Source organism: Myotis yumanensis, unplaced genomic scaffold (genome assembly GCF_028538775.1).
Source record: "Myotis yumanensis isolate MYYU_CA2020_CCGP unplaced genomic scaffold, mMyoYum1.0.hap1 SCAF_1, whole genome shotgun sequence".
In the NCBI taxonomy this organism is placed as follows: Eukaryota; Metazoa; Chordata; class Mammalia; order Chiroptera; family Vespertilionidae; genus Myotis; species Myotis yumanensis.
This window is the reverse complement of record NW_027223752.1, coordinates 38,086,074-38,158,162: the sequence shown is the minus strand read 5'-3', so window position 1 is coordinate 38,158,162 and position 72,089 is coordinate 38,086,074. Positions and strand designations below refer to the sequence as shown.

Here is a 72,089-nt window from a genome sequence, read left to right as displayed (position 1 = left end):
ATAGCTCTATCCAAAGTTTTTTAAGGAAAAACTAAACCTAGTTAGTGAAGTACACTTTCTCAACATCCTAAGGTTATGTCAAAGTTCCTCATACCTGAAACCCTACAGACAGATCTCCCCTTATATCCAGCCACATCCAAGTAAATTTCAGAACTAAGTTTTAGAACGTCATCTTGTTTTTGATTAAAATATCCTTAAGTTTCTTAAAGTGAAAGGAATATTATTTCTAGATGACTGGTTACTGTTAAAAACACCAGTTCATTGTATTAGTAGTAGATGGAGATCAAATGAAGATGGAAGCATAGGACAGGGCAGAACAGAAAGCCCAAAGATGTCCTTCATTTTTTAAAAAATGTATTTCATTGATTTTTTACAGAGAAGAAGGGAGAGGGATAGAGAGTTAGAAACATTGATGAAAGAGAAATATCGATCAGCCGCCTCCTGCACACCCCCTACTGGGGATGTGCCCACAACCAAGGTACATGCCCTTGACCGGAATCAAACCTGGGACCCTTCAGCCTGGAGGCCGACGCTCCATCCACTGAGCCAAACTGGTTAGGGCTTTTTTTTTTTTTTTTTTTTTTAATGTCCTTCATTTTTAAAAGTCCCTTGTATCAATCTGCTTTCAAGTCATTTTGACTTTTGCTTACAAATTAGGTAAAAACACCAGTCCTTTTGATGCATCACTATCTTTTTGGAAAATTAACTTGATGAGACAAAGATTGAAGTAGCTTCCTGACCCTCAAAAGAAACTCATTTTTGCTACAAATGTCCCTGGATTCCAAAATATTCATTCAAAAAGAAAGTGTTATATGCCTATAACGTGCAAGTCACACGATATCTGTCACTTCCAAACTGATAATTTTTGATAGCTCCTTAGAAGCCTGAACCCACTCAGAAGTCTCACTGTATGTCCTTATAAAATGTGACAGAGTTGTACCTCCTTCTATTTCCAGATATCCTCTTCTAAGGATGCTTTGGTAAAAAAGGGTAATTCGAAAGCCTGTATCTTCCTTATTAGAAGACAGTACTTTTCCTGAAATGATGCCAAGTCCCAATTTTCTCCATGTTCTTTTTAATGTTTTACCATCTTACTTTGAACAGTGTTCCAGGCACAAACAACCACGAATTAATTAAATTAAAATATATCATCACCATAAAATGAAAGTCTTTCATGGTACCCACATGAATGGATGAACTTCGGCCAGATCTCTCCCCTTACAACACTTTGTGTTCTGAAACAAGATCCAGGTTCATCCAAGAAAGATGGATGACAAACAGAATGGTAACAGAAGGAATATTTATTAAGCAACCCAACACACATTAGGCAGTTTACCCACCTGATCTCACCCTTCACTACCACCTCGGAAAGTATCAGTCCCATTTTATAAGAATGGAAATTGAAGCTCCAACACTCAGTTCACCAAGCTCAGTTCACAAAGCTAAGATAATCGCCTGGACTTGAATCTATACCCTTTCCTATAACAAGCTAATTCCCCTAAATGGAAAGATGAATGGTAAAGGACACCACTGTCCGAATGCCACCAGTTTACCAAGCCCTAACCTCCCTGTGGCTGATAGGCCTTGACTGTGACAGCATTTGAGTCCTGCAGGAGTCCAGAGCAGCATCTTCCCCCTCCCCACCATTGTGAGGTGCTGGCTACCCTTCCTGCCTGCCTCTTGGCTACACTGAGGCCCACTACTCTACCCTGAGTCTTCCCCATCACCACCTACCTATATCTTCCCACAGTGCTACTGCCTGCCTGGCTGCTCTTCCCTTCTCTCTGCTTCTCTTTCTTATCACTTCAGTATCCTCGCAATTTTCAGGTTCCTTCCAAAGGTAGTAAGATGATTCAGTTAGTACATAATTCCAGCCCAACATGAGCAAGATGGCAATTAGCTCCCATGCTCACCTGTGTTCATCTACTGCTAGCGCACATAATAGACACTGGCTCTGGAACCTGACGGGCCTGGGGTCCCAACCCTGACTCTCTCTGCAGGACTGGGCAAGTTACTTGGCTCAGTTAACTGCAGACATCCTGTTCTTGGTGTTGTTGGGAAGCTCATATATTTCATCGCCTGGCACACAGCAGAACCGACAGCCACTGCTTCTCTTCTCCTTCTAAACTATTTATTCACCAGCAAAGATAACTTGAGTTTCTCCTCCCAACTTCTTCCAGGTCCCCAGCTATTCCAGGAAAATGCTTTTTCATAGGCAAACTCAATTTTACCACTGGTAGTCCTAGTTACCTAGCTTAATTTTTCAAACAACCCCCCTATAATCATGCAGTAACTTCTACCTTCAAACACCTTTTAAAATTCTTTCTGACATAAAAAAAGAATTAAAAATCAGGAGAGACATGCAGAAGAAACCTCTTGTCATGAGGTCTCCTTTCTACAGAAAGGGATTATATGACAAGTTATCTCTTTCTGCTCTGAGGGAGGAAAATGAAGCCTACCGGTAACCCAAAGCAGCGGTTCCCTAGCCTTTGGAGAAACTCCTCCGAAAATCTGCTGAAAGCTCTAAAGCCTTTGCCCTGAAAAATGTCAATCTGCACAAAGACATAAAATACCATCTAGAACTTCAAGAGGGTCAAGGGCCCTCTGAAACCCACCCACCAACAGCAAGGTAAGAGCCCTGGACAAAGAACCACCTATGACACTCCTGAAACTGGCAAAATCCTCAATTCAGATTTTGTTTCTTTGAAGTGCAATAAATTCAAAAACCTGGACAAAAACCTCAAGAAGGTAAAGAAAGAAGTTTTCTCATTCACCTCTTCACCTCTTTCTGTGGCTCAAAAACAAAATGCTACAAAACTAACAAGGCTCAAACCCTGAAGAGGCGGTTCACTCTTAGAAGCAAGATCTCAAAAAAAGGATGTGCTCAGAGCCAGTGCATGTATTGGGGATGAGCAAGGGAAAAGGAGGTACAAAATTAAGAATTAAATTCTTTACATTTTATTTTTCAATATCATCCTTTAGAACTTCCTTTGTTCATGTATTTTCTTAAGAAGCATTACATATTTGTGTAATAGCACAAGTATGCAATGTATAAATAGATATATAGGGTGTCCCCAAAAAATGTATACACACTTTAACAGCTGATAGCTCAATTTTGAAAATGAAATGCATTTTAATAAACATTGCCTTTATAATTATTCAAAGTGTGTGTACATCTTTGGGGACACTTTGTATATGTTATTTTTACGGATAGGAGAAACCAATTACAAAAAATGTTTGGAGACTCTGTCCTAGTAGACAACTGCCAATTAAGTTATTTAACAAAAATGTTATCTAGTAATTCTCCACAAACGGAATTTACCTTGAAAATAAATTACATTTGCCATCTTAAGTTCTTATTCCTGAAATCAGAAGTCAGTGTGAAACTGATGTTGACTAAACAGTAATGCTAAGATTGCTCCAAAAGAACTAGTTCTCCTTTTTGCTTTAAAAGTCTAATTCTCACAGCTATACATACATGCTCCATATTTTTCTTCCTTAAATGGAAATAATCCATGTAATGTATTAAAAAAAATAGAAATCAACTGAAAAACACTGATAAGCATTTTCTATTACACAGTTCTTCCTATACTTATAATAATTAATATTCAACTCCTACGATGATGTACCCAGTACTGAGCTAAATGTTTTACCTACTTGAAGGCACTGACTCTCTGAGGTAAATTCTAATACTCTCCTAGGGGTTGGGAGGGAGAAGGGGGGTTCTAATATAAAGTGACAGGAGAAGATTGGACTTTGGGTGGTAGGCACACGGTGCAATATACAGATCTTGTAACATAGAAACCCATATCTGAAACCTGTATGTTCATGTTGACCAATGTTACCCCAATAAATTTAATAAATAAATATATTTTTTAAATAATACTACTGCTCTCCTAATTTTGGAGATTTTCAAAAAAAACATTGCTTAGAGGTCACATAGCTATGAGTGGACCCAAAATTGAAACCTACCTATGTGTGACCCCAGGGCCTCTATTCTTACCTCAGGAAGGCCACCTGCTTCCCTTAGGTAATATATATGTTACATATATTAAGTATACATTATTATATATTAGGTAACAATATAATTGTTGTTCAATCAATATGTTCCTATGCTTAATTCTACTGTAACCTAATAATAAGATCCCTACTTATTTTCATAAAATCTTCAAATACAAAGGGTAGAAAAATATTTTTAAATAGTAAAAGAGGATGTCATCACTGGTAAAGAAACCAGAGCTATGTTAGTCAGCCTTTTTGAAATAATCTAGAAACTTTACTGTTCTTTTTCAAGCACTACAAAATCTAATTAATATTAAAAGCTAACATTATAAAATAAAAGATTTGACAAAAGAAAATTTGATCATAAAACCCTGCTCTAAAAGTCCATTATAAACTTCAGGTATGCTATTCTCTCAAACTGTATTTTTTAAAAGTCTGGTGATCTGATCAACTCATGATTCAGTGCCCAAACAGCAGCACAAAAATGGGGTTTCACTGCACTTAACATCTTAACTTCTGTAAAATGGAAATGATGAATCCCCTTAAGTAAAAGGAATCGCTCTTAATATGTCATATATGAAATCCACTCCACCCTCTTACTACAAGATACCACTGAATTTTCAACTTGAAACATGCAGAATTTCCAGAGCAAAAAACCATTCTCAAGAGTTTAAGTGAATACTCAGCAAATTGATCCCTCTATAAATAAAAAGTCTTCATTAAACAAGGTTATAATTTTGTATAAATTTTAAGTTAAAATTTTCATGGCCTGGATTTGGGGGAAAAGTTTTTTTAATATTTAGGGAAGAAAAATAAATGTCTATCCTACTATTACTAATAACCTAGATGTCAACTAACAATGTTCATTCATTTACTAACAAACACTTATTGAATGCCAACTATGTACTAGGCACTAGTGTAGGAACTAGAGATAAGAGAAACAAGGTTCCTAAACCAAAGAAGATTATATTCTAACTGGAGGCCTAATGCATGAAATTCATGCATGGGTAGGGTCCCTACGCCAGCGATCAGGGACAACTGGGGGCGGGGGAGGAAGGGAGAGGGGAGGAAGGGCCCCCCCCCCTTGGCATCCACCTTGGCCGGCCTGGCACCATCCCGCTCGCCACTGGTGCCACCACAGCCGCAGGACGCCTCTCTCTGCCAGGTGTCCCACCCAGCAGGGTGATGGGGCTCCCCTCCACCCCCACCCCCGCTGGCACCTGCCTTGGCTGGCCTGAGGCCTGCAGGCTGGGGTCAGCTCCTGCATTGAGTGTCTGCCCCCTGGTGGTCAGTGCGCGTCATAGCAACCAGCCGATGGGTTAACTGTCTGCCCCCTGGTGGTAAATGCATGTCATAGCGACTGGTCAACCGGTCGACTGTCTGCCCCCTGGTGGTCAGTGCATGTTATAGAGAGCAGTTGAGCAGCCTAAGCATATCATTAGCATATTACACTTTGATTGGTTGAACAGCCAACTGGTCGACCGGACACTTAGCATATAACATTTATTATATAGGATATCAGAGTAAATAAGTAACTAAAGAATCCAATGTATGCCTCCCAACTTTGTATTTCAAGCATGGTTAATTTTACCCCTAGAGTTTTTCCTTCATTTTTCTTCCTAAGTTTCATAAAGACTATTTTTTTTCTTTAAGCAAAATCTTTAGCCAGAATATTCCCCTCCCCTCCCAACTCATAAAACCTCATCTTTACTAACTGGTAAACATACCATCTTTACAATAACCAGTATTCATTTAGTGTCCACTGATTTCAAGTATAAATATTAGAATCTCATTTATGAATCTTCCTCCCTTTAAAAAAAAAATGTTCACTTGGAAAAAAATACAAGCTTAAAATATCCTAAGCTAAATTTTAAGTATCATCTAGTCGATCTAGTTTTTCCTATAATAACTTCTGGTTTCACAAACTGTTACAGAAATAAATGTTCATGAATGAACTAGCAAACCAGGTTTTGATTTCCTCTAAGCCACTATAGTGCCTTATGTTGTGCATGTCCCCTTTCTCTTCCCTCTTAAGTGTGAGGAAGACAAAACTCTACCTTCAAAGGTAGATTCTGATAGATTGCAGGACATAGACGTTACGTTTCAACACATTTCAAACAATGCCTGTTCATAAACATAAAGCAAACAGATAAAATTTTAAAAAGGAACCAAAAGTATCCACCTACCTAAACAAAAGTTGAAAGGTCTAATTTAAAAAAACAAGTTCATATTAAAAAACTAGTCCTTAATTTATGCCAATGTAAAGAGAAAAATTATTATTAAACAAGTATGATCATCACATATACTTTATATTTGCACTATCTGAAAACAAGAATGCATGTAATCAATTACTACATTGTCCATCTTTTTCTTGATTTTTAAAAATGAAATCTTTCAAACATCATTTTTTATATGTAAGTTAATGGTACCATCTCCTCTATTAGGTCTACTTCCTGTAATTAAGACAGTACAATTTGAAATTATCATTGCACACAATGTGTACATCAAAATGTCAAATGAAAAATACAGACCCAGACATCTTAAACTTTCTCTGGCAGTCAATTTTCCTACTTATCAATGTGAGAGATCCTCCTGATAATAAGTTGTTTGTTTTTTTAATTTATCCACAACTATTTATATTAAATTGAGCTCTTTAAAAGGGAGGAAGGGTGTATCTGGTCACACACCAATAACTTCAACAAGTCTGAAATCTCCCATCCCTCAATTTGTGACACAAAAATTTAACAAATATGAAACTCTACAAAAAGGAAATTATATATAGCTTTAAAAAGATCAACTGAAAAGGAATCCATCACCTGGTCATGAGCCTTACCTTTCAGCAGTGGCAGAGGTGTTAACTCAATAGGCTTGCCTTGAGACCTAAACTGTGAGGAACTTTGCGACCTCTTCTGTCTGGCTTTTCTGACGGACTTCCGAGAAAATCCGTCTACTTTATCCACTGATGGAGGAGTAGTTGGTGCTGAGGACATATCCCTACTGAAGAGAAAGAGGTAACATAAATATATTCCCAAGGCTAAAGCATAAATGTAAGTTGCATAAATTCTAAAATTCTCATATACAATATTCATGAAAATGGGACTATGTAATAAAGAAAGCAAATAAAATCAACTAAGTCATGTTCAATAAGAAAACATAAAAATGTGGTGAAAAAAAAAGTAATATAACTACCATATATGCAATACTGTAATTCTAATGTATTATGCTGTTCCTGCTATGATAAGCATTAAAGATGCTCATTTAGACTTGAAGAACTCCATGCTATCTACTCATTTTCTAACTACAAAGCTCTTCTCATCTTGAGATTCCTGAAGTAATGTTGGAACTATTCTGCAGCTGGAAAACTTCCATTAATACATTTTCCCAAGATATTTAATATTATGAATGGGCTCTGCAGTTGAAACCCGTATGCTACTTCAAGCATCCACACCAATGTATCGCAGCAAGTGACATTTACAATTACTGAAACTATCTAGGCATGACTTTTAATGCAATGTGCTGGCTGTGTTTGCTATGATAAACTACAACACACTGCAAATAAGAACAGGCTAGATTACTTTAAACAGAACACATAAAAGGCATAATTAAAATCATTTCAAAGACTTTTTTTTTAATGAAGGCATCTTAAGTTATTAAAGCTTAATAAACTATGATGAAATCATGCACCAAAGTTGAAATGAGAACTTAAATTCACAGCCCACTTAGACAACCAAGCTGAGCTCCCTTGAAGTTCATTATCAAATATTAATTTTCATTCCATCAAACTGATGAAACTGAACAGTTCTTTTGGATTTTTTTAATCCTGTCAAATTATTAAAATGAAGGCTATTTCCTAAAAGTAACGTGTTAAGCTCAATGTCATCCAACAACTTAAACAGATGCCATTATTTCCATGCAAGATTAATGGCAGAATGGAATAGAAATAATGTATATGGGGGAAATGCCGTCATTCCAAACATTAAGACAAATGTTTTTTAATCTCTAAATGAAAGGGTAAGGTAGTTTCTTCCTGAACCTATAAGAATAAAAAGTTACCTCAATAACCTGGCTTCTGACAAAGTAAAAATAACAAAAACATTAAAAAACACACGTACAAAAAAGCACACAACACCCTATGATATTGAGGGTTGAAATTCTGGTTCTCTTTTTTTTTAAAAAAAAAGTTTTTTGGAAATTTATCTGTTAGTCTTAGATAATATGTGACAGATTCAAAATGGAATTGTAACCTATGTATGACTACAGAAGAAGGAACATCACTTAAAATTTTTCATAATGACTGCATCAGCGACAAGCTCCACATCATATTTGTACACTGTAAATTTAGGGGCCGCTTTCCCCATCTGGCATGTGAATTGTTTAGATTTCACTTAACCGTAACAACCCAATTATTTCAGTAAATCCTGCTCCTCCACTACTCTTTTTATCTCTTCTTTATTCCTCATCTCCCACTTGTAAAAGTGGTTTATTGATAGCAAATTTTTTTTAATCCCTTGGCCCTTATGTCCGCGGCCAAGAATCGACGTCAAGGATCTCAAGCCTGAAGCGCTGCAGAACTGAACGTGCAGCGGCAGCGGGGCGAAGCCCGGGGAAACAGGTTTCGCCCTGGACCGCGGCGCCCGCAGCCTCATCCTCTCAGCATCGGGCATGTCCCCGGCTCAGGGTGAGCCAAAGGCGGCGGCGGGTGGAGAACCGCGGGGAAGAGGTTCGTCGGGAGAGAGAGCTCACATACCCACTTTGCTCCCAGCCACCCCCGCCCCAAGCCCTGAAGATTAGCGGCCACAGAATCCTCACCACCCCGATCTCCCTTTTCCTCCCCGCCCCGTCGGGGGATCGGGGGTCCGAGAACACGCCTCCAATGCCGGAAGGTGGAGAAAAGCGGTCAGGGGGGAAGAGTGCAGGAGAGGCATCGTCCGAAGCATTTGCAGGTAAATCAGACAAGTGGGACGGGCCCTCCTCTCTCTCCCGCACCCCGGTCCACCGCACTCCAGGCCTTCCCGAGGCTGGTGCCCCGCAGGCTGCCCAGGAAGACGGGGAGGAAGCGGGGAAGCGGGCGAACCCCGGTGCTGGAGGGACGAAGTTACCTTGAAGCTTCTGGGGAAGAATCCGAAGATGATCTGTGGCTTTGAGGGGCGGGAGACGCGCGAGAGGGCCGCAGCGGGGGCGGGTGGCGGGACCCCGACTTGCGGGAGGAGGTCCGGACAGCGGCAGGGAGCCGGGGCGAAGGCTGTCCGGCGCGGCGTCCCTCCGGTTCCGCGGCGGCGGCGGCGCCTCTAGGCCTCACGGCCGGTCCTGAACCTCAGCGCTCCGGCGGCGGCGGCGGCGGCCTCACGATCCTCCCCCACGGGCCCGTCCCATCAAATCGGCACCGACCCCGTTGCGGCTCCGCCGGTGGCTCCTCGCTCACATTCCCGGCGGGCGGCGCCTCAGCTCGTTGCCCCGGACCTGGCGGCGGCGGCGGCGGCGACGTGGGAAGGGGGAAGGGAGGGAGGAAGACTGGATCCGCAGCGGCAGCAGGCGAAGGAGGAGGAGCCGCTGGAGCTGGAGCCGCCGCTGCCAGAGTCGCCGTTCGGTACCCGCAGTGGGTGCCCGTCAATGCCCCTTTCTCTCTCCTATTGTCAATATCACCGGGCGGCTGAGTCCATGGCACACGCGCAACCGAACCTTCTGGCCAGCAGCGCCCGCCCCCGGCGCCCACTCACTGGATGCTTCAAACGGGAAGCGAGGCCTCATTGGCCGGCGCCCGCCTTCACTCCCATGCCAGCATGTGCGGCTGAGAGCCGGTCAGGGATTGGCGGCGGGGGGGCGGAGACACGGGAGGGTGGGAAGAGAGGAGAGCGAGGATTGGGCTGAGGGCGAGGGACCCGGATGCAGCCGCGAGCTCCGGCCGCGCTGCCGCCGCTTCCGCCAGGAGGCTGGGTGGCTTGAAGAGAGTGGTCAGTGCCGCCGCCGGGCCTGAGAGCTGCTCCCTAAACCCGGGAGGTGTGCGATGGGCAGATCAATGAAATGGGTTTCCACGCATTGCGGAACCTCTGGGCGGCGATCGTCTTGAACCAGAGGATTCCAAGGCCACGATCGGCTAAGGGTGGGGGCACCCCCGGCAGGGATTCCGCCCCCTTCAGAGGCTAGGATGACCCTTCTGGGCTCGAGGAGCCCCGCTCAGGATAGGAAGCAGCGCCGCGTAGTCAGAAATAAGATACCCACCCGCGCCTGTGTCCATGGGCCCCTTGCAGCCTGCTGCTGTGGAACCCCCGGCAGTCGCTCCCCGCCGAACCTTGTGGGAGACCTGGCACCGAAATCTGAGCCCCTGGGGCCTGGCCAAGGGTTGGGTATCGCTTCCAATTCTCTCTCACCTCGTCTCCTTTTCCCTAAACCTCCTTTTTGAATATCAGCTCCCTGACGCTCCGGCAAGCCTTGTCGGAGGGCGGCTCGGTGTAGCTTCTGCAGGTGGGGACGCTGACCACGCTCCGCACTCATTCATCAGGATCCTCCGCACCGTCCCTCCACCTGCACGGAGCTCGGAGAAACCCCCGCGCCCAACTGTAGGAACCTGGGAGCTTTGAATTGCCCGGCGGATCAGAAGGAGTTTGTGGAGAAGCCTTGAGTTAACTCTAGGACAAGTGATAAAATATTTAGAAATGTGTTTGCGTCCTTGGCGAACCCTAGGCCAAATGGTGCGTTTCCAGAGAATATTCTTGGACACTCACTCTATTTGGATGCACTCTACATACCTCTTTTGCGGGGGGAAGGGGGGCGGGGAGGGAGGGCAAAAAAGAAAAGGAAAAAAAAAAAGGAAGAAAATTCTTAATGCTAACTCCAAAGTCAGGGTACTGACCGTTCAAAACTTAGTAAATGGCCCTAGCCGGTTTGGCTTGGTGGATAGAGCCTCGGCCTGCAGATTAAAGGGTCCAAGGTTCGATTCCGGTCAAGGGCACATGCCTTGGTTGCGGGCTCAATGTCCAGTGGAGGGCTTGCAGAAGACAGCCAATCAATGGTTCTTTCTCATCATTGATGTTTCTATCTCTGCCTCTTCCTTCCTCTCTAAAATGAATAAAAATAAAATAAAAAAGAAATAAATGCCCCAAAAAGAGGGGTCTATTTCCCCAAAAAAAAACTTACTAAATGGGGGGAGGGGAATAAACATTCATAATCCCTCAACCACTGTTAGCATTTTAGTGTACTTCCCTCCAGTATTTTTTTTCTTTTAATATGCCTTGTCCTGTAGCCTAGTTTTTCCCCTCAGTATTATATCATGTTTTCCATACATCCATATCTATTTCCATAGGAAATAGAACCATACATAAATCAAACTATATATACTGTATGTGCAAGTGGTGACAAAAAAAAATGCATTGCATTTCTCTTGTTTATGTTAACCATCAAGTTTTACACATTTCTATGCTCATTCCCAGAAATGGCTCCTGAGTGGGAAAGAAAATTTTTGTGCCATGAAAGATAAAAAATATTCCTGTTTTGAACTGAACTGGGGACAGGAAAAGATGGCTCTCAGGTGAAAGCAAGCTCCCCCTACTGACTCCAAATGATTGGCCACTTTCAACCTCCCATTTTTGCTCTGATAAAGTTCATCACCATGAGGCACTATAAAATTGGCTAGAATACCAGTCTCCTACCTTAAAGAAACTTAAATTTCCACATCTCAATTTCTTTTACCAGTCTTTATGAAAACACTGTCCCAGAACTTGTTTACTCAATCTCTGATTGAGGGTAAATGCAGAATTGAAGGAAGATTTTAAAGCCAACTCAATTTCCCTTGGCAACAGTTGAACCGTTAAAGAGTAGTGCACGTTTGAAAAGCTCACAGCTGTTGCTTAGAACATTTCACATTTTGTAGAGTGGGAATTTTGCTTGCAAATTATGGGTCTCTATAAAGACAATTCATTTCAAAACTGTTTCACTTTCTATAAAATGGCAGAGTAACTAAAATGAGCAGGCCTTGCCGAAACCGGTTTGGCTCAGTGGATAGAGCGTCGGCCTGCGGACTGAAAGGTCCCAGGTTCGATTCCGGTCAAGGGCATGTACCTGGGTTGCGGGCACTTCCCCAGTAGGAGATGTGCAGGAGGCAGCTGATCGATGTTTCTCTCTCATCGATGTTTCTAACTCTCTATCTCTCTCCCTTCCTCTCTGTAAAAAAATCAATAAAATATATTTTAAAAAAAAAATGAGCAGGCCTTTTTAAATCAAAACATCCTTGCCGATGTGAGAAACTGTTCTTGAAACTCTACCTTCTTAATAGTTTCTAAAGGAGGTCCATGCATCCAAGGAGTGTGTGTACTCCAGGAATAGTGCAAGGCAATCCATTTGGGATGTAGGAGAAGAAAATATGAGGACATCTATGTATGCTTAATTCAAATTGGGGGAAAGAAAGCATTAAGCTCAACTAATATTTTATATACAGAATGAGTATATAGCTCTGCACTCCGTCTGTGGAATGGTTTCTTGGCCTCGTGGGAGTTACCCATTTCCAGGGGTTGGGTGTGGTGGTCCGATCAGTCAGTCTCTGCCAACTTGTAGTGACATATTAAAGTTTACTAGGTCCAGTTAAGTGGATTTACTGATTATATTATCTAGGTTTCATTAAACAAACTCATAGAAAATAGACAAGTGACTTTACCAGAGTCCCCTGCAAAGAAACCACAGGAAAACAAACAAATATCAGCTCTTAGACAACCACACTTTGAAGTTAAAATAACAGCCTAGTAAATCCAACCAAATTTGGCTTTAAAAAGATAATTCATCAAAAAGATTATCTGAAATGTGGATGTATAAGCTTTATCATTAACAATGAACTTCACCCTAGGCATATATTGTATTTGAGGTATAAGCTAATGATGGTAGCATATGTATATACTTTATGAATAAATATACATACAGTATATTTGGTTAAGAACTCCTTAAGAATATACTGAGGGGAATGAATGATCAAAAACAGTGTAGATAATACAAAATGAAATACATTATAGCCATCTGGGATGCCATTATCAAATGACAAAACACTGTCCATTGCTATCTGATGAAAGCACTCGCTTTCCAGATATCAAGGCTGAGCTTATCATTAATCTGCTGGCAGGCTGCCATGTGATAAGACTAGAAGACATAGACGATCAAATGGTGGCTGACTGGTGAAGTAAAGAAGGGCTTAGCCTTAGCCGCTAAGATGATAAGCAGAAGCATCATCAAACCAATTATTAAGTAGAGAAGGAAAAGACCTATGCTGGTAAGACATCATCAGAGGTAGACTAGCCCAGTTTGTGTGGGGGAGGTGGAGCTTGATTTGGTCTGAGAGGGAGAAACAGTGAAAAAACCTGAGGCAAGAGCTGCTCTTTTAGGTAAAAACTAGCACAACAGCTAGTGTAGACCAGGGACTTCTTTAAGCCGTGTTTATCTGTATAGCAAACACCCTCAGCAGTGACATTTCCTTGGGTCATAATTTAAATAGTGCAGTTAGCCTGGCTAGGGGGGCTCAAGTAGTTGAGCATTGACCTATGAACCAGGAAGTCACATTCGATTCTGGTCAGGGCACATGCCAGAATTGCAGGCTCAATCCTGTGTGGGGCGTGCAGGAGGCAGCCAATCAATGATTCTCTCCCATCATTGATGCCTCTCTCTCTCCCTCTCCTGTCCTCTCCGAAATCTATTTAAAAAATAAAAATAAATCAATAGTGCGGTTACATTTTCAGATGTGCCTCAAGGGTTATAGGTTACTCATGGCTTTCCACGTGATTAATGTGTATAATTATTGCCTGACATTTAAAATGTTTGGGTACTCTAGTTCCCTACTGAGCAGTCAGAGGCCCTAGATCAGTGGTTCTCAACCTTGGCTGCACGTTAGAATCACCTGGGGATCTTTTTAAAATCCTGATTTCTGGGCCTCATCCTCCGGTAATTCTGTTTCTTTGCTATGGGGTGGGGCCACAACATTAGTAACAAAGAAACAATTTCTGGAGGATGAGGCCCAGAAATCAGGATTTTAAAAAGATTCCCAGGTGATTCTGAAGTATGGTACCTATTTGCTTTCTTTAACAATAGAAAAGTTATTTTGATTTTCTGAATTGTATACATCATCCCATTCAATTGAATGACTATTCCATTGATTGTGATCTTACTGGTTATCGAAGCACATTCTTCTGTACCTGGGAAACAGGACAGCACAATTATCCTAAATTGTTTTGGTGGCCACAGATAATGCGTTCCAGTTGACTCAGTGGTCCCAAGACCAGGACAGCACAATTACTCTAAATTACCTCGATGACTCTAGATAGTGAGTTCCTGGCAACCCAGTGGTCTCAAGACCCGAGGGCTCTAGATAAGGTGTTTCTGTCAATTCAGTGACCCCGAGACCCAAAACTATAATTAACATGCTTAATTCTGCTTCTGTAATCTGCTTTTTTGCAAACCAGGTTCCTCATTCCAAACCTTAAGATGTAATCAATACCTTTGTGATCTTTGCCTATATAAGTCTGGTTTTGCCACCATCTTAGCACTATGAGATTTGGGAATGACCCCTCATAGTCACGGATTGCAATAAATGTGACTCTTTAATTTGACTTCTTGAGGCGTCCTTCTGTGGTTCGCGGGGTACATTACAACAATTCTAATGTGCAACCAAGGTTGAGAACCACTGCCCTAGATGTTATTGATGAATCAAGACAGGAAGAGAGGCCCTATGTCACTAAAGGGGAAGAAAAATTGAAAAACAAACAAATGGCCCTAGCTGGTTTTGCTCAGTGGCTAGAGCGTCGGCCTGTGGAGTGAAGGGCCCTGGGTTCAAATCCGGTCAAGGGCACATGCCTAGGTTGTGGGCTCTATCCCCAGAAGTAGGTGTGCAGGAGGCAGCCAATCAGTGATTCTCTCTCATCATTGATGTTTTCTGTCTATCTCTCCTTCTCCCTTCCTCTCTGAAATCCATAAAAAAAATGTTTTAAATAAAAATAAAATAAACAAACAGGAAGGAGAAAACCAGCTTCAACTATACTTTATTTTATACAGGATAAAACACAAAATAATGCACCATGGATAATAACGTTGCTTATAAAATTAAATGAACTAAAGCTATAACTAGTTATAAGCATAATGATGAGAGCACAGGCTCTGGATTCAGATATATCCAACATGGGATCCCAGCTCTGCCAGCCAGGGACTGGGGCAAATTACTCACCCCTCACAGCTTTGGTTCCCTGGGCTGTAAATAAGCAGACTAACACTTCCTAATTCATAGGATAGACTTCAATTAAATGAGCTTATGCATTTACTACAGTGCCTGACACATATTAATTGCTCAATAAATGCTAATTATTACCCTAATCATCCACTTTATTCATATTCTAATACTTTTTATCTATCTAGAAGTTTTTCTTTAAGAAGTATCCCCCCCTTTTTTTAAATTCCGGCACACCCCTCTGTGACAGGAAGTAAACAAGGAGCAAGGAGGCATGCCTTTCAATCCACTTCCACACTAAACTATAGAATTGTGTGGGACCATTAATTGGCAATAACAGGGACTTGCATTTTACAATATCCATATACTATTTTTTTCAATGTTTCTCTTTTAATTTTTTTATTTATTTTTATTTTATTTTTTAAATCTTTATTGTTGAAAATATTACATATGTCCCCTTTTTCCCCCATTAACCCCCTCTAGTCCGCCCCTCCCCCCCCCACCCCAGGCCTTCACCACCCTATTGTCAGTGTCCATATATGCATATATGCATACAAGGCCTTTGGTTGATTACCTCCCACCTACCCACCTTCCCCGCTTTCCCTCCCAGATCCTGCACCCATATACTTATGAAAGTTAAAAATAGTTATTTGACTTAACATTGTTTTAGAGTTTTATCTTTTAAATATGTTTTTATTGATTTCAGAGAGAAGAAGGGATTGGGAGAGAGAAAGAAACATCAAAGATGGAGAGAATCGTTGATCAGCTGCCTCCTGCATGCCCCCTACTGGGGATTGAGCCCACAACCTGGGCATGTGCCCTGATTGGGAATCCAACCATGACCTCCTGGTTCATAGGTCAATGCTCAACCATTGAGCCACACCAGCCAGGCCAGAGTTTTATCTTACTTACTTTATATTCCTTTGAGAGAGGCTCAAACTATTTTTGCTCTAAGCTTACCTCCTTGTAACTCCCATAATTTCGGTAGGACTAAGGTCCTGGATTCTGGTCCTGCCCTGCCTTTAGTATTGACCTGACCTTGGTGTGGTGGATACCTGCTTCGCACCCATTCACCCTTTTTCTTTGAGGACCACACCCCTCACTTCATGTGATCTTGGTGGGACTATTAACCATGCCGCTTCCCTCTTCCGTCACCCAGAAAGATGGGGACATGACCCAAGGGGGTCAAATGGATATTCCCCAAGATTCGCTCTGGGAATGCTGAAAGCAAGATGCCTCTCTTCCTTTGGATCATAAACCACAGAAACGTAAGCTACTTCTGATTTGCCTCCCTCTCCTCCATCCTGGAGAAAGCCAAGACTGTGGAAGAAACTTTGGCAAAAGCTGAGGCTTTTTAAATTTTTTTTTAAGTATGTTTTTATTGATTTCAGAAAAAGGAAGGGAGAGGGAGAGAGAAACATCAATGATGAGAATCATCTATCCATTGCCTCTTGCACACTCCCTACTGGGAATTGAGCCGGCAACCCGGGCATGTGACCTGATGGGGAATCGAGCCTGTGACCTCTTGGTTCATAGATCTACACTCAAGCACACCAACAGGGCAAAAGCTGAGTTTTAACAATGCAGTTGGAGCTGCTGGATTCAGTTTATGTCCAAAGCTAGCTTTAGTTATAGGAGCCAGTAAATTCCCACCCAAAAGAATCCTGACTAATAACACACAGGCAAGTCACTTAATCTCTCTAAGCCTCAGTTTACTCTTAGCCCCTGAATCTGGGATTTCTTAAGGGTTGAACTAAATGAGATCTTTAAATGAAATCTAATCTCAAGCATGAAAGAAATCATTTAAAGTGGCCCTGCTGGAAATTCTATCCTAATGTGATTCATCAAGTCTAATTTATTTGGTTTTTTTTTAAGACTCAAAGCAGCTATTCTTAAGAATTACACTTGAAGAGTTAAGTCCCCTTCGAACATACCTACATAATGAAAGACAGTGCAGTGACCTACCAACCATGAAAATAAATTTTATTCTTAGCAAACGGTAGCTTTTCAATAGCTTATTTTTACTGTGACTCTTAACAAGACCATATTTTAGAAAATGCAGCCTATGGTTGAAGGTTGCATCTAGGTTCTTATCTGTCATAGACAGAGAACATTGTTTTTAAGATATCAATAAAATTGGGTAAAAATCTATAAACATAGGGTAAATCACTACTAACATGTTCTAAAGAGGCAAGACAAGCAAAGGAGGGTGAAAAGTTAAGACTGAGCACACGGTTATTAAAATAAACCAATAAGGACAATGTATACAATCTTGTATGGTACTGGAAATAATAATTGCAAACATGTACATAGCAATTTAGTTGCACTACTTAATTCGAACCCTGACTCTGTAGATACATATTATCTGCATTTTTTAAATAAGAAAAGTAAGGATCAGGGAAGTAGTCCAGTGTCCCACAGCTAGTAACTAGTAGAACCATAATTTGAACCCAGATCTTCTAAGGGCCTTCGTACCAAATTACCTGTTTGTAAATCATTGTTTGTTAATGATAAGTAATTGAATATAAGGCTACTATTTTCACCATCTTACAGAAGGAAAAGACTAATAAGAAACAGACGTTAAGTGTCTTATACCATATCATAAAGAAAAGAAAGAACAGGCCAAGTTTTTATTATCATCATGAACTCTCCATTCATTGAACACTATGGGCCAGGGCCGGTGGCAGCCATTTTGCATGCACTATCTTGTTTAATCTTCAAAATAACCCCATTAATGTCGGTACTTTTATCCCATTTTACAGATGCAGAAACTAAGATACAGAAAGCTTTAGTTTCTTTTCCAAGGTCATACATCGAATAAATGGCAAAATTGGGCAGGAATTAAAACTAGAAGATAGGCACCAAAACTCTGTCATATAGCCTGTCCCCCCTGTAAATCCTCTGTGCTATCTGGTCTGTATATAGTGCTATGCAGAATATATGGAAAACACAAATCCTTTCCAGTTCATTTCCTTTGATATCTAAGTCTCTTTCCAAAGTAATGAAGAGCCCCCATTCTGTCTTTAGTGAGAAACACACTTTGCTGGAGAGGTAGGTTGCTGTGTGGATCCAAATCAACCTTCTTTTTTTCTTTTTCTTTTTCTTTTTTTTTTTTTTTTTTTTTAGTTTTTCTTTAAATCAATCTTTTTCTTTTTTTAAGTATATTTTTATTGATTTCAGAGAGAAAGGGAGAGGGAGAGAGAGATAGAAACATCAATGATGAGAGAGAATCATTGATTGGCTGCCTCCTTCACGCCCCCTACTGGGGATCGAGCCCGCAACCCAGGCATGTGCCCTTGACCGGAATCGAACCTGGGACCCTTGAGTCCACAGGCCGATGCTCTAGCCACTGAGCCAAACCGGCTAGGGCTCAACCTTCTTAATGAAGAGATGTTTGGAGACAGAATTTATGTTTTAAAGAGCTTTGAAAACAAGGAGAACAGCAGTAGTCACCTCCAGTATTTGAAACATTCTGATTGATCTTTTTTCTAAGTCAAGAAAATTTATATTCTCAGACTTGGAAAACCAGTTGTCAACTGGAACAAAGTATGAAAAAAATATTTTTGAAAAAGAAGCACTGAAGAGACTCATTCAAAGTATAAAATTTCAGCTGTCTTGATCCTTTAGAAGAAAAAAGTTATAATTAACTAAAAGTCACTAGCTTCATAGGCAAACTGTGGCAAGTACTCAACTTGAAGAGAAATCATCACCAGATGAATGCTAATTAGACTTATTGTGGCAATCATTTCACTATACTGTATATACAAACATTGGATCATTATGCTGTACACCTGAAACTAATTTGTTATATAACAATTTATACCTCAATTAAAAATAAAATTATTTTTTAATTTAAAAAGATAAATCATCACTAACATGATGGTCAGTGCATTTCAATAAACCTTCAAACACTTAATATAGGAGAACTTTCCTAACCAATTTTTCATTATTTTGTTTAATCATTCCCTCGTGTATTCATTCCAAACATTTAAGTACCTACTTTGTGCTCTGGGGAAATGCTAATTTGTGTGAGACATAATAAGTGCAATCACTCTAGTGTATTTGAAGGTGTTGTGATCAAGGACTAATTATTATGGGAGCAAAACCCAGTGACCAGGAAGGTAAAATGGAAAAGGAGAGAGAGAGAGAGAGAGCTGAACCTTGTTACACTCATCACTCTCATTCACTCCTGGCTTCCTGTTTGCTTATCTGTTTGTTTAAGACATTATTACTATGGGCCAGGAACTATCCAAATTAAGTCACATAGATTATTTTCATTGTACTTGTAAATGCTCAAACAGATTAAAGTCTTCCTTCCATCCCTTCTCGCCATCCTTAGCAGAACCTTCAGAGTTGGAAATTAGGATACTCTCCCTCTGTGCTGGGGTATTGAGGTAATAGGCAGAATCTAGGGTTCTCTCTCTTGAGTCAGAGCAGCAGGAGCCTTACCAGGACTTTCCTGGAGCGGGTGTAAGTAAAGTGGGGAACTGGTGTTGAATTCTGGGCAGGGATGCACTTAGACTCAGGGAGCAGGGACTAGCAGCAGGACAGGAAAGCCTCGGTATTTTTTGTCTCAGTCCCTCGCTATGATTGTGCTCCACTTTTTTCTCATGCTAACGAGGTGCTTTCTCTGAGGGTCCGGCTCCAGGGTCAGGTGGCAGATCAAGCTCTCATGTTCCCAATGTTTACATTGACAAGAGCAGCCAGAGGTGAGGCTTGAACCCCTGAAAAGGGGGCCCTGGTCCAGCTTGGATCAAGTACACATGCCTCCTGCAATCAACTAACTGGTCAGGGATCAGAATCATGTTGCACAAAATGAATGTTGGGGGCTTTCTGCTGTTTCCATGTATGTTGGGGAAGAAAAAGAAGAGAAAGAGCAGTTGCCCCAAAATACATGCAATGGTTCTCTACTTACATCTTTGATTATTCCCTCAAATTAAATTTATGATGATTGAATTAATAATCTAAGGATATGAACATTTTTGAAGCTCTTGATTAAATTCTGCCACATTGCTAACACTATGACTCCCTTTCTCATCTTGTCTATATTTACAGGCAAAAAATTTGAAATATATCTTTCATCTTTTTTATCACAAAGTGAGAATAGTTAAAATACTTCCATGTATTCAGTAGTCATTAGATTTCTTTTTTCTGCAAATTGTCTATTGGTGTGCTCTGCCTAGTTTTCTATCTTTTAGTGCTTTGTGATTGACTTATATCAAGTTCTTACATAAGTGACTTTACATAGAGTATACCATATTTTCTTTGGGGTTTCTGTCATCTCCAGGCATAAATTCTTAGAAAGTCTTTTTCTTAAAAATTCCTCCTCCTGGATGAACTTTTTATGGAATGGATAAATACTCTATACTCTTAAAAAAACACACACACACAACACTGTGGTACATCTACACAATGGAATACTACACTGCTATAAAAAAGAAGGAATTCTTACCATTTGCAACAGCAAATGGACCTGGAGAGCATTATGCTAAGCAAAATAAGACAGTCAGAGAAAGATAAATATCACATGATCTCTCTCATTTGTGGAATATAACAAACAACATAAATTGATGAATAAAAAGCCCTGACTGGTTTGGCTCAGTGGATAGAGCATCGGACTGCACACTGGAAGGTCCCAGGTTCGATTCCGGGCAAGGGCATGTACCTTGGTTGCGGGCACATCCCCAGTGGGAGGTGTGCAGGAGGCAGCTGATCAATGTTTCTCTCCCATCGATGTCTCTGATTCTCTGTCCCTCTCCCTTCCTCTCTGTGAAAAATCAATAAAACTTATTTTTTAAAAAAAAAATAGAAACAGAGTCATAGAAGCATCTAACAGACTGTCCAACCTAAGAGGAAAGGCAGGGGAGGGTGAGGGTTGGGTAAGAGATCAACCAAAGGACTTGTATGCATGCATATGAGCATAACCAATGGATATAGACAGTAGAGGGGTGAGGGCATGTGCTGGGGGGTGGGAGGGGTCGGGGAGAGGTCAATGGGGGAAAAGGAGACATATGTAATAGAGTGTTGACCTGCTTACTAGTAAAATATTTACTGAGTCTATTTATAATTGTTGCCACTCCTGACAAGACTAAATTATTCTACAAAGAGCATCTATTGTCATATGTAGTAATCTTTTTACATGTGCTAACACCTTTCATCCTCAGAGTATCACCATGAGATAGGCACTGTTATTATTATTCCCGTTTTACAGATGAAGAAATCGAAGCACAAAGAAATTAAGTCCAAGGGAAGAGTTAAACCTTGGCACACTGTCTTCAGAGTTCTAAAATAAAATAGTATGTTATTCTGCCCCCACCCCCAAAAAGAAATTACTCCTCCTGGAAATCTTACAGACAAAAATACTCTTGCCCTGGCCAGCGTGGCTCAGTTGAGTGGAGTGTCGTCCCATACATCAGAAGGTCCTTGTGGGTTCCATCCCCAGTCAGAGCACAGAGCACCTATGGGAGGCAACAGATCAATGTATCTCTCTCACATTGATGTTCCTCTCTATCTCTCTCTCTCTCTCTCTCTCTCTCAAATCAATTAAAAATAAAATTTAAAAATAAAATAAAAATACTCCTAAGGTTCACCAGGGATATTCATTGCAAAATTTTAATAAGAAAAAATAGAAACAACCTAAATATGTATCAGTAGAGGGATAGTTAAGTAATTATGGCACATTCACACTATGGAATAATATGCAGCCATTATACATAAGGTAGACCTATAGGTACTCATAGGAGACATATAGGTACTCATATAGCCAAGTATCTATGATACTAAGTGGGAAAAAAAGCAAGAATTATAGAATTAAAGGTAAAATAGCACTCTATTTATATTGGAAAACACCTGATTTCTGGAATATACAGCTATCTAGAAAAGGTAAATGTCTTGAAAAGGTCTGAGAGAATATACTTGGAACTGTTAACTGAATACATTTGGGCATGGGTCGGAGGTGAGTGGTAAAGGTTAAATTACTACACACTTAGATAATGTTTTAAATTAATACACACTTAGATAATGTTTTAACTTGCTATAAGGGATATATATTGCCTTTAAATTTTATTTTACAAAACATTTTAGATTTACAAAGTGCCACAATGAATAAGATAACAAATACCCATGTACCTACCACACAGCTCTAAAATACCAACACAGCCGAAGCCTCTTGTGTAACCTTCTCCATCACATCCCTTCTTTCTCAGAAGTTACCACACCCCCGGATCTGGTGCTTTTTATTCCCATGATGTCATACTTTTATTCAATATGTACATAATCCTAAGCAGCATGTAGTACTTTTTTGATATTTTAGGATTGCATATAATTGGCATTATACTATATGTAGTCTCTGTAACAATTTTCACTCAAGATGATGTGCTCTTAATTTAAACAGGATACAACACTTTAGGTTATTTCCTTTCACTGCTACATAACAGTCCATTTATAAACATTTTAAACAAAACAGAAACAGACTCATAGATACAGAGAACAGACTGATGGTTGACAGAGGGGAGGAGGGTTGGGGGGCTGGCTGAAAAGGTGAAGGGATTAAGAAGTATAGATCCACAGTTACAAAATGGCCATGGGGATGTAAAGTACAGTATAGAGAATACAGTCAATGATATTGTAATAACTGTGTATGCTGCCAGTTGGGTACTGGAAATATCAGGGGGAACAACACTTTATAAAGTATAAGATTGTCTAACCACTATGCTGTACACCTGAAACTAATATAAAATAATATTGAATGTAAACTGTAATTGGAAAAAATTTTAATTAAGAAAAAAAAATGTTCTGCAGCTCAGTCATCCCCTTGTTTTGTGATTTGGGGTTATTTCCAGCATTTAACCGTTTTGAACAGTGGTGCTGTGAACATTCCTAGGCACATCCTGTGTACTATGGTTTCTCCAGTTCCTGTGTGAATCCAGGAGTGGAATCAGGTTGCAGGTTAGCACTTCTTCAACTTCACGAGATGGGGCAAATTGCTTTCCTAAATGATTGTACTAATTAACAATCCCACCACAGTATATAGGAGATTGTGTGTCTCTCAAATTTCCTTACCCATCCAGAAAGTAATCATTTATCTTACCTTCTAATTTTTGTTTTCTTTTTCTCTTACACTGTACTTTTTAATCAAACTTGAATTAATTTTGGTATGTGGTGTGAAATGGGAACCCAAATTGATGTTTTTAATAAGTAACTTATTTTCCCACCACCGTTTATTGATAAGGCAAGTCCTCTTTAATTACACTTTTAAATCTTCATCTTATTTATTGTCGCCTGATGATTTGTCTGATTAAACTTCAGTATAATTTTGTAGAGCCCTCCTAAACAACCCATTGAGATTTTACTGGCATTGCATTAGGTCCATAAATTAGTTTGGTCTAAAGCCCACATTTGACAGCTCATCCCTCTACTCTCAAACCAAATGACTGAAGCCCTCGCTGCATAAGACACCCTCAGCCTGCGATTGAAATCCCTTGTGAGTACTCCCTCACTTTCCACACTCAACCATTTCAAGCAGGCAGTGTCCTCCTTGTCCTGTGAGCTTCCCTTATTCATTTTTTCCTACAAACTGCTCATGAGGTTCCCTCCCAGCAGGAATGCTAACTAACCTTTCCTTCCATTCCCCTTATTTTATTTATTCAAATCTTTTCCTTCCTTTAAGGGCCGGCTGGGTCCTGGCTACTCCAGGGGTCCTATCCCAGTCAGGATTCAGTCCAACAACTTGCATTGCTGTTCAATTTTCTCAATTGTCTGTATTTAATCTCTCCAATTCTGTGGTTGAGTTAACTAACATTTAAAAATTGAGACAAGTGGAACTTGGCTGGAGAGAAGTCAGTAAGAATAGTTGCCGGTAAGAGGATCAACACCAAGTTAGGCATTCCACTTTTAACATCTGTAACCTTGACGTGGGGAAAATAGCAGGAAAAACGGAAAAGAGAAGCTGAAGTTGGTGCCTCAACATGCCCCATGCCGGATGTGGACAGGCACAACAGGGGTGAAGCCAGATACTGGAGAAACCCATCATCACCACATCGAACTGCCTTGCATTTGCATCGTGCTTTGGCTCTGCCAACTTGCACTTGCATCACCTACCTCATTTAACCCTTGCAAAATTCTTTGAAGTAGGTGACATGATCTCCATTTTACCAGTGAGGACACTGAGGCTTAGAGGTTAACTGCAAGCCCAAGGTCACACAGCTAGAAATTGGCAGTGCCAAGTCTATAACCCCAATCTTCAAACTGACTCTAATGCACTACGCATTCTATCACACCAGTAGTTGCTTCCATGTAAATCATCTTAACTTTTAGAATGTTTTCATTTTTATTTCTTTTTTAAAAATATATTTATTGATTTCAGAGAGGAAGGGAGAGGGAGAGAGAGATAGAAACATCAATGACAAGAGAGAATTATCGATTGTCTACTACACACCTCAGACTGGGGACTGAGCTCACAACCCTGGCATGTGCTCTGATCAGGAATTGAACCTTGACCTCCTAGTTCAGTGGTCGGCAAACTGCGGCCCCTGGAGTGTGGCTCTTCCACAAAATACCACGTGCGGGCGTGCATGTACAGTGCGATTGAAACTTCGTGGCCACACTCAAGGGGCCAAAGAGCCGCATGTGGCTCGCGAGCCGCAGTTTGCCGACCACTGTCCTAGTTCATAGGTCAATACCCAGCCACTGAGCCACACCACCTGGGCTTTATTTTTCTTTCTAATTGCAACAACAACAACAAATTTTTATTAAATCCCACAATACTAAATTTTCCCTCTTAAATTTAAAACTCTAAATGTACAGTTTAATAGTTAACTATTGTTTTGTAACAGATCTCTAAAATGTTTTCACCTTGCAAAACTGAAACTCTCCAGCCCATTTCTCCCTCTCCCTGCCCCCAGCCCCTGGCTACCACCATTTTAGTTTCTGTTGCCATGATTTTGACTACTCTAGATAGTCCATATAAGTGGACTCATACAGTATTTGCTTTTTGGGACTGACATTTTATTCAGCATTATATCCTCAAGGTTTATCCATGTGGTGGCATATGTGATTTCCTTCTTTTTTAAGGCTGTATATATTGTACGTATACATCACATTTTCTTTATCCATTCATCTGTCCATGGACATTTGGGCTGCTTCTACATCTTCACAACTGTGTAATGCTGCACTGAACATGGGTGTGCGAATATCTCTGTGAGACCCTGCTTTCAATTCTTTGGTATATATACCCAGAAGTGGGATTGCTGGATCATATGGTAATTCTATTATTTAGGTTTTTTTTAGGAATCATGTTAACTTTTGAACAAATAGCCCCCTTCTCACGGACTCTATTGCAGTATGCTAAGAAGCAGCATATTGCCTTCCCTCTAATTAAATGAAGACAGCAATCATGCTCAAACACCACCATTAAAATGTTTAAACTTCTTACTTAACATGCATTAATTACAATGTTGGCAACTGTAGACGCTTCCATTTCCTCCAGGTCTCAGTTAACAAGCTGTTCTTCACTTTTAACACCCCTCCCCCCCTCCCCTCCTCCCCCCCAATATCAGGGTCACTAGATCAGAAGCTTCAAGATGGAAGAACCTATCTGTTTTGTTCCATACAGAGCCTCCAGTCACTAGCACAGTGGCTGGCATGCAATAAGCACTCAGAAATGGAAAAATGAATGAGTGAGTGCATGAATAAAAGATCATGTTCCTGGGTACAGTTTTTAAAAATTGAACTTTGGGTGTTGTCATTGATGAGAGGGAATAGTTTAGCACTTCTCCCAGCAAGCAGGAAGTAGAACACAGATGGCAAAGAGACATCCAATGACATAAATTTTGCCAGAACAATGATAGCATCCCTAGGATAAATTCAAACTAAAGCTCTGATTGTAACAGGATCATGAGGATTTGGGGAGCTTGGAGAACCCTCAGAGTTACAATAAGGTCCTACCAGATTAATGGGACAGTGCTTTCGGGAGGAAAAGCTAAGAGAGGGTGTGGGACTGCATTTGCCTTCTCTGCCAGACGCTATGGGCCCTGGGTAGAAGACACTGGAGGCAAAAGCAATGTCACACCAAGTGAAGACTCTCTGCTGGCCAGCTTGCTGACTGACGCCCTCTAAATGGGGACAGGAATGTGGAAGTAAAGAGAGCATTAAACACACTGAATGTAATCATTAATTCATAGAGAAAGCAAGCTCTCCTGCTAAAGGCTGCTGTCCATACATCTTTGGACTTGATATATAATCTTTTGAAAGGAACTAGAGGAAATGGGATTACACTGTATCAATAAAAATTAAATTTAGACTTAACAAAACTTGCATGAATTTTTAAAGAATATGGGGCCTAGAACAAATTGTTTGGTGGAAAGTATTCTCTGCACATATCTGAAGAAGGAATGAATTGTAAACTCTCTTCCACTCAAAGAGATGGAATTCAAGAGAAAAGGATCTTCTAATAGGCCAGTTCCTTAGTGATATTGTGAAATCTTTTCCCATTCCTTAGTCAAGAATTTAAATCCACACTAGCAGACTAATACAGTAAACAGGGGACCTTTAATAGTCTGCCCTATGGAGGAGTCAGTATGGTTTAATGGAAAATCTGCCACACTTTGGTCAAACGATTTGAGTTCTGATATAAAAATTGCTTTGACCACTTTAGCCTTTTAGAGAATTATCCGTTCCCATTGTCTACATTGACAACGGAATGATACATTTTGACCATGTTAACTCCCAACATAAAATTCTTCATGGGCACCCAATAACTATAGGGCAAATTTTGAACACCTCTGTCTAGCACGTGCCTTCATTTTCTGGCTTCTGCTTACTTGACCAGCCTTCACTTATATCATTTGCCCTTCATTTCATGTCAAGCAACCCAACCATCTGTAGCTTCCTCGATATTCATGCTTCCTCTCCTTAAACACCTTTCTTTCTACATTCACTTGGCCAACTTCTACTCAACATTCCTGTCTCAGCTTGAATGCCACTACTCTGACTTTCCTCCTGGTGCTCCTATATATTCACTGATTGACCCTGTCTTTACCTTCACTGGGACAGTTGTATTGTAATTAGTAATACAACTAGTAATTAGTAATTTGCATGCCTACCTTCCCACTAGATTCTTCCCCCGCCACACCTTTTTCTTTTCTGACCATAAGTTATATATTTTTATCATGTAAATTCAAAATGTAGACTATAAAATGGCCTTTCAAAATCCACTTCCAAACACAACTCTTGTTAGTATAAGAGCAGGAACCATAAGTTCTTACTTTGAATTGTTTGGATTTTCAGAACATAGCAGTGCCTGGCACATATGAGTGTTGAATAGGTGAATCTATAAAATAAAGATGGCATAATTGGCTGTACCAGACAATTGTGTGTTGTGGTGATGATAACATGAGGGATAAGGAATGCGAAAGTTCTCTGAACACTGGAAAGCATGATGTAAGTACAAATCTGTGTGACTAACGCCCCTGGACCTCAATTCATCTGACTCCTACCACCTGGTAAATTTGGTTCCGATGATGATGATGATGATGATGATGATGATGATGTTGATGATGGCGGCTAACACTTTTTGAGCACTTTTCACGTCCCAAGCACAATGCTAAGTGCTTCATTTGTATGAACTCATTTAATTCTTATAACAATCTAAAAGGTAAGGGCTATTAATTTCTCAATTTTTTTTCAGATGAGGAAGCCAAGGCACAGGCAGGTTATGTAACTTGTCCCCCCAAACCACAGAGGTAATAAGGACTTAACGCAGGGCACTCTGGGATCTGAGTACACACTCTTACCCACATCACATCACTGTCTCCTACCTATAGCCTGAGGATGCGCCCAGATCATCACAGGAACCAGGCACTGCCCACTCTCACATTGCTTCTTGATCCAGTCTTAGAGTCAGAAGTAACTTTACTTCTGTAATCCTCTGCTCCCTCACATGTAAAATGAGGATAGAAATGGTTCTCATCTCACGAAGTTGTTTGTGAGAATCACCCCTAACAGTGCGAGATAGGGGGTCAAACCTAGAGCACAGACGTGGCAGTACCAGAAGCAAAAGGACCACACTCTGTAAAGAACAAGTAATCCTTATCCAAGAGGAGTTAAGCATCTCTTAATGAGTACATTTGTATGGCCAGATGGATGCCTATCAAAGACTTCGTGACCAAGTAATTAGTTCAGGCCCCGTGAAGAGAATGAGTATTCGTAAAATCGACACTCACTCCTTACTCATTCTGTTTTTTGTTGGCCATTATGAATGGTGGCAATGATGGTTATATATACCCAATAGGACAGTCAGAAATGGAAACAAAACTCTACATGTAACAGCAGAGGTGTGCGAGTCAATTACAATGAGGCAAAAAGAAAACCACACTGGCAGATGCTCACAGATGGTGCTTGGATCTGGAACAGCTTTCAAACTTTGTAGAAAACCCAATCCAACTTCAAAAGGAGTTTCCAGGCAGCGTGTTGCAGCTCTGTCCAGCTAAGTGACCGTAAAATCACGCCAGGCTTGGGCCTCTGTGGGACTCCTAGCCACTAAGGGTCTCCAGGTAAAGAGTACTTGGTTAAGTCTATAAAGATTTCATTTAACGCCTGGGCCAAGCTACATTATTGGCAAAGCCCCTAAGAAAATATAGCACCTTTATTCTGTCCTAGAGAACAGAAATGAAAGCACAGACAGCAACTTTAAACATACAGACTAGTTTAATCAACAAGGCTACTGGAATCAAAATCAACCAACTAAAAAAAAACCAAACAAGACTCAAGCTAAATTAATGCAGTGTTGTCCCTAAGCTAGGGACTAAAGACAGAAGGTAGAAACTGGCAAACCCGTTGTTAACTAGAACCGAAAACTAACCAGCAAGATTTTTCCAGGCAATCTTACAAACACTCTGACTGCCAGAGAAGAGAATAAGCCTGAATGTACACAATAGCAGGATGAGTCACCAGCGGGGCCTTGAACTGGCACTGAGGAACATTTCCCCAGAATAGCGATATTAATAACTTCAGTTATTACCTAGTGGTATTGAGTCTAGAAAACAGGCTCAGGGAAACTGTTCTCAGAATTAAAACAAAGAAAAAGAAAAATCAAGGCCTAATAGATGAGATGAGCCATCTGCAGAGGTAACTCACCCTATGAAATATTTTGTGAAAGTGTATGCAGAGAAACTTAGGGAGACCTGACTCCAATGCTCATAACTAAAATTAACCGTGTATTTTATGCCTCTGTGCCTTTGCACATGTTCCTTCTGCCATTGCATCTTCTGTTGCTCTTTTCTCCCTTTTCTCCAGTCCATCAGGTAAAAATTTTACTTTCAAAATACAGGCATCATCTTTTCTCTACCTGTGCCTGAAAACGGAATGAATCATTTCCTCATTCCTCCTACTTTTGTACTCTGTGCATATTATCTCTGCATCATCTACTACAGTGCCCAGCCCAATAGATACTTACCTCAGCTCATAAACTGAGTGGCCCAGGAGAAGAGGCTTGGTCTCTTGTAGGAGTGGTGTATCAGAAACTGTGGGTGGGGGAGTGGTGGTTTGCATGATTGGCATATTGAATATTATGACAGAGAATTTACGTGAGCCATGAGATTTTTATGTTTATTAAAGGAGAACTCCAATTTTGTTTTTTAAATATATTTTTTTATTGATTGCAGAGAGGAAGGGAGAGGGAGGGAGAGAGAGAGACAAACATTAATGATGAGAGAGAATCATTGATTGGCTGCCTGGTGTACTTGAGCCCCCAACATGGGTATGTGCCTTGACTGGGAATTGAACTGTGACCCCCTGGTTCATAGGTTGATGCTCAACCACTGAGCCATGCCAGCTGGGCTGGTTTGTTGTTGTTTTAATGAGAAAGAATGGTTTAGTAGGGAGACAGATGTGTAAACAAAAATGTGCAAATTGTTACAAAAGTATACACAAGATTGATGAGTAGTATAAAGCAACAGTAGGATTAATTCTCCAGGTGGGGATCAGAAAAGCTTCACAGAGGAAATGATTGGTTGATCTGGGTCTTATGGACAAAGAAGTTCACCAAACAAACCGCCAAGGCAGAGGAACAACCTTACCAAAGCATGGAAATTATATAATATTATAAATATTACTCTGTGCTTACTCTACTCTCAGATACTGTTCTAAGAGTTTTTACATGCATTAGCCCATCTAATATTGTCAACAATATTTAAAAGTGTACGCAGAGAAACCAAGATGGCGGCATAGGTAAACACCGGAAATTGCTGCCTCGCACAACCACTTCAAAAATACAACTAAAAGACAAAACGGACATCGTCCAGAACCACAGGAAGGCTGGCTGAGTGGAAATTCTGCAACTAGAAGGAAAGAGAGAAGCACACTGAGACTCAGAGGCGGTACAGAAATAAATAATCTGATGAACAGAATAAACTGGTAAATATAATAGAATCAGGGGCATAGAAAGGGAGTGGACTGACTATTCTTGGGTGGGAAAAGGGTGTGGGGGGTGCGGGAAGAGACTGGACAAAAATCATACACCTTTGGATGAGGACAGTGGGCAGGGAGGTAAGGGCAGAAGGTGGGGTGGGAACCGGGTGAAGGGGAGTTATGGGGGGAAAAAAGAGGAACAACTGTAATAATCTGAACAATAAAGATTTAATTAAAAATAAAATAAAAGTGTATGCAATGTCACTAGTTAGGTACCACTGTTTGCAAGAGACCTAAAATAACAGTGGCTTAAACAGAGTAATTTTTTTCTTTCTCTACAAAACCTCAGGTTCCCAGACTCCTTTTAGCCAACTACTCTAGAAGCTAGTTGTGGCCTTCATCCTCATGGTTCAGGATGTTGGCTACATCTCATTACCCCAACATAACCTTATAACAATAAATAATTGTAAAATACTCTGGGAAATACAGTCTTTATTCTGGGCATCATTTCCCCACCTAAAATTTGGGGGTCCTATAACTATGAAAAAGGAGAACGGGATAATTTCTTTAGGCTGATGAACTAGGCGTAGAGTGAAAGAATTGAAGGGTAATGGGCTATAAAATGGTATGATTTTAATTCTGACTACATGATCAAAAAAGCTAATGGGAAGTAAAATGCATAAAACCCAGGTAGCACTAAAGTGCAGAAGACATAATGTATAAGTAATCTCAAAGCTAGATAAGTGAGAGTTGGTTGCAGATCTGAGAGATGGATTTACTAATGGGCCAGTAATTTAATAGTAAATTGATTCATTTTGACATTGCTGATTGCAGTGGCAGAAGATTACATAAAATTAGCCAAAAGGACAACAAAAATCACCGGACACATTTTTCAGTTTCTCCTTTTAATTCTTATCATTGTCTACCTTTCCTCTAAACAATATTCCAATAAAGATAGAATAGTTTGCATCTAATGCACACTGATTAAAGTAAAATAATGCAAGTTAATTATTACCTCACAAATATCTTATTTGATTCAATGTTAAAATGAAAAATATATCTTTTAATTTTTTCCATATTTACATTTTTTAAAATATATTTTTATTGATTTCAGAGAGGAAGGGGAGAGAGAGAAAAAGAAAGAAAGAAAGAAAGAAAGAAAGAAAGAAAGAAAGAAAGAAAGAACCAAAGAGAGAAAGAAAGAACCAAAGAGAGAAAGAAAGAAAGAAGAAAGAAGAAAGAAAGAAAGAAAGAAAGAAAGAAAGAAAGAAAGAAAGAAAGAAAGAAAGAAAGAAAGAAAGAAAGAAAGAAGGAGAGAGAAAATCATTGATCGGCTGCCTCCTGCATGCTCCCCACCGGGGATAGAGCCCACAACCTGGGACCCGGGCATGTGCCCTGATCGTGACCTTCTGGTTCATAGGTCAATGCTCAACCACTGAGTCACACCGGCCGGGCAAAATGAAATATATTTTGAAGTAACATATACACATAACTGAAATCAAGTATTACCTGTAGAACAACTATTCATCAACCCAACCTACTTTTTGTACCCTGCTCTGAACCCATGTGCTCCAGGGGAGCGTATGTTTTCAGCCCCACAGGCAGTGAATCATGATTGGGCCAGTTGGTAGTGATCGAATTTTTCTTGCTCATGACTATTTTAGGGAGAGGCACAAGCAAAGAAACAGTCCCTTTTCCATTGGACTTTGGTGAGTGTGAATATGATCACTGGCTGATTGCAGTTATCTTGTGAACTTGAAGCTGACAAGATAAAGATTGGCAGAGCAGAAAACTGGCAAGAATTTGCATTCTTGTTAACAATCAAACCCTAGAAACGCTTCTGAACTTCTGTGAGGTAATATGTTCCTCATTTGGTTAATTTGAATTGAGCTGTTATTTGCAGCCAAAGTATCCTGATATTCTACCACAAGGTTGTATTCTACCAAAAGGTCAAAGAACAATAAAAACAGCAGTCCCCCATCCTCCTCCTCTTCCGCCTTTCTATCTTCTGAGAGGGGGGTTCTGGGGGGGAGGAGGACCACTTTTCATTCTTAGCTGTTTTTCCAGGTGATTTACTTAGATGTTTTTAAATAACATGCTTATATTGCTATGTTCTTGATTTATCCATAGAAAGAATGCTGACTTTATACTATGGAAGACGAAACCTTTCCTTTCCCTGCTTGCAATATAGTTTTACAACTTTTGATAAAATACATACTGTGTTTACATTTCTTATACAATTCTTTACCCCTTGGAGTTAAAATTATTCCTCACCCCCTTTCCTTTGCATGTTTCTATTATTAGTTCTCAAATTCTCCAAGTTATACTATCCTATCAAAATGACTTTTTCTTATTGAAATTTTTGTCATGTCTTCTCTTTCTCTCCTCCCTCTCTCTCTCATCCTCTCTTCCTCTTTTATTTCTAAACCCACTTCCATTCCCTTCTTCCCCCATACCAGGCAACAACTCTATGGTGATTAATATGTATAATTGCACATTCTTGCAAAACAAATTTTTGTATATTTTAAATTTATATAAATGGCTTTCCCCACACATGCATTCTGTTTCTCACTGTTTTCATTGGGCACTGTTTTTTCATGATCAAGCCATATGGTTAAAATGGACCTCTGTGGCCCTAACCGGTTTGGCTCAGTGGATAGAGCGCCGGCCTGCGGACTGAAGGGTCCCAGGCTCGATTCCGGTCAAGGGCATGTACCTTGGTTGCAGGTATATCTCCAGTGAGGGGTGTGCAGGAAGCAGCTGATTGATGTTTCTCTCTCATCGATGTTTCTAACTCTCTATCCCTCTCTGTAAAAAAATCAATAAAATATATATTTTTAAAAAATGGACCTCTGCCCTAGCTGGTTTGGCTCAGCGGATAGAGCATCGGCCTGTGGACTCAAGGGTCCCAGGTTCTATTCCGGTCAAGGGCATGTACCTGGGTTGCGGGCACATCCCCAGTAGGGGGCGTGCAAGAGGCAGCTGAATCGATGTTTCTCTCTCATCGATGTTTCTAACTCCCTATCCCTCTCCCTTCCTCTCTGTAAAAAAATCAATAAAATATATTTAAAAAAAAAAAATGGACCTCTGTGGTTTGTGCTACTGCAGAATACTGAATTGTGTACATCCACCACATTTTTACCTAACCTATCTCCCATGCATGGATATCCAGGTTATCTCCAACTCCATAACATTATAATGCTCAATAATGCCCTGCACATGCCTGGGGTTGCAGGCTTGATCCCAGTGTGGGGCATGCAGGAGGCAACCAATCAATGCTTCTCTCACATCATTAAAGTTTCTATCTCTTTTTTTTTTAATATATTTTATTGATTTTTTACAGAGAGGAAAGGAGAGAGAGATAGAGAGTTAGAAACATCGATGAGAGAGAAACATCGACCAGCTGCCTCCTGCACATCTCCCACTGGGGATGTGCCCGCAACCCAGGTACATGCCCTTGACCGGAATCGAACCTGGGACCTTTCAGTCCGCAGGCCGACGCTCTATCCACTGAGCCAAACCGGTTTCGGCAAAGTTTCTATCTCTTTCTCCCTCTCCCTTCCTCTCTGAAATCAATAATATATATATTTTTAAAAAGCTGTATAAAAAGTTTGAAGTTTTGTATGTCTGCAATTATTTAACTTCACACTTGAGGACACTTTGACCAGTCACAGAATTATAGATTGGAAAAGCAAATACCTCCCAAAACCCCAATCTCCAGTTCAGCCAATGAGTTTGATGAGCAATGAATACTCTGTGATGAAAATTTAGTCCAAATAAATTCAGTTCCTGAATTTGAGAGTAAGTAGGAAATGTTCACTTAGCAAGGGATGTTTTAAAATCTATAATAAAAGCGTAATATGCTAATTAGACTGGTTGTCCTTCCGGACAAAGCTGGGGCTGCGAGGGAAGCCCTGGTCCCGGGTGCCAAAGAGAAGCCGGTGCTGGCAGCCAGGGGAAGGAAGGCCTACTCTTGCATGATTTTCATGCATCGGGCCTCTAGTTTATTATAATCTACTTGCTCATGAGTTTGCAGAGGGTAGTAAGTTCAGGTAGCAGGAATTTGTCCTCAGAACTTTAAAGGCCTTGATCCATCATTGTCATCCTGATTTGTTCCTAGGTGATTGTTTTTCCCCACTCTTTGGAAACTTTCAAGGTTTTCTCTTTATTTTTACAGTTCTGAAACTTCATAGTGCTATGCCTTGGTGTGAGTTTTTTCATTCATTACACTTGACACTCTGTTGGGCCTTTCAATCTGAAGAGTGAGGTTCTGGAATAGCCTCTGGTATTACTTCATTTTAATAACCCCTTCCCCTTTTAAAGCTTTTTGTTTTGATTTTGGGCATGTGCCCTGATCAGGAATCAGGGACCTCCTGGTTCATAGGTCGATGCTCAACCACTGAGCCAGGCAACATTTGTATTTCTCATGACAATATTTCTAATGCAAAAAATATTCTAAAAATACTGTTGCATATAATTTAATCCATAAAGATATTTTTATTTTTAATTAAGCATAGTAAGAGATAGCAAACCTTTATAGAAATTAACTTTATAATTAAGATTCTTTCATCAGCAGCAAACAATAATTCAGGTTTAAAATTATGAATGAAACACTATGGAAGAAAATTTTATCACAAAATATTAGGGTATTTTGAAATAAAGAGCCATTCTGCTGTCATACTTTTATTTTTATAGATTCACTTTAAGTCTCAAAATGAATTTTACAAAATAATTTCCTTTCATCAGTGAAATACCTGTCACTGTTTAACCTACAATATTTAAGTACAGATGCAAATATTTACTAAGCAGTTTCATTAAATAGATATCAAATCATTTTATTTCTATTTAGACTCATTAGAATATTTATATTAAATACTCTAAGGTAACCTTTGTGTATTAGGCAAGTAGGAGCTACTCAAATGAAGAAAAGTCTCATTTGTTTTGTAAATAATAAAGATTTAAAATGTAAAAAATTGAGCTTAAAAAAACAACCAAACCACCTGTTTTTGTTTTTTTTTAATATATATTTTATTGATTTTTACATAGAGGAAGGGAGAGGGATAGAGAGTTAGAAACATTGATCAGCTGCCTCCTGCACACTCCCCACTGGGGATGTGCCCGCAACCAAGGTACATGCCCTTGACTGGAATCGAACCTGGGACCCTTGAGTCCGCAGGCCAACGCTCTATCCGCTGAGCCAAACCGGTTAGGCCCACCTGTTTTTTTAAGTCACACCAGCCATCTACTTCTAAAAAGTCCTTATCAAAGCTATTTTTTAAAACCCAACATTTACTAACTCAACAGATGGGTTTTAGAAATGAGGAAAGTAATTTTACTTTCAATTCACTGATTACATAGTCAACTGGTGCCTTTAAAAAATAATTTTAGAATACATGAAGATTGAATTAAACCATTCTCAACATTTTTCCAGGACTGTTTGCTAACTGGCTTGTTTTTACATATGAACTTTACACATGTCTTCCACAGGTAGTACACAAAAATATTATTTGCAACTATAAAATCTAACAAGTAAACTCTCAATGTAATATCACTGCTTTTTCCTTCTCTTGTAAGAATCGTTACTGTGAGTTCGAACTCGCTGGTACACAGAGGATGCTATTTTCATGTTGTCTTTCTTTGTAAACTTCTTCTCTATTGCTCCTGGTTTCCAAAGTAACAACTGTGCATCTTCTCCTCCAGTCAGCAGAGTATCATCCTGCATATTCCAAAAGAAAGAACGGACTGTAGCAGCATGCCCTCCCTGAAGGCTGGTCACATGGCTCAATCCTGATGTAGTACAGCTCATTAAGTGAATAATTCCTGTGTTTGTTCCACCAACAATAAATAATTTGTCCATCTTTTCATGATATAGGCCACCAATCAAATAGTCCAACAAAACACCTCCTTTCAAATTCATTACTTCTCTGACATCCTGGATGTTCAAACGTGTAATTGGTTCATCAGTATCCAGATGATTAAGATCCCACCAACAAAACCCTTCATCATGTGTCATGCAGTATATCTGTTTATAATCTTTCCCAGACCAACCAATATAGCTAACCGATGAAACTGAGTTACAAGTTGTAACCAGTGCATCTTCTTCATTATCAGCACTAATATCAAATACATTTACCAGGCCATCTGTGGAACCTGAGACTACCATGTTGGGATTGCTGGGATGGAAACAAACTTGAGTGATATCATCACTATGTGTTTCTGAGTATGCACCAAGTGGGTCTTTAGTAGTAGACACATCTTGAGAATTAATTCTTGCATCCCAAAATACCAACAATGCATCATCATCAACTTTTTCTGTACCAGCACAAATGACATGATCATTACAGCTGATATCAAAACTGATAAAAATATTGGAAGGATAACCCTTGAAAAGCTGGACAGGTTTTTCACTGGCTAGTCGAGCATCCCAACATTTTATTGTGCTATCGGTGCATGACGAATATACAATGTCACAAGAATTTGCAAATTTGACGCCATTAAGATGTCCAGGATGTCCACTAAATTCTCGTACTATGTTTAACCTTTCTTTATCATATATTCTGATTAACCCATTAGAACATAAAACAGCAACCAAGCTTCCTTTTTCTGCTGGTACAGTCTTGGATGTGTCTATGCCAAGCAGATAAGTAGGCTCTTCAGTTCCTGAGGAACGTTTAACAATGCTCAGATTAGCAAATTGCTCTTCAATCTTCTCCATAACAGGAGTGGCATCTAAGGGTAGTAAATATCTGTAATGAAAATATAAAAATTAAGATTAAATCCACAGGTTCTCTAAAATTGTTAATTAAATCAAGAACATTTCCTTCTGAAGGATGACATAAAACGGAAATAAAATCGATTTTAATATTGTAATCATTTCCCTACCATGATGTAACTAAAATTAAGTTACCTCCTTCTAATTCTCTCTTGAACACCAAATCTACTACATATACTTTATGCCAGTAAGAGAGTTTACAAACATGTACATACACTGCTGAGTAATTGGTTTTTAGCTCAAACCCAACTATTGGTCCTATTCATAATCCTCAGTATTAGTCAGGATCTCTACTTTGGATTCATCTACACTTGTTCCTAACTGCCTTATACAACTTGAGAACCTAAAGTAAGTGTGTAGGCAGAAAAATGGTCGCCCCAAAGAGATCCATGCCTTAATCCCTGGAACCTGGAACTATGTTCGGTTACATGGCAAAAGGGAATTGAGCCTAGCCAGTGTGGCTCAGTGGCTGAGCGTCGACCCATGAACCAAGGGGTCATGGGTTCAATTCCTGGGCACATGGCCCAGGTTGTGGGCTCAATCCCCAGTAGGGGTAGTGCAGGAAGCAGCCAACTGATGCTTCTCTCATTGATGTTTTTCTCTCTCTATCCCTTTCCCTTCCTCTCTCTCTAAAAATGAATAAAAACAGCTCTAGCTGATTTGGCTTAGTGGATAGAGCATCGGCCCTCAGAATAAAGGGTCCTGGGTTCGAGTCCAGTCAAGGAGATATACCTCGGTTGCAGCCTCGATTGGGGTGCATGCGGGAAGCAATCAATCAATCAATGTGTCTCTCTCACATTGATGTTTCTCTCTCTCTGTCCCTCCTCCTCCCTTCCACTTTCACTAGGAAACAATGGAAAAATATCCTCAGATGAGGATTAATAACAACAAAATCAATAAAAAAATATTTTTTTTAAAAAAAGGGGGAATTGAGGTTGCAGATGGAATTAAGGTTACTAATTGGTCGACTTTAAAAGGGAGAGATTAGCCGAAACCGGTTTGGCTCAGTGGATAGAGCGTCGGCCTGCGGACTGAAGGGTCCCGGGTTCGATTCCGGTCAAGGGCATATACCTGGGTTGCGGGCACATCCCCGGTGGGGGATGTGCAGGAGGCGGCTGATCGATGTTTCTCTCGCATCGATGTTTCTGACTCTCTGTCTCTCTCCCTTCCTCTCTGTAAAAAATCAATAAAATATATTTTAAAAAATAAAAAATTAAAAAATAAATAAATAAAAGGGAGAGATTAGCTCTGGCCAGGGTGGCCCAGTTAGTAGGGCTTCGTCCTGTGCACCATGAGATTGCAGTTAGATTCTGTTCAGGGCACATGCCCGGGTTTCGTGCTTGATCCCCAGGAGAGGGTGTGCAGGAAGCAGCCGATTAATGTTTCTCCCTGTCTCTCTCCCTTCCCCTCTGTCTCTAAAACTCAATTAAAAAAAAAAAAAATCTCCCTTTAAAAAAATAAATAAAAGGGGGAGATTATTCTGGATTATCTTGGTGGGACCAATGTAATCGATCACCAGTATCCTTTTAAATCCATGGAGCAGAAGATAGAGTCAGAGGGAGATGTTACTATGGGAGAAAGGCACAGAGAGATACATTGCAAAGGAGGTCAATAAGTGGGTAAATGTTAATATGAGATTATTTTTTTTAAGCCCACAATTCTTTGCTACTGCTTCCACCTGATCTCTGCATATGGAAAATCAGACTAATGAGAATTTTAAACAATAAGATAGTTTAATGTGGCCTTTAAGCTAATAGTAACTTATAGGACTATGCCTATGAACTGTTACACCCAAGCAGGACAGTCGTACTAGACTCCTTCCCTTCATTTTGTTGCCTAGAAAGTGTTTCACATTGAAACAGTCCTGCAAGACTTTAATTCAAAGGATTCTGGTGATTGATGAGGCAGGACCTCAGACAGAAGGGCACAGCAAACTAGCACTTCAGGACTGTAGCAATGGTAACAATCACAATGGATGTCCACGTGATATATTGTTTAAATGAAGTACAGAAAGAGAGAAAAAAAGAAATAAACAAACAAGATGTCAGAGGTAAGGAGGGTATGTCCCCCAATACTCAAGCTATAGAGCTTATATTCTTCCACAGATACATTTTAATCTCTTATAGAGAAACACAAAAACTTCTAGCCTATGTTTAAACACATTAGTATGCAAGTGAGTAATATCTGAACTAAAACTTCCAAGGCCATATAGTTAATGCTTAATTTTACATACTAGTGAATCATTCAAAAATGATGAATACACTTTTACTTCTATGTATAGCCCTCATCTGAGTTTTACTTGCATGATCCACTTCCCAGTGTGCAAGAGAAACTATAGGCTGTCTTTTCTTCTCACTACACTCTCACGGGGTAACCTCATTTATATTCGTGTTTTCAAGTGCCACCTATATGCCAATGATCTCATCTATTTACAAATCCTGTTTACAAATCTCTACTAGACATTCACTTCTCCTTGAACGTGTCCCCCTACACCACAAAATAAACTCATTACTTATGCTCCCCCCCACCCCGCCTTCCCTTAACAAAACAAGCAAACAAAAAAGTAAACTTCTCAATTTTTTCCATTTTGGTAAATTTCCAAATCCTACTTAAAGCTAAAGGTTGCTTAGAGAAGTATTAGGTTAAATCTGTGTCTGTGGATCAAAAAAATATTGACAACTTCATATGGTTCAACCTAACAAAAACATATGCAGAGAGCAAATAAGAGTAACCATAATTTTTACCTTACTTTTTCTTTGTTAGATGTATAAAAAAAAGCTTAGTTAGCATTCTAGATCTCAACAGATTAGTGAGAGATGAGGACATGGAGAGTGCCTTTCTTCTGTCAACACACACACCCCATTAAAAAGGATACAAAAAGATATGGACAGAAAAGAGTACTAAAGCAGAGTAGAGAGGAGAAAAGAAGAGAAATGAAGATAATCTAAAAGAGAAAGGAATGAATAAAAAAGAAAGGGGAATTACTGCTACTACCTCCTTAATTATATGTGGGAGTAACACTGCAGTTCTTACTGCCCCAACACTGAGTTCAGACAATGAGGCCCAGATAAAGGAAGTTTAGTAAAGTATAAAGCTATGATAGTTTGCTCGGTTAAAAGGAATTTTTCTTCATTAAAATAAATTCCTTGTCCTTGAATTAGAGAATGTAACAAGCAATCATAACCAATTTAAATATGAACCCAATTGTTCTGAGAATGGAGGCAGAAAAATTATCTCATCTTGACCCACCTAGTGCAGATCAGGACACAGCAGAACCTCAAGCAGTGCCCTGGCACTGAGCCACAACTGCTGCTGTGGTTCTTACTGGGATACACAATTCTCGTGTCTGAATATAATGCAGATGTGAGATGTTAGAAAGACACCCTAAAACAAACACCTTAGGATAACCTTCAAGAGGGTGAAAATATTCCTGGTGAACCGCCATCTTGTAATACACTAGATAGAAATTACTAACTAACCTTTTATCTGAATAACTGTCCTTATATAATTAAAAGTTGATTACCTAATAGCAAGTTCCTAAACATAATTATGAATTCCTCTTGTGGCTTTGGCTTTAAAAAGATTTGTTATTTTTTATCAATCAAAATGTTATTTTACTTCCTATTAAAATAAACCCAGTAAAATATTCTTTCTGCATATAAAGTACATCCTAAACACATCTAGCTGCAACTAGGTATTGCTCATATTGCTGAACTGGCTAAGTTTGAATATGAAATCTGAAGGACAGCCTAGCTTAAATAATTCCATAATGAATAAGGAAGTAGCTTTTCCCCCACATAAATAAGGGGCAAAGAAGTATTAAAAGAAAATAACATACACTTTACACCTATTTAGAAACTACTGATTACAAAAGGCACAATAGTAAAAGTCTCCTACATATTATTTTATAAAATCAGAAATGAGCAGTAGTCTTAGAAATAGGTATATTTCTACTTTTCAGGCATAAATGTTCACCATACTTGAAAGAGTTGACAGCATAAGCATCATACACAATTATATTTTTAAACTATTGAGATAATTTATTAGACTTGGGCCAAAAAACCTAATTCCCCACAGCTAAAACTTAATATTGCCCACTGACCATAAGAAACTAGCTATGATGATTGTGAAAGACAGAAGTCCACCAAATGTCGAAAATGGTTAATGGGAAAAGACACTCAGGGATGGGCTCTAATAACTTCACAATCCGCACTTACAACTCAACTATAATAATGCTACCACGTCTATCAGATTGGGCTAGGATAATTGAGCCTCACAGAGAAGAAAATAACCATAATTGGAGTTCAACAAATGCTAGGCTATATGCTAGAAACGTATTTAATTTTTTTATCCTAATCATTTAACCCTATGAGATAGGTATTGTTATCTCCATCTTAGAGAAGAAATTGCAGTTCAGAGAAACTGGGTAACTTGCAGTGATCTCATAACTACTAATGGGAGGACACAGGGGAATCTGGTTTGAAACCCAAGCTGTAACTTCAAAACCTGTGAAGCTGTGTCCATTCCAATACCATGCTATTGCTCTTCTATGTAAGTGCTAAAGTATTAGTGTCAATTTTAATTAAGGTATATCCATATTAGGCTTTGAGAGGAAGAATTATATGTTAATTCTACATATAAGCAGAGAAGAAATTGAGCAGGATGATTGGAAAAACACCAACCTAGAAAAATGTTGCCATAAGCAGCCATCACTCTATTTTCTTGTGCCCCACTTCGCTTTCTTTTAAACTTTTTATTACGGAATTTGTATGGAGCAGAGAATAGTAAAAGAAACCCTCATGCTTCCATCACCCTGTTTGAACAATTATATTCCACAAGACAGGAAGTCAATTATACATCCCATTAAAAAAATTTTTTTTTTATTGATTTCAGAGAGGATGGGAGGGAGGGGTGGGGGATGGAAACATCAATGATCCGTTGCCTCCTGCACATCCCCTACTGGGAATCGAGCCCGAAACCTGGGCATGTGCCCTTGACCAGAATCGAACTCAGGACGCTTCAGTCCGTAGGCCGACGCTCTATCCACTGAGCCAAACCACCTAAGGCTACATCACATTTTTTTTGAAGGGCAATTAAGAAACTCCAGTGGACAGTGTGATGAAACCCCTCCGATTCACTCCCCTCTCCCCACTCTTTGTGGCATTGACAAAATTTTAGGACTTTGACCCCAGTTCCAAGGGCAGATCCTGATTAGCCAAAACCAATCACAGTAATTCCATCTCTTGTAACCAGTAATTTGGTTTAGAAACCTTACATTTTTGCTAATCCATGTATGTATTCCCTTCCCAACTACAATTTGTTCAGATGTAGAACATTAATTCTAAAGTGGACCCAATCCAACTGATGGAAAGAACCTTTATCCCATGGTTATGAGATTCCACATTTTCTGACTACTTAAGTCATTTTGCAGCACAGTTTTTGTTAATGCAACCAGAATCACCCTAACTAATTAGGGATAATCAAATAAAGTCCTTGGGTATATAATCAAGTACTAACTTAATATAGAGGCTCCTACAAAGAAAAATTTAGAGAGCACACTTTAAAAAGCCAAACTTCATTCACATTAAAGAGGGACTTTATTTATTTATTTTTTTAATATATTTTATTGATTCTTCACAGATAGGAAGGGAGAGAGATAGAGAGTCAGAAACATCGATGAGAGAGAAACATCGATCAGCCGCCTCCTGCACATCTCCCACTGGGGACGTGCCCGCAACCCAGGCACATGCCCTTGACCGAAATCGAACCTGGGACCCTTCAGTCTGCAGGCCAACGCTCTATCCACTGAGCCAAACCGGTTTCGGCTAAAGAGGGACTTTAATCTTTTGTTTTCTTTAGAACTTATATCCTCTCCTCCCCACTTTTTTCAGTTGTTTTTGTTCCAAAATAAAAGAAAAATGATACACAAAGGAATTTTCAGAAGACTATAAAAATCTATGCTCAGTAATAATTGCAGAATTTCCTGATTCTAAAGACATCAACAAAATAAAAAACAACAACAACAAACCACTGAAATGATACAATATTTTAAAACTTAATCTGAAACTCAATCTATTAAGTTTCGGGATATTTTAAAAATGCATTTATAGCCCTAACCGGTTTGGCTCAGTGGATAGAGCATCAGCCTGTGGAGTGAAGGGTCCCAGGTTCGATTCTGGTCAAGGGCAATTAAAATATCTTTAAAAAATAAAAAGGGCACTAGGTTTAAGAAACACCCCAATTTCAATCCCTTGTTCTACCACAAACTAACAAAGTTATCATTGTACAAATTGCCTAACCTCTCTAAGCCTGTTTTCTCATCTTTAAAGTGGGAATAAAAATTAACACAATATGAGTGCTTATTATGACAAAATACTATGTGCAATGTGCTAAATGCTGATGATGCGGGTGAAAAACATATTTGCTGTCAAGAAGATGGGAGTTAGACCAGTAAACAATTATAGGGTGACAGACACAAGGACAGAGGTAATCAGAGTATGATACAGGAATATAGAACAGAATTATGTAGAGGGCACAATTCTTGGCATAAAGAAAATAAGCAACAAATATTAACTTCTTTTCTAACTGTTTTCATTCAATTTGCCTTTATTTTATTTAATTTCATATTCCTATTCTTAAAACTACAAATTCTTGCCTGGCCGGTGTGGCTTAGTGGTTAAGCATCGACCTATGAACCAGGAGGTCACGGTTCGTTTCCCAGTCAGGGCACATGCCCGGGTTGCGGGTAGATCCCCAGTGTGAGGTGTGCGAGAGGCAGCTGATCGATGATTCTCTTTCATCACTGATGTTTCTATCTCTCTCTCCCAGTCCCTTCCTCTCTGAAATCAATAGAAACATATTTAAAAAATTAGGGATAGACTAAGTTACCGGTATAAGAAGCATATTTCATACTTTTTTTAAAAAAGGGGAGTAGGGTATATAGCAGAACACCTGGAAGCAGTAGCTACTGTCTAATGTCATGTGCTAGTAGCAAAGTTAGTGGCAAATTTGAAAAATCTAATGGTAGCCAGAAAAGCTCCATACTGAATATTAAAGAAGCTTATTAGTTATCAAGCATATCTAAAGTCAACTTATCGGAAGCAAAACTGCATGGGTAAAACTTAGGAATCTGGTTATCAGTATTTCAGGGAAGAGTGAAATAGGAACAGTCACTCATGCATTACCAGTATGTCCTAAGAGAAGCACCACCTTGGGATTAAAAGCATGTACTAGCTTAACTTCAGTAAAACATGTCTCAGAAAACTTTTGTATCAAAAAATTCAGAGAAATTTATGTGTGTTTTAAACTAACCAGAATTGGCTTTTAAACAATTTGCAAAGAAAAAAAAAAACACCACTTGTTTTTAATTTGGGGAAAAGTGCTGAATATTTAGTGGAAGGTATGCTAACCTGACATCTGCTACAACTTCAATGTAATTTTAAATATCATATTCATTAATGACTGAGTCTTAATGTGTTTGTAAATTAATCCTGTTTAGTGAGTCTGAATATGCTCTTCTTATTCACATGAATGTTCAAGAAACTGGTTGCAGCAACATATGGTATCTCATACATTAAATACACTAAAATTCTTACAAAAAGCACAGTTTTCAAAGTGCAGGAATCTGTTACCAAGGAAAACGGGGGTGGGAGTTTGGAGGGAATGACACACACCTTTTTATATGGTATGAGATTATCTTCCATGCAAAACTCACCCTTTATTTATTTTTATTTTTAAATATGTATTTTTATTGATTTCAAAAAGAAAGGGAGTGGGAAAGAGAGAGAGAAACATCAGAGAGACAATCATTGGTTGGCTGCTTCCTGCATGACCCCTACTGGGGTTCAAACCCGAAACCCGGGCAAGTGCCCTGACCAGGAATCAACCGTGACCTCCAGGTTCATAGGTTGACACTCAACCACTGAGCCATGCTGATTGGACAAAAACTCACCCTTTAAATTAAGACTATGAATACCCAGCTTCTTTCAACAAGAACAATGATCTGCCTTTGCCTTTCCATAACAACCAGCTGGTTAAGCAAACACAGAGAAACCACCCTTCCCCAGTCACCAGATGCTTAATTTCAAAGTCAGTAACAATGTGGAATAATCCAATTCTTGAATTGGTAATGTTTACTACTAATTCTTTTTCTAATTCTTAGTAGACCCTTTTGAAAATTGCTAAGAAAATGCTCTCTTTAATAACTACAAAAAGAAAAGGGGTGGGAGATAAAAAGAACCATGGCCTGCCCTAGCCAGATTGGCTCAGTGGATAGAGCATCAGCCTGAGAACGGAAGGGTCACGGGTTTGATTCTGGTCAAGTATGTAGAGAGTACAATTCTTGGCATAAAGAAAATAAGCAACAAATATTAACTTCCTTTCTAACTCAGTTGTAGGCTCCTCCTTACCCAGGGCCCTGGTCAGGACACACGCAGAAGGCAACCAATCAATGTTTTCTCTCACATTGATATTTCTCTGTCTTTCCCTCTCTCTCTGAAAATCAAGGGAAAAATATCCTCTGGTGAGAATTAAAATAACAAACAAAAAGAACCATGGCCTATAACAGAATGATGTAGCATTATGAAAGAAACAATCCCTTGAATACTGTGTTACAGTTAGAAATTGATAAGTAATGTCAACATTAAATCTACTCAAAATTCCTAAAGATGTACCTTATTCAATAATTCAACAAGTCTCAAAGGGCTGATGTAAGAGGCCTAAAACACACTAGATTAAGCAAAGAACAAAAGCAAAATCCCTGCCCTCAAGGAGGGCAGTGGGGAGACAGATAATGAAAATAGTCAGTGATTCGTGTTATAAAAATAATACAGGGTAAGGCAAGAAAAATAAAGCTAGAAAGGATTTTTAGATTTGATCATTAAAGGAAAACCTCTCCCATGAGGTGACATTTGAGCTGAGACCAGAATGAAAAGAGGGAGCAAGGTATTGGCCTCTTGAGGGCCAAGAGCCTCCTGGCAGAGAGAAACAGCAAGTTAAGTCAGAGAAAGAAAGTGGTGTAGGAAATAAAGTAGCTGGAGGCAGATAAGAGCTTTGTGGGCCATGATAAGAACTTTAAATTTCATTCTCGAGTGAGAAAGAAAGCCACTGCAGGTTGAGAGCAAGTGAGAACTCTTTAATAAAGATATTCCTCTGGCTGCTGCTGGAGAACAGACCTTAGGACAAGAGTGAAATAGTGAGAAGAGGTTTGTGCAAAGTTCTAGGCAAGAGATAAGAGAGTGGGAAGAAGTTGATGGATTTCAGGCCACAACTCTGAAAGAGAAATAAACTGAATTTTCTGATTAGACTGCAAGTGGGGTATAAGAAAAGGTGTCAATGATGATCCTTAAGTTTCTGGCCTGAGGAATAAGGCAAATGTACCATTGGCGTGTTATTTTTAGGATATTTACAAGCTTTTAAGATAAATGCAACCCTGACTGGTTTGGCTCAGTGGATAGAGCGTCAGCCTACGGACTCAAGGGTCCCAGGTTCGATTCCAGTCAAGGGCATGTACCTTGGTTGCGGGCACATCCCCAGTAGGGGGTGTGCAGGAGGCAGCTGATTGATATTTCTCTCGCATCGATGTTTCTAACTCTCTATGCCTCTCCCTTCCTCTCTGTAAAAAATCAATAAAATATATTTTTTAAAAAAGATAAATGCAAGATGATTAATTAGATAGACAATTATCCAATTGTTTAAATAATCTTTGATAAACCGTGTTATGTTAATAATACACTGGACTTCTATACAGCAATAAAACATACTACTGGTACATGCAACAATATGGATAAATCTTAGAATTGTTTAGTGACAGAAGCCTGAAACAAAAGAGTACTATATGATTTCATTTATATGAAGTTGAAGAAAAGGCAAAATAAATATGTAATGACAGAAATCAGAACAGTGGTTATCTTTGGGGGTGGAGGGGGATATGGACTGGGAAAGAGAACTGTGGGTGGTGATTATGCACAGATATCTACATTTCCAAAAAAACCCAAACCATCATGGAGGAGAATGAGGCCTTGCCTTAATATGATTCTCACACTGTGTAAAAAGCATCAACAGTTTACTATTGGAAGAGGAAGAGCAGGACGAGAACGCCTCTATTTGGCACAGACAAGTAGGGCTTGCTAAAAGTTGATAGTGGAAGAGAAATAATAAGGAAAACTCTTCAACATCCCAGGCCCAATATAAGCACAAGATATTGACAGCCCACTGCTGAGGAATTTCAAGTCTGTAGTGTACAGAAGGTAACTATAGCAACAACAAAATCAAAGTCAGCTCCCTTAGCGATCAGACTGTTCAATATCCAACACCAACAGTCTGACAGAAGCAGAGGTGGCCATTTCCAAGGATAAATATTATTTACCTCAGTCTCTACTATTATTCTACACATGATATTCAGAATTCAATTTTAAAAAAGAGACACACACACAAGCAAGAAAAACACAACAAACTGTCAAAATGAGTCAATGAACAGAACAGACCCAGAGATAACTGAGATGATGGACTTTAAAATAACTATAAATTGGCTAAGCCAAAACAAAAATTAAGCTAAAACAAAACAACAGATGTTAGCAAGAATGTAAAGAAATTGGAATTGTATACAATGCTGGTGGTAATATAAAATGTAGCAGCCCCTGTGAGAAACAGTTTGGCAGTTTCTCATAAAGTTAAACATACTCATGCAAAAATCTGTACACTAATGTTCAGAACAGCATTACTCATAACAGCAAAAAAGTTTAAACAACTCAAAAGTACTTTAATAAATGGATAAACAATATATGGTAGATAGGCAGGTAAGGGAATATAATTTGCCATAAAAGTCAAAGGCAGGGGTGGGGCAATATCTGTAATAGTGTCAACAAAAGAAAAATTTTAAAAAAGGAAATAAAGTACTACAACATGGATGAAACTTGAAAATACTTTGTGTGAAAGCCACCACCCATGTGAACCCTTGGCAGACAATCCCCTACAGTACTTGAAGTATCCATTGTAGTGTAGCCCAATGCAATCTTGAACAACAAGGGATCAGATGTCACTTCATTTTCATCATGCTGATTTAAAAATAATATTTTTATTGATTTTAGAAAGAGAAAGGGAGAGGGAGAGATAGAAACATCGACGACGTTGACCCATCAGCTGCCTCCTACACGCCCCCTGCTGGGGATCAAGCCCCAAACCTGGGCATGTACACTGACCTGGAATCGAATCGCCACTCAACCACTGAGCAACACCGGCTGGGAATCATGACGATTTTTAACTTAAACTAAAACTTAGAATATATGAAAGGAGGCAGCAGTTCAGAAGTGAAGAGGATATTAAATTAACACAATTTTTAGTGGAGGTTCCCATGGTGACAGTTTTTTTTCCCTGAGAAAAACTTCACCTGTTTTATTTTTAGTAATACATTTCTGTGGACAAAAAAAAAAAAACCTTAAAAAATAATTGACTGTTTAAGGCAAAAATAGTAATCACATACTGAGGGGTTATTAAAAGTAAAATATAAGAAATAGAAGATGGGAGGGAGGAAATAGAAAATGTTGCAAGGTTCTTACAACATAAATGGCATCATCTTATTTGAAGGTAGACTTTGACAAGTTCAAGTATATTGTAACCTACACGAGCCACAAAATGTTTTTTTTTTAAATTCTCACCTGAGAATATGCTTTATTGATTTGAGAGAGAGAGAGGAGAAAGATAGAGAAACATCGATGTGAGAAACACCAATCAGTTGGAGACAGAACCCACAACCTAGGGTTTTTATTTTAGGACTGCTTTTTAGATGAGGAAATTAAGGATTAGAAAAATAGGTATTTCGTGGTGAACTACCTATTTAGAAAATGGGTATATAACCAGACTGCTAGGGTTAAACTCCTGGCTTTGATAGATATGTTTCAGCTTACTATTATTTTTTTAAAATATATTTTTATTGATTTGCATTTGCTGTTTTGTTTTGTTAATCCTCACCCCAGGATATTTTTCCACTAATTTTGTTTTTAGAGAGAGTGGAGGGGGAGAGACAGTCAATATCAATGTGAGAGAGACACATCAATTGATTGCCTCTCTCACACGCCCTGACCGGGGCGGGGATGGAGCCTGCAACCGAGGTACGTACATGCCTTGACTGGAATTGAACCCGGGATCCTTTGGTCCACTAAGCCAAAGCAGCTAGGGAATATTTTCACTGATTTTTAGAGAGAGATAGAGACATTGATGAGAGATGAGAAACACTGATCAGCTGCCTCCTGCATGCCCCCTGCTAGGGATAGAGCCTGCAACCCAGGCATGTGCTCTGACCAGAATAGAATAGAACCAGAGAACTCTTGGTGCATGGGTCGAAGCTCAATCACCGAGTCGCATTGGACAGGCTCAGCTTCTCATTCTTTTCTTCTTCTTTTTAAAAATAATTCTTTATTGTTACAAGTATTAAATATGTCCCTTTTCCCCCATTGACCTCCTCCAGCCCGTCTCCGCCCCCGTCCCCCCCACCCCCCCCACGTCCTCACCGCCCCATATATGCTTGGCCTCATCTGTGTCCATGGGCTATGCATATAAGGTCCTTGGTTGATTACCTCCCACTTACCCACATTCCCCAGCCTTCCCTCCGAGATTCAGCACTCTGTTCCATGCTTCCACATCTCTGGATCCATTCCGTTCATCAGTTTATTTTTACTTAAGATTCCACGTATGAGATCATGTGATACTTATCTTTCTTTGACTTATTTCACTTAGCACGATACTCTCCAGGTCCCTCCATGCTGTCTCCAAGGTAAGAGATTCTTCTTTTTTACTGCTGCATAGTATTCCATGGTAAATATGTACCACAGCTTTTTTAACCACTCATCTACTGATGGGCACTTGGGCTGTTCCCAGATCTTAGCTATTGTAAATTGCGCCACTATGAACATAGAGGTACATACATTCTTTATGATTGGTGTTTCGGGTTACTTAGGATATATTCCTAGAAGTGGGATCACTGGGTCAAATGGCAGGTCCATATTTAATTTTTTGAGAAAATTCCATACTGTTTTCCATAATGGCTGTACCAGTCTGCATTCTCACCAGCAGTGTACTAGGGTTCCCTTTTCTCCACAGCCTCGCCAGCACTTGTCATGTGTTGATGGTAGCCATTCTGACAGGTATGAGGTGATACCTCACTGTCGTTTTAGTTTGCATTTCTCTGATGATCAGTGACTTTGGGTATTTTTTCATACATCTCTTGGCCATCTGTATGTCCACTTTGGAGAAGTGTCTATTTAGGTCCTTTGCCTATTTTTTAATTGGATTGTTTGTCTTCCTTCTGTTATGTGAGTTCCTTATATGTTTTGGATATTAACCCTTTAGCAGATGTATCATTGCCAAATATGTTCTCTCATATATTGGGCTCCTTTTCATTTTGTTAATAGCTTCTTTTGTTGTGCAGAAGCTTTTTACTTTTATGTAGTCCCATTTGTTTATTTTCTCCTTAGTTTCCTTTGCCTTAGCAGATGGATCAATAAACATATTGCTATGAGAGATGTCTGAGGTTTTGCTGCCTATGATTTCTTCTAGGATTTTTATGGTTTCCCGACTTACATTTAAGTCATTTATCCATGTTGAGTTTATTCTTGTGTATGGTGTAAGTTGGTGGTCTAGTTTCTTTTTTTTGTATGTATCTGTACAATTTTCCCAACACCATTTATTGAAAAGACTGTCATTTTTTTAATGTTACATGCAATAAACTTTAATATTTCGAGAAAAACTATTTTAAATATATTACATGCAATAAATATTAATATTTCAAGAAAAAAAGATTTTAAATATATTACCAAAAGTGTACTAACATAGTATAATATCACAAAAGTTGTAGGAAATATTAAGAATCTGCAAATAACAGGGTGAAGAGACTGTCTTGACTCCATTGTATGCTCTTGCCTCCTTTGTCAAATATTAATTGAGCATAATGAATGGCTTGGGTTGGTTTCTGGGGTCTCTGTTCTGTTCCATTGATCTATATGCCTATTCTTGTGCCAGTACCAGGCTGTTCTGATTATGGTGTCTTTGTAGTATAACTTGAAATCTGGTATTGTAATTCCTCCAATTTTATTTTTCTTTCTCAAGATTGCTGCAGCTATTTGGGGCCTTTTTTATGCCATATAAATTTCTGGAGTATTTGTTCTAGACCTGTGAAATAGGCTGTTGGTATTTTAATAGGGATTGCATTGAATCTGTAGATTGCCTTGGGTAGTATGGACATTTTAATGATGTTGATTCTAATTCTACCAACCCATCAGCTTCCCATTCTTAAAGCAGGAGATAATAGTTCCAACCTCACACGGTTATTATAATGAATAAATTGATTACTACATGTTAAATGCTCAGAATGATTCCTGACACACACACACAAAGACAAGTGTCAGCACAGAGAATTTCAAAGAAATACATTAGCATCCTACACAATAAAAGCCTAATATGCTAAGTGTCCAACTGATCGACCAGTCGCTATGACACGCACTGACCACCAGGGGCAGACACTCCGATGGGTAGGTTAGTTTGCTGCTGGGGCCTGGCTGATCCGGACTGGGTGAGACGAGCCGGACATGCCCTAGAGTCCTCCCATGGTCCCTACCTGACCCTGATCATGCACCCGTGGGGTCCCTCAGCTTGGCCTGTGCCCTCTCGCAATCCGGGACCCGTCGGAGGATGTCGGAGAGCTGGTTTCATCCTGATCCCCGCAGGCCAGGCAGAGGGACCCCACCGGTGCACGAACCCGTGCACCAGGCCTCTAGTCAAATAATAAACTTGTAGAATAAACTATTAGGTATAAAATCTAATGTATATCTATAATATACCTATATACCCCATACTGTTAACCGTAAGAGAGAAATATATAAACACTAAATGCCCGGTGCAAGCAATTCGTGCACTTGGGGGGCGGGGGTCCCCTCTGCCCAATCTGCACCTTCTCGCAGTCTGGGAGCCCTTGGGGGCAGTCAGACATCCTTAGCGCTGACATGGAGGCAGGAGAGGCTCCCCGCCACCACTGCTATGCTCTCCAGCCATGAGCCCAACTTCTGGCTGAGCGGCGCTCCCCCTGTGGGAGCACACTGACCACCAGGGGGCAGCCTGTGTTGAGCTTCTGCCCCCTGGTCGTCTGTGAGCATCACAGTGACTGGTTGTTCCACCGTTTGGTCGATTTGCATATTAGCCTTTTATTATATAGGACTAGAGGCCTGGTGCACAAAAATTTGTGAACTGGCGGGGGAGAGGGGGTGAGGGATGTCCCTCAGCCCCACTTGTGCCCTCTCACAGTCTGGGACCCCTCGGGAGATAACCACCTGCTGGCTTAGGCCTGCTTCCCGGGTGGCAGATGGCAGGCCTGATCCCTCGGTGCCTGTCCTGCCTCCCCGGGTCGCGCACACGACAGGGCCAATTCGGGGGTTGGGGTGCCGCCCCAGGTCGGGTCACACACGGGATGCCCTGGGCGGGTTGCACACGAGACGCCCGGGTGGGCCCGCCAATCACTGCTGCCCCACCCGGCCGCCCAGGGTCGGGTCGTACACGGGACGCCCGGGCGGGCCTGGGGATCGCTGCTGCACCGCCCGGCCACCCCGGGTCGCCAATAGCAGGCCCAGATGGCAGCGAGGCAGGTGGGATAGCGCTGTCCCGCCCTGCCTGCAGTGTGCAAATTAGCCGCCATCTTTGTTGGCGGTTAATTTGCATATCATGCTGATTAGCCAATGGGAGGCAAAGGTATGGTCAATTACCATGTTTGTGTATTATTAGATAGGAGGATTGATTATATTGTCACCAAATAGAAAGATGCTTTAACATATAACCAGAGACTGAAATAAGATTAAGGACAAAATAAGGCTTCCTGACAATGGACAGCTTATAAAAATGTCAACATATCTCATATAATAAGGCAATATTTTATATTTTTTAATTTGATAGTTGGACACTTTCTTTTACATTTTGAAGTAGATTTACTACTTAATACTCCAAATTAGGTGAATATCCAAAAGGGATATGCTGAAATAGAAATCAAAACAGTGGGAAAACCCTTAAACATTGTAGCTTTATACTCATGTAAAGATACAGTAGGACATACCAGCTTTTAACCACTTTGTGCCATTTCGTGGGAAGATCTGAATCTAGTTAGGTTCTAAACTCATTTCCTCTCTTATGAACACAGTGAAAGATCCTGACATCAGAGAAATAACCAAGAAAAGTCATAATTTTTGAACCATCCAGCAAAAGATATTAAGAAAAAAAATTTTCACATTTATTTTATAGAGCTGACATAAAGGATAAAAAGAACTAGAAATAACATACTGTCGATTATAACTTTAACATATGAAAATGCTTAGCTTAGACTTAAGCTGCCTAGCCCTTGGCACTGATTACTACTGCCATCTAGCAACAGGTCCAAAAATTAGAGAACACAAAAAAATCATCTAACACTACAAAGTCTCTGAACAGAAAGATGCTTTAACTTAGTAATTATTAAAGCTTCTGCTAGTCACCATAAATTAGATTAAATTACATTTTGCTTAGTTGTTCTTTTTTTCTGTATGTGAACTCATAGATTTTACCAACTCTGATCTTTCTCCAATCCCATATTTCCCTAGATCCCTACCTTTGAACATGCTGCCAAATCTTCAAATTAAATATACCCCAAATATAACTCAAATATCTGTATTCTTCATCTCTTTTAACTACAAAATATTCTCAGTCATCTAGGCTCAAAATCTCAGAATCATCTATTATTAAAGGGAGGCAAAAAACATGATTCCATTAATCTAATAAATCCCACCTTGAAAATCACCCTTCACATCTCTCTCCTCACTGTTTGCTCTGCCATTATTCTCTGGTTTCTCATTACCTCTCATCTGCAACTATAGTAGCCTCCTACATGTCTGACACAGAGCAAAACAGGAAACACTTAATCTAAAATCTGATTCCTGGACAATGATAGGAAGTATATGAGAAAGTCTTACTTCCCACAGGAAAATTATCATATAAAAAAGTTTTGTTCTTAGAAACTACCTTCATGTTGTAAAAAATGCTAACATTTGCATAACATTAAATAGAAAACAAAAGCAAATATATGATTTCACAAACAGTTCTTAAGTATGAACAGTTCTTAAACAAAATGCTTAATTTTTATAAAGTATATACATTATTTTGTTTTTTCTGCACATGCTGCATATATTTGAACATGTGAATTACACATTATTTTATTGCAAACCCAGACTTTACAATATATATTTTGTAATTTTTAAAAAGATTTTGTATTGGTTTTTAGAGAGAGGAAGGGAGAAGGAAAGAGAAATACCGATGTGAGAGTGAAATACCCATCAGCTGCCTCTTACATACCTCCTACCAGGGGATCGGGCTTACATTCGGGCATGTGCCCTGACTAGGAATCCAAGTGGCTATCTTTGGTGCAGGGGATGCCGCGCAATCTAGTCACACCAGCCAGGGCCAGACTTTTCAATATATTTCCCCGAACAGAAGTACAAAAAGGATTGCTATTTTCTCTAAGAATTCTACATCATTTTCTTGAGTTATCTAGATCCAACCAATGCTTCAAGATCTAGCTCAAATGCTACTAGCACTATAAGATTTTTCTTAACCCAGCCTAAAGTAGTTTCTACTTTCCTTGAATGTCAAAATATTGTCTGTTATTTATACAGCAATAATAATATACTAAATGTATTGAAGTATTTTTATCTAGTTATGTTTTACATACTTATATTTGTTTATCCCCACTGTAGAGTATAAACTTCAGAAGTCATGTTCTCCAATTCTCTACAACCAATCTATTACTGGCCTACCTTATGAAATCCTACTTCCTGTAAGGAGCATAAACATACAAACACACACAAAACAAACGCAACAGAGGAAGACAAAAAGACCAAGATAAGGAACTACACATATATGTAAAATAATGTCAAAGACAGGAAACACACACACACACACACACACACCCCAAGCCTTTGAAACAAAAGTCCCTTTCCTGCAGCTTCATAAACACCTGGTGGTTTTAACGTAATTTAATAGCTAGCCCTATATATCCAAATTCTGGAATTAACAATATGTTCAAAATGGTCTTCCTTCAGAAAATACTTTATAGGATCAAATTATCTAAAATTTCTTGCAAATGCAGTTAATACTATGTGCTTTATATGATATAAACCATGTTTTCGATGCTAAAAAAAGATACATCCACATATTAATCATTTAAGATTTTAAAAAATAACCCAATGATTCATAAATTGTATTCTTTGTATTTTTAGAATGGCTCAGGGGATTTGTGTAATTCTCAAACCTCCTTTCTTAGTTCCTAAAAAAACCCTTCACTTTATTTTTACAATCTTAAAGAAAAGGGGGAAAAGTATGGAGAAAATAAAATAGCTTCATAAAAATAATTCAGTGTTACATTAAATGCAAATTAATGATAGGCTAATAAGATCACAACTTAAAAAAACCCACAAAACTAACCACTATAAAAATTTAGCTTCAATATCTATTCTTTTCTTGGAAAGAGATGCCTGAAATGCATATTAACAACTTTAGGTCTGAGTGATAGGGGGTCTAAAGGATTCATGAAGAAAGGGAAGGGCAGCCCAGCCAGTGTAGCTCAGTGGTTGAGCATCAAGCTATGAACCTGAAGGTCACAGTTTGATTCCTGGTCAAGGCACATGCCGGGTTGTGGGCTCGATCCCCAGTGTGGGGTATGCAGGAGGCAGCTGATCAATAATTCTCTCTCATTATTGATGTCTCTCTCTCTCTCTTTCTGAAATCAATAAAAATATATGTATTTTTAAAACGGAAGGGCAGAATCAGAACCAAAAATAAAATAGGTAGTTTAACAAAAATAGCCAAGAACTGGAAACACAATGGGAAATGAAGGAACCTGTATCTGGGATGAACCTAATCAATATGCATAAGCTGAACAGTTGTTACTTTTGAAAAGGTGGCAGTGTTTTTAAAGTAAAAGATCAGCACTAGAAGTGAGGAGTGCTTAATTTTTTTTTTTTTGACCTTCAGTAAATCATAGATCCAACCTAAATCTTGCTTTACTCACATTTCCACTTCTATTGTTTTTTTGTGTGTGTGCACCAATGACATAACAGTAACTAAGATATATTGAATTCTTGCTATATGCCAGGCACTATTCTAAATGTTTTATATGCATTATATTTCATTTAACGTTCTGGACAGCCCTATAAAATAGGTACCTCTACTTCCCCCATTTTATAATTAGGAAATGGAGGCTTAAAAAAGGCAGGTGATTTTCCAAAGATCACTTCACTCACAAATGCAAAGCAGAAACTAGAACTCAAATATGATTCAAGAACTACTCCCTTAAATGTTTTCTTACACTGACTCTCAAATGATATAAAGGACATAGTTTATGAAGCATCCTAATAAAGACGGAATATGCAAATTGATGGCAACTTCAAGACAAAGATGGCAGCACCCACAGCCAATAAGGAGGGAATATGCAAATTGACACGATAAGGCAAGAGGCAGAAAGGCGGTGGTGCCAGCAGCCAGGGGAAGGAAGGCTTATTCTTGCATGAATCTTCCTACATTGGGCTTCTAGTTTTAAAATAACCATTCAAACGTAAAATGGTGTTATTATAATTCTTTTAAACTTTTACTTATTTAATTCTTAAATATTCCAACTGCCTTTTAGAGAAAGAGGTAGAGGGAGAGAAACATCTATGTGAGAGCAAAACATGGATGTGCTGCCTCCTGCACACCCCCTAGTTGGCATGGAGCAGGCAATTTGGGCATGTGCTCCAACTGGGAATTGAACTGGCAACCTTTTGGTGAATGGGACAACACCCAACCATCTGAGCCACACTGGCCAGGGCAATTTTTATTTATTGATTGAGTTTAGAGAGGAAGAGAGAAACATCAATTTGTTGTTCCACTTATTTATGTATTCATTGGTTGATTCTTGTATGTGCCCTGACCAGGGGTTGAACCTGCAACCTTGGCGTATTAGGACAAAGCTCTAACCAACTAAGCTGGTAACCAACGTACCAGGCCAGGGGGTACGTATTATAATTCTTATTTGCACTAACTGAAATGAATCATCACCAATCAAACAACCAAGCAAATTAGAGTTAAAATATTTAAAACATACACATGTGGATTTTTTAAAAGATTATGGCAATATCAATGATATAAAGTCCAGTACAAATTTTGGTTGCCTGTGTAAAGTTTTTACAGGCTTAACGAAAGATTTAAAGTAATATCAGCTATAAGATACAGTAAGTTTAAAATATAAGTCATCACCTAGAGCTTTTTCTCTTCTATTATTTCACATTAAAACTTGAATGAAATCAACAGGAAAGAATTTATTTCATAGTGTTTGTCAGGCACTGTTTTCACACTTCATAAGTATTTTCTCATTTAATTCTCATAGCATCCTCTGAAGTATTTATAATCATCCCATTCACAAATGGGAAACTGAAGCACAGAATGGTTATGTATAAACGGCTAAAAGATCATAGAGCTAGTAACTGGAGCCAGTACTCAGTTCAGGCAGTTTAGTTTAAAAATCTGCTCTTATCTGCTAGCTCTGCTGCATTTCAAGGAATGGTGAAATTTAAAAAAACAACAACGAACAATAAAAAGTAATAATAATCAGGATAATTGTCCATAACAAGAATGGAGATAAGGCCCTGGCCCGTATGCTCAGTGGTCAGAAAGCCAGGGTACACACTGAAGGGTGTGAAGGGTCGCAGGTGCCATTCCAGGTCAAGGGTATGAACTTGGGCTGCAGGTTCAATCCCCAGCCCACTGGAGTGCACACAGGAGGCAATCTGTGTCTCTCACATCAATGTTTCTCTCTCCCCCCTCCCTCTCTTTCATTCCCTAAAAATCAATGGGGAAAAAAAACCATTTTCTCCTGAGGATTAACCAAAAAGAAAAAAGAATGGAGGTAAGGGATCACTTAACTCAGCATACATACTAACACTAAGGAACGCATACAAGAGATACCTTACAGGAATTTGAAAAGCAGAAACAGTCGTATGTAGTTAACATCGGTAATTTGTATTCAAAATTATTTCTCCTTTGATCCTAATAACTCTAGGAAGTAGACAAGGCTGGTACTGATTTCAATTCTGCACGTGAAGAAGCGGAGGCTGAGAGGGTGACTTCCCCGATGTCTTCCTTCTAGAGCACTTAACCTCGGCCACAACCAACCCATCTACTTGCAGGTGTGCAGTATTCTGAAATAACTCCACGTGAGAATACATTCTAATTTTACGTTCATGGAGATCAAAGGCCACACTCCGTTTAAGTTGTCCAAGACAAGCTGACTCGTCTAGAGGACACGCGGACTAGTCATTTAGCACGAGTGTGTTTTCGCGAGAAAATGAGAACAGTAAAAGCATCTCTTCAGAAGTGCTCTGTGGATGAACGAGATAAATACACGCGAAGTGCTCAACATAGCGCATCATCTCGGAGTTCGTCCTACGCCTTTTCCCAAGTAAACACTTGCTTTCCGACCACGAAAATGTACAAGCCCTGGGGGTAGGAAAGAATCCGAGGGAGTGCCGAACGACGCTACGTTTTTTTCTATTGTTAATCCTAACTCGAGAATACTTTTCTCATTGATTTTTCGGGGGGGGGGGGGGGGGAGAAGGGAGAGACATCGATCATATCGATTGGTTGCCTCCCACACGTGCCCCGCGAGCCTGCAACCAAGGCACGGGCCCTTGACCGGAATCGAACCGGGGTCCCTTCAGTCCACAGGCCATGCTCTATCCACTGAGCCAAACCGGCTCGGCAAGGCGCAATACTTTTAATGAATGACCCAAAGGAAGTGCTGGCGGCAGCAGCGGCCCTAGGGGCAGGTCTGCGCCGGTTGGACGGAAGTTCGAACCGCGGCACCAGAAGCCCCAACGTGTAGTCCTTCCCCCCGGCTCCTCCCCACTACCCTCAGCGCTAGACTTCAGCCGTTCAGCCGCCATCGGCTGGGAGAGCTGCCCAGCCCGGCCATACGCCCATCCCAGCCCTAGAAAATGTACCTCAGCTACAAGACCACAAGTGGCGCGGCAGGAACACGAGCTCAGTCACGGCGCAGAGCGAACAACCGGAACTCCACCCTCTACCTCTCTGATTGGGTAAACACGGCACGGAAAATGAAGAGGATTGGTCAGCAACAGAGAGGCGGGCCATAGCCCAGGGAAGCGAAAGAGGCGGGGAGGCGCGAGGAATTGCCGGCAGCCGACCTCTCTTCCGATTGGCCGAAAGCAGGACGTCCGCGCCTGTGTGGAGCCAGTTTACGTAGATCGCCGCACTCCACCGCCGGTACGCTAGGTGACGTTACCAGAAGTTTCAACGCCCATTGGTTGTGATAAAGGGTTAGCCTCCTGGCTGCGTGGCCAATAAAGGGCAAGAATCAAGCGGGTTCCGCCTCTTCCGCTGGGGACTGGGTTCTTCCGTTGACACTAGGCCACGTGAGTTCCTTCCTGGGTTAGATGCAAGAACTCCCGCCGGGCCAGTGTTGGGTAGGGAATTGCTATAACGTCTCAGAAGTTTCTCCTACAGGTGAGACATCCTTAGCAAGAATATACTCAGAACTTCTAAGTATGACTCAAAGGAACCAGTCCTTACTTCCTCTTTGGCGTGGTTGTGTCATTGGCTGAAAAAGTTACCAACTTGAAGGTCGCTCCACCTCCCCCGCAGGGAACTGATTTGTAGTCCCGAAGGCGCAAGTCCTATATCTTGAAATGTGGTGGTTGCCACCGAATCCTTAACACCTGCTGACGTCCTGATGTGTTGCGATATGTTTTTTTTAATCCTTTCACTTACCAGCACCATTAAAGCCAAAAGACATTTAGTTAAACTGAAAAGACTCCATGTATGTGTTTGTAAAAGAAATATTAGTGTTTCAGACACTTTCCTACTCAGCTTGGTGCTCTGCTAGCACTTGGGTTGCGGGAAACGAGTTAAGTCGGCTCGCGTGAATTGCGCGTACTCCGTGGGAGCCGTCTTAAACTCGGTTCATATAGATTTGCGGTGGAGTGCGGGAAACGTGTAAACTCGGGCCGATTGTAACTGCGTATTACCAAATATTTCATTTCAATCGAACCCATACTTCAAAAGATATAGGCATTTTAACGCGCCATCTTATATTTTGGCGGGAAATTCACCCGCAACCCAAGTGCTAGTTGTTCGTAATTACCATACTAGGGTGAATAGTAACATGTCTGGTTTGTAAAAATTTTACTGTGACAACAAAACGGTCTTTGATTTTGATATTAGTGTATATTTGAGAATATTTGAAAAGTACCCTTGCCCTAGCCGGTTTGGCTCAGTGGATAGAGCGTGGGACTGAAGGGTCCCAGGTTCCATTCCAGTCAAGGGCACATGCCTGGGTTGCAGGCTCGATCCCCAGTAGAGGGCGTGCAGGAGGCAGCCAATCAATGATTCTCTCTCATCATTGATGTTTCTATCTCTCTCTCTCCCTTCCTCTCTGAAATCAATAAAAATATATTAAAAAAAGAAAAGTACCCTAAATTTAGCAATTGTACATACTGTGAGATAAATGCAAGATGACACAGGAAGATAGATACAGGAAGAGAATTACAACCCCTCTTTGTATTTACTTTTTAATCTCAACAATTTTCATGTCAGCGTTTTAAAAACTGTATACGTGATATACCAGTATAAACCTTTTGAAATATATATGTATATTTGTTAAAGTCAGTAAATCATTTTTTTCAATGGGGACTACTATGGTGGGGTTTTGTAATATGGGAGAAAAAAATGGGCTCAACATTGAATACAACAAGAAAAGTGGGAATTTCTAGTCAAGTAGTTGGTTGTTGCGGGGTGAGGTCTGTGGATAGAAAATTACTAAGAGGAAACATCAGAGGGTAAGGAGAGTTATTGTTAGATCTACTCAAAGGATTCTTACTGAAAGCAGGCTAGGATAAGAGATATGCCTGGAGGATAATGTAGGGTAAGGAACCCAATCAGATATTGAGGGAGAGGAATTGTAGTTAAAATGACTTAGCAGGATTCTTACGAGAACTGGACACTACAAGGAAGGACATAGGAGTCCAAGGTCGGACCTAGTCAAAAAGCGAACTCGTGTTTATACCGCCCTTCCCCCCTCCCCACATGCACTCACTCCTATATATAAGAATCTATTTGTGCCCTAACCGGTTTGGCTCAGTGGATAGAGCGTCAGCCTGCAGACTGAAAGGTCCCAGGTTCGATTCTGGTCAGGGGCATGTACCTTGGTTGCGGGCACATCCCCAGTAGGAGGTTTGCAGGAGGCAGCTGGTCGATGTTTCTAACTCTCTATACTCTCCCTTCCTCTATGTAAAAAGTCAATAAAAAATATATATATATATATTTTTTAAAAATAAATAAATCTATTTGTATTTGCTATTAAAATACAAATATTTGTATTTGTCATTATTAAAATATAAAATCCAAATTGTACATAATACTACTTGAAATACTCATGCTCAATCACTGTATCAGGGCTCAACCAAAGTGTCAATATAAGAAACGTTTAAACCTGTAGAGAATTTTTGTAAGTTTACTTGAGCCAAACTGATGACAATTGCCAGGAAGCAAAATCTCAACAGATTGAGAAGAGCTCCAGAAATTGGCAGTTTTACCAGTTATTTTATACATCAGAATCAAAGGGGAAGATATAAGGGGGTTACATGAAATCCACTGGTGGTAGGGAGGCGGGAGAAAGCAAAGCAGGGAAATCTCAGGGATTGGATAAAAAGTAAAACAAATAGACACAAACTTCTTTTACATTTGTGGTTACAGGACAGTTAGCAGTTAACAACAGGATAACAATAGCCATGAGGGGTTTTGTGGTCTATGTCCTGGTGCAGCGAGGGGTCCGAAAAAAAGGAAATTACCCGGACATTCCAAAGATATGTTATTGTAGATGCAAAAGACAGTAGGCTTCCCTCTGTCAGGGAAGATGCCGGCCTAGGACTTTACTACCCACCATGACTCACTTTTAGTTAGAGTTTTAATTTCAGACCATCCCATGTGGTTACTGTAGGTCTCTGAGTTTGTAAGGCCTCCCCTGAGCTTGTCAAGTTTAGTATGTGGCCCCTTTGTTGTATACAAGAGAAACAGAACCAGGAGGCAATATACAGTAAGGAATTTTTGCAAGGAATTGACTTACACAGTTGTGGGGGCTGGCTAGGGGTCAAGCCTGAATATAGCAGGTTGTCAGAAAAGGCAGGCAGTGCCCCGTCCAGCAGGTTCGGTGAGCCTGAGGAGGGGCAGTGAAGGATTAAAGAAGACAGACAAGAGCATACAGCTGGGGATCAGTGGGACGCTGCTTCTCTGATGGAGAGACAGCACCACAGCCTGCAAGCTGAGTCTTTATTTTATAGTCAGAGCACACAAAGCAAAACAAGGGTAGTGGTCAGCATGTTCACAATGTTCTTGTGTCACCTTGTTTTGGCAACACTTGCACCTCCCGAAGCCCATTAGCTACCTAGGAAGGAGCTAGGGAGGGCTATAAGGTCAAGCTTAATTATGCTAAGAGGGCTCTGCCCTCCGAGCGGGGACTTGTTTGTGGCACTGCCACAGGTCAGTCCGAGGCTTGACCCTACAGCAGGCTATTTATTAACTCCCAAGCATGAGTGAAGTTTCAGCCCACAGGCAGAATTTCTTCTGGGAAACCTCAGTTCTACTCTCAAGGCCTTTCAATTAATTGAATCAGGCCCACCCAGATTATGTAGGACAATCTCCTTTATTTAAAGTCTATTGATTATGAACATTAATCACATCTACAAAATACCTTCACAATAACACATAGATGAAGAACTTCAGATCATTTGAGAGTGGGTTATCAGGCTTAGAAGTCATTCCAGGGAACAATATTTGACATGTGTGGGAGTGGGTTAGCATAAGTTATACAGGACGTACAAATCAATCCCATTTTCCAGCCTGCCTCTCTGACTCCCTGCTTCATTTGGCTGGCTGGTCCTTGAGACCTTGGCCTGACAGCCTGCATTTGAAGCTTCTGGCTCCATCCCTAAGCACCATACTCTTTTGCTCGACTATTGAATCCCAGAACCCCCTGAGTGTTTCCCAATACCTAAGGCCCACACTTAGACATGCAGACTTCTGCTATGTAAGGAGTACTTTCTGGCACGTTATCAGCTTTGGAGCTTGTGAAAATGTCAACAGGACTGTCCTTGAAGCCAAAGCGTGGGGTGGTGAGGACATCCTGTGACAGGTGCCCGCTGGTTTATACCAGTCACTATGCCAAATAGTGGTGTGTGTGTGTGTGTGTGTGTGTGTGTGTGTTTCAAGACAGTTGTGATATTTTAACTCCTTCCGTTTTAAGATGGACTTTACTAGCCGAAACCGGTTTGGCTCAGTGGATCGAGCGTCGGCCTGCGGACTGAAAGGTCCCAGGTTCGATTCCGGTGAAGGGCATGTACCTGGGTTGCGGGCACATCCCCAGTGGGAGATGTGCAGGAGGCAGCTGATCGATGTTTCTCTCTCATCGATGTTTCTGACTCTCTATCTCTCTCCCTTCCTCTCTGTAAAAAATCAATAAAATATATTTAAAAAAAAAAAAAAAAGATGGACTTTACTATTACCCCTTTTAGTTTAGCATATGAAAGTTGGGGAATAGGCAGAACTATTACTGAAACTGATAGTGACGTTAAAAAAACACCAATTATCTCCAGGAAACCTCTTCACAGAGCTGATCAAAAGTGGCTGGCAGTTTGACTAGTTTAAGCTGTACTCTTCCTGCCACTTTGAATTTAAAAAGAATGAGCAAACAGTAACATAACTACTTTAAATGAAATTAAGAGGAGAGAAAAAGGCCTGAGTATTTGGTAAACTAGTCTCTGGGTCTTTTATTTAAACAGAGAAGTATGGTTAGGACTAAAGGAGCAGCTTGGGATCTTGATAATTACTGTGAAAATAAATTCACTCCTTTCTTCAATAAGATATGAAAGTGTCTGTTTGTACACACGTGTGAAGTTGATTCAGGGCATATGCCACAAAATTGGCTCTAAATGGACAAGCTGAATGTTATTGAATTGCTAAGGCAAATGCCACTACAAATTTCCACCGTCTTTCTTTTCTCCTCAATACCTGCACCAATTCTGTCCTGATTCTACCTTTCAGATTGTACTTACTTTTAAAAACTGTTCAGTATGGAAAGTTCCATCAGACACAAATGTAGAAAAAATGGTATCCTGGACTCTATGTGTATGATCCTATCACCCACCTTCAACTGATTGCTAAACTTACATCTATACTTGCACCCACTATCTCTTATTCGGTTATTTATAAAAAATTACAGATGTCATTTCATTTGTAAATACTGCTCTCTGTATCTCTACATGATAGGACTTTTTCTCCAAAATAATAATAATAATAATCATCATCATCACAATAGGGAGACACTTTAATAAGGACTGTTACTCAAAATGAGGAGTGTGGTTTTGAGCAAATTATTTAATCTCTCTAATCCTCATATTACTTATCAGGTGACAATATCTACTTTCAGGGATTTTTTGAAAATTAACTGTAAATAAAAATACCTAGCACAGGGCTTGCCACATTGCAGGGACTCAGGAATTATTAGTTCAAGTCCTGACCTTTGATCAACGAGCACCCCTTGCTCTGAGAGATTGTAGGAAGGGTGTGTGAGAAGAAACAAGGCATCTTTTCTGTCAAAAAGCAGTATAGACAGCCGCCATTTTGGGCTGCGAGACTTGGCAGCAGTCATGTTGGCCGCATGGCTTACAGCTCCCCTGGGGGCCACCATCTTGAAACAGCAAAGGCCAACCCCTCCCCTTGAATTAGCCAATCGCGAAAGACCGTGCGCCTGAGCACCAATCAGGAGTGAGGGCCAGGTCGCCCGGGTCAGGGATTATAAAGCCGAGCTTCCAGACCATGTGTGCACACCCTTCTACCCAGAAGTAAAGATGTTCACGTTGCTGCCTGGCTCCCAAGTGTGTTTTGTGTTCTACCAGGAACCCTGAATTTAGGGGCTCGCCTTATTTCTAACAGGTGACAAAAGATGTTTGCTGAGCCTTTTCATTGTTGACAATGATCCTTGAAAAAAGGGGGGAAATAATGAAATGATAGCACCAGGAATTTACAACAGCCAGGAAATGGAATCAAGGAGGTTTAAGTCAAGTATATCAAAGTTCGACAAAGTAGAGTAGAGACCAATATTAAAAGAGAATCTATGTGAACTTACGTGTGAAACAGACTATTTGACTAATCTAATATCCTTAGGATTTTTCTTTTTTTCATGTAATCTCCAACTGATGTGACAGTATAATACAAAATCATTTATCTGAGCTGTAAAAGAACTATGAAAGCCTTCTGTTTTCTTTCATAGGAGTTCTAGAACTGTTAGCCACCAGACTCAAATACCAATGGTATCCCTACTCATTATCGGTTTTTTTTAGATTTACATATTGCTTGAGTCTCTCATCTCCTATCCTAGAAAAATAGTTATAGGAGTTTAAATTTAATTTTCTTTTTTTTTTTTTAAAAAATATGTTTTATTGATTTTTTACAGAGAGGAAGGGAGAGGGATAGAGAGTTAGAAACATCGATGAGAGAGAAACATCGATCAGCTGCCTCCTGCACACAACCCACTGGGGATGTGCCCGCAACCAAGGTACATGCCCTTGACCGGAATCGAACCTGGGACCCTTGAGTCCGCAGGCTGACGCTCTATCCACTGAGCCAAACTGGTCAGGGCTAAATTTAATTTTCTAAGCATTATAGTAAATACAAAGTGGGGCTAAAGTAGGTTTGCAGTTGTGAATACACAAAACAGAGTTTATTCTTGTATTAGTATTTATTAATTTTTGTATTGTTTTACATATCAACAACTGTAAACCTACTTTTGCCCCACGCTGTAAATTTTCTTGGCAGAATACACAATAAAGATGGATCTACTCGCCTGGCCGGGGTGGCTCAGTGGTTGAGAATCGACCTATGAACCAGGAGGTCACAGTTCAATTCCCAGTCAGGGCACATGCCTGGGTTGTGGGCTCGATCCCCAGTGTGGGGTATGCAGGAGGCAGCCGATCAATGATTCTTTTTCATCATTGATATTTCTGTCTCTTTCTCCCTCTCCCTTCCTCTCTGAAAAAAAAAGATGGATCTGCTCTTGATTGCCAGCATCTTATTATCTGAGCAATAATATCACATTGCAACAGAGCCAATGTTTTCTTTCACTTTAAAAAGTACATTATGGTAATGAAGGAGATAAAAAATAGTCTCAGTGAGAGTTGACATCTTGAATAAATTTTGTAATCAGATGATTGCTCTCAGGCTAATAAAGGGAAAATTTGGAAGAGAAAATGAACATTAAGTAGATTTAAGTCTCAGTCATGAATACGTTAATTTAACTAATTAGCATTTTTCACCCTTAAATTCCAATATTGAAAATCAATACATGATAGTTTTTGGTTTGAACTATAAAATTTGCTACTTTTGATAATCATTTCCCACTTAAACTTGTGGAATGTAATTTCTCCCATAAATCTTCCATATTTAAAAAATAACATTTGAAAAAATTTACCTAACAACTACTTAGAACAGTATGAATAGTTAAAAGAAGAAAACTGTTTCAAAAAGCAAGATCATAAATACCAAGTATAAATAGAGTAAATTATATCCTTTGCCCCCACCTCTGTGAGAACGCTCTGGGTAGGAGAAAAACAAATCTCTTTTCTCAAAATAGTGGCTTTGACTGCCTATTTGATCAGCTAAGATAAGGAGACGCAAGGATTTCAGTTTTACTAGGCCTTTGAATAGACAGATGGTAGCCTTAGAGGTAGATGATTCTGTAACGTGAAAAGGTTACTGTTTGGGTTATTACTTATACACAAGGAGGCCTCTGGGCATGAATAGGAAACTGGAAGATAAAAAAAATGAGATACAGAAACCACTCTGAAAAAAGTAACAAAAAACTACATCCATTTACATAAAAATGTGTTTTATTTAGAAGATACTTTTCCTTAAAAAATTGGCTCATCCAACAAATATTTTTTCCCATTTTAAATATATATTTTATTGTTGATAGTATTACAGATATCTCCTATGTCAAAAATATTTCTGATCATCCATTATGTGCCTGGTATATTTTAGGTCTGGAGATGATACCGTTGTAATTTTTTTTTAAATATATTTTATTGATTTTTCACAGAGAGGAAGGGAGAGATAGAGAGTTAGAAACATCGATGAGAGAGAAACATCGATCAGCTGCCTCCTGCACATCCCCACCGGGGATGTGTCCGAAACCCAGGTACATGCCCTTGACCGGGATCGAACACGGGACCTTTCAGTCCGCAGGCCGACGCTCTATCCACCGAGCCAAACCGGTTCCGGCCGTTCTAATTTAACCTAGTTATGAGTAACTGGAAAGGAGCAAAAGGAAGGCCAAATATTATAGGCATGCCATTTGTGCAGCGTTGCCAGAAAGCTGCAGTTTAGACACATGCCCAGTAAAGTCTGGGTGAAATAGGGAAGGTAATTGACTGACAGTCATACCTGGGGATCGGTAATTGGCCACAGTAGCCGTGACCACGGCAAGCATGGGAAGATTTGAGATACTTAATCTCCTAAACTAGGGGTGGGGAACTTCCGGCCCTTGGCCCCCAAAGGCCATAAAAGGTGTTGAAATCATTTGGTCTGGCCCTGCCAAGGCATTAGGAGTAAGTTGAGTTGATTGAATATAGCAGGCTAACTTTTTAAAATACATTTTTTCTTATTGATTTCAGAGAGGAAGGGAGAGGGAGAGAGAGAGAGAAACATGAATGATAAGAGATTTACAGATCAACCACTGAGCCACACTGGCTGGGCAAACTTAATTTTTAAGTTGATAATTTTGTATGGCCCATGAACGATGTTATAAATATCCAATGGCCCTTGGCAGAAAAAAGATTTCCTACCCCTGTTGAAAACAAAGGAGTTCCCTTCACTCCTGGCTTGTGGAGTTCTCAGGCTCCTGCACTTGCCCACACACAAAGCACTAATGGACTGCAACTAGCCTGATGCTGCACAGGACCCAGCTCCACCATGGAATGGAAATTCTAGACATTGGCTTTGCTTCTAGCTCTACTGAATCCCCAGCTGTACATCTTCCGGGACTGGATTAAGGGAAATGGGACTTTAGAGATGCAGGGATATAATTCCACGCAAATAGAAATCACTCATCCTCCCTTGCGAGTCTCAGAAAATTCTTTTTCTCCAGATATGGTAAGGAATTCACCCTGAGCACTCAGTGGGGAAAAGGATAACAGAGATATAATGTTAAAACAAAGTCCCTGCCCTCATGCAGCTTACTTTCTACTTGGCAGACAGACAATATTGGTAATTCATATTAAAAAGAATATAAAGAGCCGTGCTTGTGTGGCTCAGTGGTTGAGCATCAACCTATGAACCAGGAGTTCACGGTTTGATTCCTGGTTAGGGCATATGCCCGGGTTGTGGGCTTGATCCCCAGTGTGGGGCATGCAGGAGACAGCCAATCAATGACTTTCATCATTGGTGTTTCTATCTCTCCCTCTCCTTTCATCTCTGAAATCAATAAAAGATGTACATATTTTTAAAAAGAGTGATGCTTTAAAAATATATAACTTAAAAAAAATTTTAAAGTATGTAAAGTAATTTTAGCTAATGATAAGTACTATACAGGGTGGAATATTAAAAATATTTGACACTAGGCCTGGCTGGTGTGGCTCAGTTGATTGAGCATCATCCCATAATCCAGGAGGTCACAGTTCAATTCCCAGTCAGGGGATATACGAGAAGCAACCAAGGGATGCATGAATAAGTGGAACAATAAATCTCTTTCTCATTAATAAATTTAAAAAAGAAAATAGGCCAGCCTTAGCTTTGTTGTGACTGGTGTTATGCCTTTAGTTACTGAATCCTGGGAAGGTCTTAGAGATGCTGGGGTAATAAGAGCAGGGGATGGACTCAGGATCTGGGACAGCAGTTATTTACTTACCAGGATGAAAGGAGGGTATTTCAGTTGATGTAGCCATGCTAAAATACATTGACTGAAAATTGGCTCTGGTGCTGTGAAGAAAAATGAAGCAGGGTAAGAGAGTGAAGAATGATAGAATAATAAGTTTACATTCTTTCTGAGAAGTATCTGTTTGTATGTGTGTGCCTGTGAATGTATGTGTGCACACATGCATATAGATATTTTATACAACAGTTATCTCTTGGATGACCAGAGATCATCTGTTCACTCCACACTGATGGAGAGACTTTGGTGGGGACAAGAAGTAGAAATGACAAAGCCAACTTTAGACTCTTTTGATAAAGCATCCATTGTGTTGTTGTGGACTGAATAACTAATATTTTAGGACATATGTTACAATGAGTTATTGTTTCCCATAAATTGAACTGGTGTGTGTGTGTGTGTGTGTATGGGAGGGAGAGAGAGAGAAAGAGAGAAATACCCTAATGCAAGACAAAAACCTCGCGTGTGGGTGTTTGTGTGTGTATTTTAAGGGGAGCAGAGTTTATGAGAAGAAGATCCTAGAAATCTCAGGAGTGCCCTTCTTTCTGAGGTCAATCTCTGCCCATGAACTTAATCACATGTCCTCTGAGGTCTTGAATCATCAATTGCATCCTCACTTTATTTGCAATCTCTTCCACAGTGCTATCTTTTCCTTCTTCCTACAAATATACGTGTCTTCTACTCTATAAATAACGTTCCTGTGACCCTGACTACACATTGATTTATTCCATTTTCTATAATACCTTACATTCTGCCTCTATTTCATCATTACCTTCATTCTTCAGTCTGCTAGAATATAGCTTTAGTCTCTAGGCTTCCATGAAAACCTTTTTCTCAAAGGTCGCAAATCAACTTTTAATTGCCAAATGCAAAGGCTTTCTCAACTTTTGTCTGACAGGACCTACCTGCATTGGAAAACGTTGACTCCGCCCCTCTTCCCCATCTTGAAACCAAACACCACAGTCCTTTGGTTCTCTTTCATCACAGTCTTCATCCAGTCCCTTTGCCTCCTTCTGAATGTGAATGCTTCCAACGCTCCACAAAAAATGGTCTCCACCTTCACTATCGCAGTCAACCACACTGAAAGCCTGGACATAATTTGACCCTCTTCATTAAGTCAAGTGTTGAAGTACCTGTAAGAAAAAACACATTTTCATGTACCCTTGCTTTTCCCACTACAACCACCCTCACTCAGCCACTCATGATTTACTTGGACTTTACAACAGCTTTAAACCAACTTTGTTTGCCTCCATTTTCTCCCTTCTCCAGCCTCTTCTCTATAAAGTCACCAATATTTTATCTTGAAAAAGGTAAGAATTCCTTAACCCGCCTACTTAGAACTTCAGTGGACTTTTGATTTTAAAAGGTAGAGTAACAGAGTTTCTCTCTGCCTCCTCCCATTTTCTAAAATTATAAAGGAATGGGAAAAGTTAACCCAGAAGAACCAAGCAAACAAGAGAGAAAAAATGAGATTTTAATAAATTTATAAGAAGATGAAAATTGAATGGAAGAGTGTTAATTGATTTAGCAGGGTGGAGGAAGTAACAATTTAAGGAACAAAAATCAGAAATGTAAATGAAAGCAAGTTAATGAGTTCTGAAAACCCCTCAGAGGTACAGTACTTATGGGCACCAGAGGCCATTAGATAGCTTTAGACATGGGACCAAAAGTCTGTCCATGGACTCCCAGTTCCCTTCTCCCATCCCACACACTCTCAGCTTTGAAAATGGACAGACAGCCAAGTCCCAGACATTGGAGGAAACCTCCAACACAGTGGTTCTCAACCTTCCTCATGCCGCGACCCTTTAATACAGTTCCTCATGTTGTGGTGACCCCCAATTTCATTGTTACAAATTGAACATAATTAAAGCATAGTGATTAATCACAAAAACAATATGTAATTATATATGTGTTTTCCGATGGTCTTAGGCGACCCCTGTGAAAGGGTCGTTTGACCCCCAAAGGGGTCGTGACCCACAGGTTGAGAACCGCTGCTCCAACGTAAAGCAAGTAGGACCTGGAGAAAATAGGGTTGAAGTAGGGAAAACTAATCTTTATTATACTCACAAAGAGAAGAGTTTGCACATAAAACAGGTATTCACTAATTATATTTAACATATATATAACAAGCTTTCTCATTAACATATATACTAATTACATGTGTAACATATATCAGTTAACAAGGAAGGGCTTGATATACAGATTCTATTTTAAGAAAGAGCTCTTTGGAAATGCAAAAAAAATCACAAAAAGTATAATACAAAGCAAAGAAATGGAAAATAGAAGACAAAAATTTTTTTGAATATATTTTATTGATTTTTTTTATAGACAGGAAGGGAGAGGGATAGAGAGTTAGAAACATCGATGAGAGAGAAACATCAATGAGCTGCCTCCTGTACACCCCCTACTGGGGATGTGCCCACAACCAAGGTACATGCCCTTGACCAGAATCGAACCTGGGACCCTTCAGTCCACAGGCTGACGCTCTATCCACTGAGCCAAAGCGGTTAGGGCGAAGAAAAAAAATTTTATGGAAAGAATTAATTCAGGAGGTTCAATTGATACAAGGTCTGGAATGAGGAGAGAGAAAATGGAGGAGAGGCATTTATCAAAGAAATAATACAAAAATGTCCCCAGAGCCCAGCCAGCGTGGCTCAGTGGTTGAGCATCGACCTATGAACCAGGAGATC

General features: G+C 40.0%; 2 protein-coding genes across 4 annotated transcripts in view; both read right to left on the bottom strand.

Annotated features, from left to right (window-relative positions):
- LOC139012586 (serine/threonine-protein phosphatase 2A 56 kDa regulatory subunit epsilon isoform) overlaps positions 1 to 9,675 on the bottom strand; it is a 65,551-nt gene extending 55,876 nt beyond the window's left edge. Inside the window, exons 1-2 of one of the 2 annotated variants that reach the window (XM_070418728.1) lie at positions 9,102 to 9,675; positions 6,836 to 6,996 (exon numbers count right to left, since the gene is read on the bottom strand). In XM_070418728.1, coding sequence (XP_070274829.1) covers positions 6,836 to 6,992 — 157 coding nt within the window. In that variant the 5' untranslated portion in view covers positions 6,993 to 6,996; positions 9,102 to 9,675. Of the gene's footprint in view, positions 1 to 6,835; positions 7,000 to 9,101 lie in introns of both variants that reach the window. The other variant, XM_070418719.1, reaches the window with a different exon arrangement.
- Positions 9,676 to 35,498: 25,823 nt separating this feature from the next.
- WDR89 (WD repeat domain 89) lies at positions 35,499 to 70,601 on the bottom strand. Of its 2 annotated transcripts, XM_070418688.1 has the most exons (3): positions 70,305 to 70,601; positions 69,379 to 69,449; positions 35,499 to 37,344 (listed from the first exon to the last, which is right to left on the bottom strand). In XM_070418688.1, the coding sequence occupies exon 3, from the start codon at positions 37,311 to 37,313 to the stop codon at positions 36,147 to 36,149; it is 1,167 nt and encodes a 388-aa protein (XP_070274789.1). In that variant the 5' UTR covers positions 37,314 to 37,344; positions 69,379 to 69,449; positions 70,305 to 70,601; the 3' UTR covers positions 35,499 to 36,146. The 2 variants fall into 2 exon arrangements, with proteins under 2 accessions (XP_070274789.1, XP_070274780.1); XM_070418679.1 differs by lacking the exons at positions 69,379 to 69,449; positions 70,305 to 70,601 and adding an exon at positions 59,408 to 59,485.
- Positions 70,602 to 72,089: the final 1,488 nt, after the last annotated feature.

Bases quoted from the DNA above. Each gene is read 5' to 3' on its own strand.
- WDR89 (XM_070418688.1), bottom strand. From the start codon at position 37,313: ATGGAGAAGATTGAAGAGCAATTTGCTAATCTGAGCATTGTTAAACGT.